At 39.7% G+C, this 72,089-nt stretch overlaps 3 annotated features.

Moving 5' to 3' along the window:
• Positions 8,259–8,759: an enhancer, noted in NCBI's record as "H3K4me1 hESC enhancer chr4:155875571-155876071 (GRCh37/hg19 assembly coordinates)". NCBI's record gives its function as "activates a minimal SCP1, AML or CMV promoter by ChIP-STARR-seq in naive H9 embryonic stem cells {active_cell/tissue: H9 hESC(naive)}" and the evidence as "EXISTENCE:reporter gene assay evidence [ECO:0000049][PMID:30033119]".
• Positions 8,760–9,260: an enhancer, noted in NCBI's record as "H3K4me1 hESC enhancer chr4:155875070-155875570 (GRCh37/hg19 assembly coordinates)". NCBI's record gives its function as "activates a minimal SCP1, AML or CMV promoter by ChIP-STARR-seq in naive H9 embryonic stem cells {active_cell/tissue: H9 hESC(naive)}" and the evidence as "EXISTENCE:reporter gene assay evidence [ECO:0000049][PMID:30033119]".
• Positions 46,591–47,225: an enhancer, noted in NCBI's record as "OCT4-NANOG hESC enhancer chr4:155837105-155837739 (GRCh37/hg19 assembly coordinates)". NCBI's record gives its function as "activates a minimal SCP1, AML or CMV promoter by ChIP-STARR-seq in primed H9 embryonic stem cells {active_cell/tissue: H9 hESC(primed)}" and the evidence as "EXISTENCE:reporter gene assay evidence [ECO:0000049][PMID:30033119]".

Raw genomic sequence — 72,089 nt, 5'->3', positions numbered from 1 at the left:
AAACAAATTTACAAGAAAAAAAGAAACAACCCCATCAACAAGTGGGCAAAGGATATGAACAGACACTTCTCAAAAGAAGACATTTATGCAGCCAAAAGACACATGAAAAAATGCTCATCATCACTGACCATCAGAGAAATGCAAATCAAAACCACAATGAAATACCATCTCACACCAGTTAGAATGGCTATCATTAAAAAGTCAGGAAGCAACAGGTGCTGGAGAGGATGTGGAGAAATAGGAACACTTTTACACTGTTGGTGGGACTGTAAACTAGTTCAACCATTGTGGAAGTCAGTGTGGTGATTCCTCAGGGATCTAGAACTAGAAATACCAAATCTCATGTGAGCCAATAGAGTGAGAACTCACTCATTACTGTGGGAGAGCACCAAGCCATTCATGAAATGATAAATGGATCAATACAACAAATGTAACAATGTAAAATCTGTATGCACCTAATAGCATAATTTCAAAATATATAAAGCAAAAATTGAGGGAATAAGAAGAAAAAATAGGCCCACTGAGTTGAAGATTTTAACACACTTCTCTAAGTAACTAATAGAAAAGCAAAAAGTAACCCCGTAATAATAGAAAAGATTTGAAGAACATTATCTAACAACATGATTTCTTTGTTAGTTATACACCACCACATACAATTTCAAGTTCATGTGGAATATTTAGCAAAATAGATTATATGCTGAGCTATAAAGTTTTCTGAGAAACCTAAGTCAATTTGTTGATTTTGTTTTTACTCATTGGTACAGTGGAGTGGTGATTTTGAAGCTCCTTACACGCTTTACAGGAAAGGAGAGGACCTGGGCTATCAATTTAAACATAATAGGTTGCTCTCCATTTATAAAATGTCCATTGTAATACTCAACTTCAAGTGAGAATCTCAAATTTTTATAAAATAGCTTTGAAGAGAGCCAAGCGCTGTATAAAGACAAAGCAATTATTGCTCAAATTAATGGCAGATGGTGCTATCATAGTTTCAATACATTGTATGTATAAAAAACTTGGGCAACATTATTTCATTAAAATATTAGGTCATGCCTAATTTTTCAGATTGCCCTTCATTTTGCAAACCAAATTAACTTCATCCAGTTTAATCGACCAGTAAAATATTAGCTGAATATTAGGTACTTACAGACCAAAAAATCATTCATTTTCTTGAAAATGAATTCACCCTTCCTCAAATTTAGAAGCTTTATCTTCTACTACAAGTAAAAATGAATAACCAAAATCAAAGAATAGAAATCCACAAAAAAGAGCTTAAATTCACTGTTATAAACCTGAACTTAATAGCCCAAAGATAGGCCATCTAAGCATAGTACCAATGAATTGTTAGCTGAATTCTGATATTAAGGTCTCAATGTAAAGATTTTTTCGAGAAAAACGATTGTTAATAAAAATACAATAAGTGAAATGGAAAGAAAATCTCATAATGAATGTTTTGTGAGATTTGTGAACTAGAACAGATGTTTTCCTCAAATTATTACAATTTCCCTGATTTCCTACAAGCTATTTGCTTAACTGCTTTTGTGATGTTAGCAACTTTAAACTTGTATGCACCATTTAAGAAGCAACAAAAAGGGAAGAAGATTAATTTGTTTTCTGTCTGCCTTATCTAAAACATTGAAATTTCAGTTCCCCTATTCTGAGTCTTTGCTTTTTAAGATAGGGATGATAATACTTAGGTTTCTTGCTTTCAAAATGAGTTCCTTAGCAAAACTGACTCAATCTTCCCAGTACTTGCTGGGTACCACAGGGGACATGCTATCTAGCACGGTTCACAGTGTACAAGGATTTGACCTTCTTATCAGTACTTGCTGAGTACTACAGGGAACATGCTGTTTGCCAAGGTTTACATGATATAGAGATGGTTTCTACTTCCAACATGTTTTTATGTGCTATGCTTAGGTGGTCCATCTTAGCAGCTATATTTACAGTGCCAGAAGACTTTGAAGGTATGGCAAAGAGCTTCAGTGTGGACTAAAGATACCTAAAAATATAAAAACTAAACATAATAGCCTTCAAAGTAGAATTTCACTTGGCAAAATTCCTGATAACCTTACTATCTGGCTACTAGACCTAAAAAAGAATCCTAACCTAATGATAAATTTCTAAACCTAGGAATTGAGTTATAGTTAATGTCAATGGCAAATGCCCTCAAAATAGTGACATTCTGGAGGCACTTTCTGTTTATTAGCCATAATTACCATCTTTTAAATCCCATTTTTCAGCACTAGAGATAAAAGTAGGGAAGATAAAGTACACTAGACTAGAATAAAATTCTGGAAATCATCAACAACATCATTTTGTAGAACAGCAGCCCATATTAGTTGACTTGATGAACAAAATTCGCCCTAAGAGTAAATGAAAAGGTGGCAGGTCTCTTGGTTCCTGGTCTACACTTGCTGCCTTTAAAGCAGAACAAATTTGAACATAAATTTGTGGAAGGAAATGATAAGTCACATGAGAATCTGAAACAGCACTGTCACACCAGAGTGAAGCTGATGATAGTGATAAGTGAAAATAGCTGACAGAATGCAAATAGGAGCAATGGGTGTACAATTCGGGGCAAAAGGTATGTTTCCTCCAAATCAAGGAAAATGAGCTCTCAAAGATTGTCATCGCAATAATGTCACTATTTTTAGTAACATTATTTCTCACTAAACAAAAATACAGAGAGTTATCGAAAAAGGCTAACACTAATGCATGGGTTACCTGGGCCATTTCTTGTGCCCTTAGACATGACCTGATGTTGTAACAGCTCATCTTTAATAAAACAAAATAATTCAATTTCAACAGAAGTTAGCATACTGTCAGCTTCTATCACACAGTCAGAGAAGCAGTATTGATTTCAGAATTTGCCTCTATGATCATCTTCAACAGAATGATGAAGTATGTTAGTTAAAATTGTAGATTTCTGAAACCCATCTTAGGCCTACTGAGCCAGGATCTTTGAACCAGTAATTGTCTGAAACACCACAAAGTCTGCGAACCCCTGAAAGGACACTCTGACCTCCTGCTTACATTTAAGTTCTGCCTTACACTCTGTAATTTTCTTCTAAAGTGTCACCTAATGAAAGTTTGAAGTGCTGTAAGAATTACTTGAAACCTCCTACATTTTATCTTGAATACTTTTTAAAGCCCACTTTCCAGTTATCAGAGCTTAGCATAATATCCTTTTAAGTGCTTTACATTTCTGCTTGAATCAGGATGACAATGATGGAAAATAAATGCATTCAGGAGACATCTAGGATGAGGGGAATAATAGCTAAAGCTTACGATGTGCCAGGCATTATTCTAACTGCTTTATACGCATTAATTCAATCCCCTAAACAAGCTCCATAAGATTTATTATCACTGATAGCACTATTTCCATTTTGTACTAGTAGAAACTGAGGTGCAGAAAAGGCTACATTCTCAGCATAAAAAACTAGTAAGTGGAAGAACCAGGATTCAAACCGAGGCAGTTGGGCATGATAGCCACTATTCTAAACGCCACCCTACTGTCCCTCTGCAGAAGTCAGTGGGATTTACTCATTGGTTGTGTATGAATTGCAGTTTCAAGAGGTTTCTAACTTAAGACATGTTTACTAACTTAGTTCATGTTTATTGAAATGGGAATAATTACTAGCAAATGCAATAGCACATATATAATGGCTTTATTATACAGAATGAAAAAGAAATTGCAGATTTCTCATACAAACCAAGGTGGAAGAAGCCCAGGATAGCCTTTTTCTCCCCTGATTACAAGCATAAATCCTGGAGAAAATAATGAAAAGCAACTACCTGAGAACTCTGAAAGAAAAATAATAAAAGGAGAGTAGAAGGAAGGTCACAACGTGAAGAATGGCCAGTATAGCAGTGAGTTTACTAGGTTTTTTTTCTCTCACTTATCCCTGGGCTTTGATCCAAGGGTGGGCCAAGTTCCAGAACTGTGCAGCAGGCACAAACAGTGAGAACTCCAGAAGAAGCGTCCCATCTCCAGCCAGACAACCAGAAAAGAGAACCACTACATGCTAGCAAGGAAGGATACAGGGACTCCCTTCTCTCTCTCTCTCTCTTATTTTTTTCTATCTGGCCTTCCTGGAGGCCAGCCCCAGTCTAAAAATGGCATTGCTGTGACAGCAACAGGACTGGCAGTGCTATAATGAGCATCTGAAATCTTAAGGAAAACTCCTTCCCTCTGGCTAGAGGAATGTGGGAAAGGAGTTATTATGGTTTCAGAGGGGCAGCAGAAGGTGGGGAGAACACTCCTTTTTTTTGCTTTTTGTGTGATGGTTAATTTCATGTGTCAACATGACTGGGCCACAGGATGACCAAATATCTGACTAATCATTATTTCTGGGTGTGTCTATAAGGGTGTCTCTGGAAGAGATGAGCATTTGAATTGGTGGATTGAGTAAGGCAGATGGCCCTCCCCAATGTGGGTGGACATCATTTAATCTATTGAGGGCCTGAATACAACAAAAAGATAGCAGAAAGCAGGATTTGCTCTCCCTCTGCCTGACTGATTGAGATGGACATCTCTCTTCTCCTGCTCATGGCACTCCTGCTTCTCAGGCCTTCAGACTCAGGCTGCAATCTACCCTATTGGCCCTCCAACTCTCAGGCTTTCAAACTGAACTATTATATATGACTCAGTGCTATTGTCAATTCTCCCCAAAATGATTTATAAAGTCAACAAATTGTAATCAAAATTCCAGCAAAATTTCTTGTAGATATCAAAGGAACTGGAAAAGCCAAAACAATTTTGACAGAGGAAAAAAGTTGGGCTGGATTTCAAGAATTATTATAAAGCTACAATAGTTAACATAGCAGAGTATTAGTGAAAGAGTAAATACACAGATCAATGGAACAGGACAGACTGTCCAGAAATAGACCTACAATTGATTTTTAACAAAAGGCCAGAGATAACTCAATGAAGAAAAGATTCATATGTAAAGAAAAGATCTTTAGCTTATTTTACTCATACAAAACTACACTCATAGATCTGAAAATTAACATTAACTCAAAATGAGTCATAGGCATAAGTATAAAATATAAATCTATAAATTTCATAGAAGAAAATATCAGAGACAATTGTTTTGACCTCGGGATAGGCAGAGTTCATAGCTACCAAAGGTGAAGAATGATCCATATAATAAAAAATTACTAAGTTGGACTTATTTTAAAACATTTGTTCTGTGGGGAAAAAAACTGCTAATAGAATAAAACAATAAGCCACAGCCTGGTAGAAAATATTTGCAATTCACATATGTGATAAAAATTTGTATGGAAGATATATTTTAAAATCTCAAAACTCAATGATATGAATGAAAACAAAAATCCCAATTAAAAATTGGGCAAAACGTTTCAGTAGACATTTCACAAAAGAAGGTAAATGAACAGCAAATAAGCATATGAAAAGGTGCTCACTATCATCAGGGAAATGCAAATTAAAGCCACAATGAGACACCACTGTACATCTACTAGGGAGCACCCTAACAATACCAATATCAAATCCTGGAAAGTATGTAATATAACTAGAACCCACGTATACTGTGAGTGAGAGTGCAATATGGCACAGCTGCTTGAGAAAAGAGTTTGGTGTTTCTTATAATTTAAAGCATACACTTACCATATGGCCCAGCAGTTCTGCTCCTCAGTATTTACCAAGAGAATTAAAAATTTATGTTCACACAAAATCCTGTATGTGAATATTTATCGTATCATAATGTATAATTGCCAAAAACTGGAAACAACCCACAAATCCTTCAATTAGCAAATGGGTAAAAAAACATTGTGATACATCCATACAATGGAATACTACTCAGCAACAAAAAGGGATGTGTATTGATTCATGCATTAACATACTTGAATCTTAAATGCATTATTTTGTAAGCCAAAGAATCCAGACCCAAAAAGCTCCACCCAGTATGATTCTATTTGTATTATAGTCTGGAAAAAAAAAACAAAGGATGGAGAACAGATTCATGTTTACCAGAAGCTAAGGAGAGAGAGAGGATTTGACTACAAAGGACAAGGAGAAAATTTTTTTGTGGGATGAAACTGTTATTATCTAGGTGATGGTAAGATGGCTTTCTGAATTTGTCAAAACTCATAGAACTGTATACCAAAAGGTGACATTTACTGTATGTTAATTTTTTAATAAATTAAAAAATAAAATTTAAATGCTAAGGTGTTTATGGTTAATAAAAAATGGAGAGAGAAAAATACCCAATGGAAAAGCAACATTTCTCCACATCAGTGTTCATTGTTTACCATGTGGCTATAAATCTTACCATGATACATACAAAGGACAACATGAAGAAGCAGCTTATACATCTAGAGCACACACAAAGTCTTATATTGATCTGTACTTATTTAAAATATTGTCTTGGAAATGTCTTACCTTTGTGTGTTCATTATGCATAAAGTTTAGCAAAAGAATAATCACAGAACGTTTTTTCCAAAAATGGTGGTGTATGGAGTGAATATGAAGTATTAACATCTTGCAATTACTTGAGAAATAACATTGGATGTTGATTTTCTTCCTTGTCAAAAATCACAATTTTTCTTAGAGATGCTGAATTACAGTTGCTATGGGAAGGCATGGCTGGAACTATCAGACAAAATACCAGTTGCTTTATTACGTAAGTTCCACTCTCCCTGTGGGACTCAAGTTTCCTCTGTGATTTGCAAAATGATGACATCCCAGCAAAAGCAACAGTTTACATTCTTACACTCCACAACATCTATGGCAAAAGAGTTACACGGAGGAAGACAACGGAGTCTTTTTCTGGATGAGCAAAGCGTCTCTGTAGTTAAAAAAAACCGGAGTTGATTCCTCTTCTACTGTTGAAGAAAAAGAGAAGGGGGGCCCTTTGAACTACATCATCTTCAGACAGTAGTCTCAAAGAGAACTACTTGTAATGTTTGCAGTTGATTACATTGTAATGGACCTTAAAGTACTTCCACACAGGTTGTGTGATAATATGTAGCCATTAGTCAAAGCTTAAAGTTTAAGCTCCAGGGGCAGTTATCCTAATCAACAGTGCACAGTCCAGGGTGGCCAATTCCCATTACATCAAAAAGGTCCATACTGTAGAGGTTGCTATTATAAGTACTTATTTTATCCTATGTTGATTAACTACGGATGTTTTGGTAATTATCATACTGATGTCAGACATAATTTTATAACTGAAAATTATGGCTTATTGACTAGCATTTCAGAAATTGGCTACCATTGATAAAATAATCAGACACATTGATGACACGTGGATTAGCTAAAATATTTGAGATATGCTTCCTATCTTTATATTAAAAGAGTACAAATATCATCCAGCAAAACCTTCATCTTTCACCTTTAGAGATGAAACCTGAGCTTGATTCCCTAATCTGTCCTTTGCCTAGTCATTGATACAAAAGAATTTCTGATTGTCTGTTGCTAACTATTAGGATTATAAAAATGCTACCACTGGAATGCTGTTGTGTTTGTTTTCAGTGAGCCTTTCATTGAAGGTATGGTCAGAGCACCTAAGCCAACAGACTCAGGCTTTCATTGAGCCTATAGAAAAAGTTGTATAAAATATTGAAGACATTGTATGCTAACAAACATCATACATTGTTCAAGAAATCATTACATTTTATTGTATTTAAGGGTAAAAAAACAAAAAAAGGGATTCAATTATTATTTATTATTATTTTTTGCTGTTGTTATTGATGTGTGGCTGTTTTTGCATTGCAATTGTAGGGAAAAACAAAAACAAACTCTTCAGCCAGCTGAAAAAATTTACCTAGGCTTTTGAAAAACTTTAGTCTCTTCCCGATTAAATCCTTCTCTCCCTGTGTCTAAGAAATTGATATTCCCATTTTAATGCTACCGTGCTTCCACCCCAGGCACAGCTTCCCCAAGTAAATTTGCCAACACCACTGAAACTAATTTCTCCTGGCCCTTGGGTCCTGATTACACCTGGGTATCTCCAGGAAATCAGCAGCAGCTTCCATTCAACTACTTTCTTTCATAATCTTCCAACCTACCTTTGACTTTTGGCTCAAGGCCTATTGACCTACCTTTGATTTAGATTTTCAGGAAAAATCTTATTCCAAAAATCTAGAGGTCTCTCTTTCATTCAAAAACAATTTACTCCTAACAAGTACGTAACAGCAGCAGGAGGCACACAAATGCTTAGGCAGATAGAGGTAGGTCCCTGGTGAAACCCCATCCTCCTCCAGTCTTTAATTGGAAAAAGATTTAATTGGGAACAGCCTGAAGGCTGAAAGAATGGACTGCTTGTTCTGGATGAGAAATGCGACCTGGAGTGAAAACTTCTGTTCCTGTTTGTCTACCCTTTCTTGATTTGTTCTTTCTGAATAATGCTTTTTAATCGATCAAATGTTGCCTTATCCAATACTACCTATGGCCTGGCCCTCCCCCATCCTGTGCCTATAAAAACCCCAGACTCAGCCACATTGAGAGAGAAACCACCTAACTGTGGGGGTGGGGAACCACTACAATGTCCCCTTTCTGCTGAGAGCTGTTCCATCACTCAATAAAATTCTTCTCCACCCTCCTCATCCTTCAATTGTTAGTGTATCCTTGTTCTGGGACATGGGACAAGAGCTCAGGAACTGCCGAACATGGGTATAATCTATAACATAGGTGGGCTGGGGCACAGCCAGCCCAGCTATTGGCTGAGCTGGTGCACAAGCCAAACTTGGCCAAGTAGGCGGGGTGCCTCCTGTGGCAGGTAGTGTGCATGAGTGAGGCCCAGGCAGGGACATCACCAGCCGGAGGTCCCTGGCTGGCAAAGTGGCCAAGAAAAGTCCTATGTCATTTCTGGGGGCTCTCCTGGGGATCCCCAAAGGGTGAGTAAATGTGAACCTAGACTCTTCTCTTTTTTCCTGAGGCTTCTTGTCCTCAGACATTTTTCTGAAGCCAAATGAACTACCAGACCTCTGATTAGCCAGTTAATGCCTAATGGCACAGCCACAGAGGACAGGATGTGGGAGAGGACCCTGCCACCCCAACACCTCATCACTCTTGGGGGTTGGGAATGTCAGTTTCTGTCCAAATCCAGTCTTTTCTATGTCATTTTTCTTCTTTCTTTGGGGACTCTCACAACACCTATCTTTTCTTTTATAATGTTAAGAGTGTTGTTGCAAACTACAAAGATATTATTGGGTAGAATGGGCACTTAGCCTAATCACAAAAAATGTAATTCAGAACAATGTGGTTACCATCTATTCTTAGATTCAGGGAGGATACAGTGATTAAGAGATTTTCCCCTGTTGAAAGAATCTATTTGCATAAGAGCAAGAGGCTTTTTCCCTCAGACACCTTCCCCTCCCTGCAATTAAGCTGGGTTTGTTTTTGTTTTTTTTTTTACCTTTCCTTCACCATGTCAGGAGTTAACACAGCCCTGCAAATACAGGGAGTTTTCCATGCAAGAAGATTTTTTATTCCTTTTGTAAGGCATCTTACCAGCCAGTTCCTCAATTCTCAGGGATTCCCTTTTCTCTCCCTTGTTTGAGGAGGACCCAGTTCCACAGATTTACCTTAGCATTCGGTTTATTATAAGGAACCAGGGAAGGAGTGGCCCTGTCAGTTGCTGGCTTCAAGTTTGGCAAGGGCCAGCTGGGACTTAATGAGTCCATGCACCCTTGCAAGGCACCTTTTTGTCCCAAACTCAATTTCAAGCTTCAGATTGAAGTCCTAAATAGAAAAACTGGATCTGAGTGATCCCAAAGCAGATGACAATGAAAGTCAAGGGGCAGAGCACAGGTGAGCATGACTGGTCACTGACAATTAGCACCCCCCGCCCCCCCACCATTTCATGGGTAGAAGTGATGCCCATATCCATAGCATAGATGAGGTTACCAACAGCAGGGAGGATAGGCCAGTAGGTAGATGAGTGCAGATAATTCCTACCCTCTAGGCCTCCCTGTTACATGGGTGAGAGCCTCATTGGCACCCATGGGCAACACATGCCAAGGTCACCAGGACTCAAGGATATAAAGATGGAAGAGAAAAAGGGAACACCATTTTTTCTCTCTCTCCTTCACATACCCCAGGTATTCACTGGAAAGAGAAAGGACCTAAGGGATGCCTTTTTCTCCTCTTTCCAGATGAGAAACCAACCATCTTCAGTCTGTACTTCTCTTGACTGCATCCTGCATCACTGGGACTCCTTTGAAAAAAAAAAAAAAAAAAAAAAACCTTCTTTTTTTTTTTCCTGTTTCCTTCTCTGTCCTATCTTTGTGGAGGGGTGATCACGTCTCTGTACCACAAGACACTCCCCTCTGAGAAAAGTTTAATTTCCCCAAACCATAAACTGCTTGGCTTAAAAACTGAGCTGGAAAGAGGGAACCCAGAAGCTTGACATGCCAGAAAAAGGGTAAAAGTTCTTACCAGTCAGACTTCTGGCCTCTCTCTCCCTGTGCAAACTGGTTGAATTAATGGTAAAAATCACTGTTTATATTAATAAAAACTGTAAAGTTTTTATTAATAGAAAAAGGTTCTGTGAGGCTAGTCTTACGCTGTAGTGAATCTGTTGTACTTTGTGCTAAGAATTTGTCTTTCTGTATCTTTCTTTCAGTAAGAGGAGTACCTTAGGTTAGAATGTGGGCCTAGGATCTCATAAGCCCACTGTCCAAGCTAGCCCACAAACTTGTCAGTAACAAATGTTGCTGCAGGTCTCTGAAACAAACAAACAGACAAAAACTGGATGAGCTCTCCATCTTGTTTTACAGCTTTAGGGCTTGACCCTATAACCATGTGGCAGTAATTTCTTTGGGTCTCTGCCATTTTACGGTGGTGGCCTAGGTTCAATCCTGGTTTAGGGAATGAGTACCACTTTCTGGTTAATAGCTGTGTGATTTTTACCATTTGCTGATTCTCTTCCCCGCCGTGAACAACTCCTAGCTTCCTTTCCTAAGTCTTCCTTTCTCTGAGCCTCCTTTAAAGATTCTAGATTTTTTAAAAACTGCTTACCACCTCTTTGAAAATACCTCGTACACTGGCAGTTAAGTTATAACCTTAGTTGAGGCTTGTTAGTTTCACCTGTGAGGTTACTTTCGGTAAAGTTCAAAAGCCAGAAATATTGGCCACTTGGTGTGGCTAAAGTTGGGTAATAAGGGATTTAAAAGGATTTTTTAAAACAGTGCCATGGTTAAAGGTCAGCTTAATTAAAAATGGATATTCAAGCTATAGGCATATTTAAAAGGCCTTTATATATTTTTTCTCTTCTTGGATCTTGTTTTGCTGGAGAAAGGTTTTTTCTTCTCAGTCAACTGAATTATTTTTCTCCACTCTTAATGCACACATGAGAGGCCCTAAGATAACTTCGCATAGCCTGGGACTGCTTGGGAAAAACAGAGATGGTAACATGGACCCCATTTTGGGAAAAACCTCTGTTTTCTTCATGGAATCCCAGGAATTAAAAAGTAGATCAATCCCTCTCAAAACCTGTTTTTTCTTCCAGCTATGCCTGATTATTAGGCCCTAGAAACTGCATGTTTTCCTAGCCCTGTTTCTTGAAGGCCAGTGGTCCAATTAATAAATTGGCAGATGAAAAATCTTACAACTACTGAATCTTCTTCTGTCTGTGTAGTAACATATGTGTTATATGTGTGATTTTATATTAAAAAGAGTTCTAATTAGCTGACTTAAAGAAAAGTGCCTAAATCAAATATTTTTAAAGGAAAAAAAAAGATGTAATGCATTTTAATCTTCACATGATTAAAGTTCACATTATTTTAATCTTTGAGAAAATAAAAAATAGTTTTAAATATTATTAGTTAAATAGATATGTCTTCAAAATGTAAACATGTGGTCTAAATCATGGTCAGATTCTAGGTTTCCTAAATGCTTTAAGGTCATAAATTGCTTCTTTGGCTTTTTAAAATTGTTCAACTTGCCTACTTTAAAGTTTGGTAAATTTTTGCCTGGATTAGAGGGTTTAAAGAATTGTTTTAAGTTAAATAAGATAAAGCTAAAGGTTTGAACAAGTTGTGGAAGCAAAAATTAATCTTGTTAAAGAAATTCTGTGTGTGAACATATCAACTAAATTCAAAAGGGTATTATTAGGTTTTTATATAAATTGAGCATTGGAATAAAAGCACAACAGGGTTTTCTTAAGGCACTGATCTGCTCTTTAACAAAAATTTGTAAAGGGTTATAAAAAGTTTCTAAGAATTTCACTTCATGGTCAAACTGGTTAAGATTGGATAGAATTATCTATAAGCTTTCATTAAAAAATTGGGGTTGATATCAATGGTGTGCTAATGCAAGGGTCAAATTTGGCTCTCTCTCTCAAACAAGATTTTTATGTAATAGTAGAGAATAATGAAAGATTTTTGTGTGCCATGTGAATAAACTACTAAAAAAAGGAGAAGACAGGAGACAGATTGTTTGGAAAGCTAAGTATTCCCTCTTAATGAGTAAAGGTTTTTGCCTTTTTAAAACATTTTCTGAGTCATCATTTTGTCTAAATAAATGACTTATGGTAATCTGGGATTCTACTGCATAATATCAAGTGTTTTAAACCTGTAACATATTTAATAGGCTTTCCAAAATCAAATTTCAGCTTCAAAAATTGTCTTTTCTGACCCCTAATTGTTGAATGCAACAGAAGGCCCCTGGAGCACACGAAATAGATGTGAACAAGATTATTTGACATGTTCAGTTACATGGGATTGCCAAAATAAAAATAAGGTTTAATCTCCCTCAGGTTATGTTTTAGTGAATAAAACTAATATATATTCCAAAATTATATGGGATTTCTAAAATTCTAATGTCTGAGTATATGCTATCAATCATAATTAAGGTTATTATGTTAAGTTATGGTAAATCACAGGATATAACCAAATTTCTTTGTCAATCATGTTTTTGGCTGTAACTACCCTGAACATTTTGTCATTCATAGGGAATTATTGTCTTGTTTTGATCCTCTTCAAAAGATGGTTTATAATCAGCTATAGGAATTTGACATGTGCTCTTAAATGCAGGTTTCTGATAACTTTGGAGATTGTGATGTTAGAATAGATGAAAAACATACAGGAATTATGAAGAGCTGAGATGTCCATGAATATCAAGCAGAACAAGAGTTAACAAAATAGACTGAACTAATAGAAAACTGAAGTAATCCTTTTTAATTTTTTTCCTTAAAATATTGCTGCTTCTTTATTTTTCAAAGTCAGGAAAACTTTTATTTTGAGGTATTTATAGCTTTTAACAATTGGCTAAGGTATATTTCTGTGAACAAAATTTGGAAGCTATTTGTGAGTATTCTTAACTTATCACAATAAAATTATTTGCCTACATACAATAAGAATCCACATCCCTCCCCCTTTTTTTTTTTTTTTTTTTTTTTGCAACAGGATGCAATTGGAGAATCTGGTTGTTTTACCAAGGCTTTGACTGGGAAGGTGGTAATGCAGTGGTGGACAGGTATGGCAAGGCCCAGAACAGCACAGAGTTCACTGTAGAGGAGTACACCCTCATGACCATAGGCACCATCATCAATGGAAAAGGCAGGCAAACAGGAACAGAAGTTCTCACTCCAGGTTAGTTTTTCATCCAAAACTAGCCATCTGGTCTTTCAGCCTTCAGCCTGTTTTGGGCTTGAAGGTGGGGTTTCACCAAGGACTCACCCCATCTGCATAGGCATTTGACTGTCTCCTGCCACTATCACATGCATTCTATACAGTTGCACAGAAACAGCAAAATTACACTAGAAGGAAATTATTATTGGCTCTTGCAGACTGTGGGTAACTCATCTTCCCTTTCAAGCTTGGATTTAGAGATGAAAGAACAAGAGAATAGAAAGCAGCTAAGAAAGAAAATGGCAATAGTAAAATAAGAGTTGAAATGCAGGAACTGGGTCAATGTTTTCACATAAAAAAATCTTATTAATAATCAGAACTCTTGAGATTTGCATCACAGAGCTGAATCCAAGCTTATTTGTTATTTTTCTTTGGGAAATTATGAAGTATTTTGAGGCTTCTTAAATTTTGTTCAAAAATTATGTCAACATTTTTTGAGTGGCTAATATATTTCTCATCAATCTATACTGTTCCATTAATTAAATTAGATGCTGACTCTTCAACTGAGAATTTGTTGAATCTGAGGCATAATAAGTCATTTAATCCTAGCTGGAGGCCAGAAATGCCAGGAAAGCATTTCACAAAGAAAACTTCTGGAATATAAATGTCCCCATGATGGGTCTCAAAATTATGTTTCTAAATGCACCTATCAACTTTGGATCATACTCAACAATGCCAAATTCTCAGAAAACAAAATTATGGAGTTAGAATGGATATTCACAGAGTTGATCTAGAAATACACATATTACAAACACAAAAGGTAGAAACTGACTACACATTTCCAGGAAAATCTTTTACATACATGCACTGTCCGAAAGATCACAATGTATGTACCTCTGCCAGAAAAAAATGGAGGGGCCAATATGGGGGTCACTGAGAGGAAAATTCAGTAAAGCTGTGAACTAAGACAGGGTGTGGTCTTGGACAAGGCTCATAAACTCCTTGGGCCTCTGTTCCCTCTTTGTAAAGAAGATAAGTGAATTTGATAGCCTCATTCTACTCCAAAATATTATAATTCTACATCTTACTGGAAGGATTCCAAGAAAGATTGTTCATTGTCTCTTCCTTTTTATCCTTCCTTGCAGAACAGTGGTTTTTAAAAATCCTTAAAAGCATTTTGGTTTGTTTTTAGTAATCACTTCGATCTATGAAAAAATGTAAAATCTTAATATTTAAATTTTTACACACTGTGGAGGAGATACATTTTAAAACAATAAAAACAGCTGGAATTAAAATATATCAAAATAGATATTCAAAACAAATTGTAGTGATAGCATTTTTTTAATTCAGGGTTTTTTTATTTAAAAAAAAATCACAGGAAGAGGTTACCAAAGTATTAAAAGTAAAGTATCTTTGTACTTTTTTCTCTGTTCTGTTTTCTAACTTGTCATCAATGGCCATGTATAGCTTCTATGATGAGGAAAAATAAATGTTTGTTATTAAAAACAAGGAAGGAAGGCAAAATAACTTGTTTTGTGTATGAGCTGTGAAGTATTCTTTATCACATAGAATATGTTAATTGAAATGCTATCTTCTTAAGTGTAATGGTTCTTTGCCATTATGTGATATTTTTTATTTCTTAAAACAACTTCCTCCATTAGACTGAAATTAAAGATGAAGGAAAGCAGACAACTGAAAATAATTTGCTACCTTAAGCATTTAGAAAACATCACTAGTCAGGATAAGCTCTTTTCAACATTTTTGTGCTGAGCAAAGAAAGATGATTTGTCCAGAGTAAAGGGGTGTCTGCTACAGCCAAAGGGTCAAGGACTTTGGGGGCCAGGGAGGGATGGAGTTGATAAAGAGCATACCTCTTAGAACATGTCAGTCATAACAAGGACAACTGCGAGCCCCAAGCAGGTGCTGAACCATGAGGTCAATGCCAGTGAGTTTCAAAGACCTCATTCTTAGATGAAGGTGGGATGACAGAATGACACACAGAAGGCAGAGAAGAAAACTGAGGAAGTAAGCTCCCCTCCAAAGACAGGGGTAGTTAATAACTATTAACTAACACTTATGGGCAATTACACTGTACCAGGCACTATGCTAAACACTGTACATGTATCAATGCATTTCTTCTTCTCAATGGCACTACGAAGCAAGTGTTTTTACAGATAAGGAAACCAAAGTGTAGAGCAATTCAATAACTGCACTAAGGCCCTGAGCTAGTAGTATGGGAAGCAGCATTCAACCCAGGCAGTCAGACTCCAGAGCTGGCTTTCTTAATAGCTTTATTCTTCTGCCTCTCTACCCATGCAATAAAGGAAGTAGGAAAGGATATTAAATATCTTACAATGAAGAGAAGAGTTATTCCTGGCATAGGAGACAGTAAAGAAAATCAGCAAAGTGTAACCCTAATAATCTACTATGGGACTCTGATGTTACAGTGTGCATTCCCAGTGTCTCAGATGAAAGCCACTCAATCAGTCTCCTGGATCCCTAGCCAGAGGATATTTGAAAGAGAAGACAGTCAATAAAAACTATTCAAGTAAGTTAGAGACATATATATATATATATATCTCCATCATACCAAGAGGAGATTGAACCTCAGGCCAGAAATGCCAAAATGAGTCCTTTCTTTTTTTCTGTTTTGGAGACAGAGTCTCACTCTGTCGCCCAGGCTGGAGTGCAGTGGTGTAATCTTGGCTCACTGCAACCTCCACCTCTGGGGTTCAAGCGATTCTTCTGCCTCAGCCTCCCGAGTAGCTGGGACTACAGGTGCACGCCACCAGGCCCAGCTAATTTTTGTATTTTTAGTAGACACGGGGTTTCACCATCTAGGCCAGGATGGTCTCAAACTCCTGTCCTTGTGATCCACCCTCCTCACCCTCCCAAAGCGCTGGGATTACAGTTGTGAGCCACTGCACCTGGCCAAGTCCTTTCTTAAATAAAAAACTCATTTCTTAGTAATTCCCTGACCTAATTGAAATCTGTATCTGTGGGATAGATTAGGATATCTAGAATCACAGACAATAGATAAACCATTATTCAGGAGTTGAGTGCCTCTACTACAAATAATAACCGGGCTTAATCTTCAGCTGCAAATATACTTCAGTTAAGACAAAAGAAAGATCAACAAAACATTGCTGTCTTGGTATGTCTGACATCTCCATACAAAAATCTCTACTTGGAAATATAAATGTGTGTATGTGTTTTTAATTTTTTTAATTTATTATTTGTACTTAGTACTGCACCCTGCTGGAGCCTGACATGGAAATTTTTGTGAAAGAGATTTATTGAGGAAGTGCTCTCAGAAGGAACCTGTTAGGAAGTGACGAAAGAAAACTCAGGCAAGTGAGGAAAGCTAAGTGAGGATTTGGTGTCCCCTGGAGACCCTGGGGTTGATACCTCCTTAATGCAAGGGGGCCAGTGTTGTACCCGTGTAATAGTCATTAGGCATGGCCTACAATAGATTATAGGGTGAAAACATAGGGGCAAAATAGCATTGAAATGCAATGCACTGTTTCTAAAATAATTATTGAACTCCATCCACAAATAAAATAAAATATAAAATAAATCATGAAAAAGTAGTAGAACACAAGAATATGTACTGTTGATTTCGATTAAGCAAAAATGCATTTAGGAATATCTACAAAAAATGTCTTTCAGACAAGGATTCCTGTCTTCATTAGGTTATCTTCTCCTGCCTGGCATATGGTAGATAAGTAATAAATGTAGCATTAAATAGTTGTCAATTGTGCCAATTACTATTCCCAGAACAATAACTCATTGCCACACCAACCACGAGTATTCACACAGTCTCATTTAAGTTAATGTTCCTGAAAGTAACTAGGCATATCTCTACATGATTAGCAGTGATCAGACAATCTTCAGCTATTCAGCTTTGCCACAAAGAAAGCATTTAGTAGGAAACCTGTTGCTCCTTCTGATTAAACCTTCTTTTTCTAATGTATTTTTAGAGCTTACTGAAAAACAATACATGATTATGACTGGATTTATTTTAAAGAAAACTAAACACTGAATCCCATATCTGCATTTATTAAATCCCAGAAAAATGTTAACAAGAAGAGAATATTTATAAGGTGCAAATGGGAGTGCTGACATTACTGCTGTGATGCTTTTGCGTAAAGTGTAGTGGTTGCAGCATTCCATATGTTCTAAATATACCAAAGCTATGACCCTCAGTAGAGAGGATAACTATACATCCTAGGGTGCCCAGGACCATCCAGGTTGCGCTTAAGTTCCCCTATGAGTAAATGCCAGCCTTGAAGGGAGTTAGAAAGATCCTGCATGGTGCTCAAAGTTTTGGGGATCCCACTGAGCTTTGACCTGCGAGTGCAACTCTAATAATAATAATCACAGCCTTAAGCTATGTTTAGCCCCACCCCACTCTCCCATCTAGTCAACTGGAATGACAAGTTTGGGCAAAACAAAACCGCAGTAGGCAAAAGAAAGCAGGCTTTGTCTGAGCATCCTTGGGTCTGTTAAAGGACTGAGGCTCTGAGGCCTCTGTTCCTGCAGCCTCCTTTTAGTCCAGTGGCTTCAACCTTAAGCCTCACCATTCTTTAATTTACTTCCTTTTCTGATCTAGATGATACGAGGGTTCATTGGCCTTTCATTTTCATACAGTTCTTAAAGCAAACTAAATATGGCCTGAGAAGGGCCCCATATTTCTATATTTGAGTGTTTGTGGAGGAACTGCAACCTAACTTAATAGGTAGACAAGATAGAAAACATAAGTTAGGAGCATGTGCCTGTAACAATAGCTGAGTCTTGGCCAATCCCAGAAGCCATACTTCAGCCCCTCATACACTGCTGAGTGTTCAATCTATGTTCAAGTAAGGCAAACGCCAACCTGTAACGAATCCAGCTGTGTCTGTACCTCACTTTTGATTTCTGTACGTCGCTTCCTTTCTTTTGTCTATAAATTTGTTCTGACCACAAGGCAGCCCTGAAATATCTCTGAATCTGCTGTGATTCTGGGGGGCTGCCCAATTCACAAATTGTTCATTACTCAATTAAATGCCTTTAAATTTAATTGGGCTAAAGTTTTTATTTTAATACAGTCATTTTCAGTATTATTTTATCCTAACCAAATGACGTTTATATATCTTTCTAAATACACAACAAATATCCATTTCCATGAAGAAATCTTTAAAAATATAAAACCAAGAAGAAAGGATTTTATTTTTAAAATCAGTAACAATCTCAACATTTCAAAGAAAATCACTGCTATCTTTTGGTATGTTTTCTTTCTATGTTTTTTTTTTCTTAATGACAATATCTGTGTTATGGACACAAATGTACGATAAAATTATTTGTAATCTTTTTCATTTATTGTGCTTTCCCTGCATCAACCTTTGACAATATGATTTTTAAGTTACTCACTGGAATCTACTATATAGATGTGGTGATGAAAAATGCCAAACTCCATGAAATATTTAAAGAAATTTATTCTGAGCCAAATATGAGGGCTATGACCATGACACAGCCTCAGGAGGTCCTGAGAACATGTGCCCGAGGTGGTTGGGTTACAGCTTTGATTTATACATTTTAGGAAGACATAAGACATCAATCAATACATGTAACGTGTACATTGGTTTGGCCCAGAAGGTGGGACAACTCAAGCAGGGGCACTTACAGGTCATAGGTGGATTCAAAGATCTTCTCATTGGCAATTGGTTGAAGAAGTTATGTTATTATCTAAAGACCTGGAATCAATAGAAAGGAGTGTCTGGGTTAAGACAGGGGGTTATAGAGACTAAGATTCTTATTTTGTAGATGAAATCTCATAGGTGACTGCCCGTAGGGACAATATATGGCAAACGTTGCCTAATCAGAACTTTAAAAGTTGCCAGGCTCCCCAGAAAAGGAAGGAGATTCTCTACAGAATGCAAAGAGACAGCCGTAAGGCCATCGCAAACTATGTCAAAGAAATATATATTGGGGTAAAATACTTTGATTTCCTTTAGGGCCTGCTATCTGTCATGTGATGCTCTACTAGAGTCAGGTTAGAATTTGGTATCTTATTGCTGCATAGGGTCTGTTCTGTCAGTCATAATATCTCTGTTTTAATGTTAATGCTGGTCAGCTGTGCCTAAACTTCAAAGCAAGGAGAGTATATTGAGGCATGTCTGACCCCCACCTCCCACCATGGCCTGAACTACTTTTTCAGTTTCCTTTGGAATACTTTTGGCTGAGAAGAGGATTCATTCAGTCAGTTGGGGGCTTAGAATTTTACTTTTGGCTTACAGATGTGTTACCATGTGTTTAATCAATCTCTGTGTGGGTTCCACTCACCCACCTCCCTCCCTTCTCCTCTGTTCGTGAAGAAGTAACTTGTGAGTCAAAAGCACAGAAGGTTCTGGGAGAGTGAGAGGCAGAGTGGCTTCAGGCTGGCTTGGGTGACAAGATGATAACCCCTTTAGCCTCAGTTTATGACTCATGCTACCCTTGAAGCATCCTCAGCACAATCTTGATTGAGCCAAAGAGATCTTGGCTAAGTGTGACTGGAGTTTATTCTTCCTTTTTTTCCTTATTTCCTGCTATAAGGTCCAAATTTGAATTTGGTTAATAAATAACTTTCATTCCACTTTCCATTTCTACATTAACTGTTTTATGGAAAATATATTATGTGATGCCAATAATGTAGAAAAAATATAATGGGCTTCTCTTTTATGCATAAAATCTGAAAATAAATTTGAAAAGCTATACTTTGCAACTTTGACAGTTTCCTTTTCTGACTTCTTTGTTCTAGCTAAAACCTAATCTTTTTATACGTATAGAAAAAATTCAGAGGTACCTCTGGTACAGAGTAAACCCAGCCTCAGAGTGTTAGGTTCACAAGGGGATGGCCACTTTTCTAGTATGAAACACAGAGGATGGGCTTACAATCAATATAAGAACACAGACAAATGTGTGTCCAGGCAACTGCTGGCACCCATGCCTAAAGCGACTGCTGAGATGGTTTAAAACAACATGACTGAAAAAATATTCAAATCAAAATTGTTAATTTTAATTATAATAACTAGCTTTTTGTCAAATCTAATTTGGAATTGGAAATAGAAGTACTGCTAATCTTCCTTGGGCTGGATTTAATTTTATTTGGCATCCACATAAATGGAAAAAAATGTATACTGTAACTTTTTCCTTTTGTATATGACTCAAAAATGTTTTCATCCCCAAAATCCTGTCTTAGGCCAGTCAAATAAAATCAGCTTGAATCACATCCCACAATTCACATCTCCATGGGAGACTGGAGCTTGTAATTCCTCTAGTGACTCCAGGCATTCAGAAAAATGGAATCTTATGGATTCAGATTAACCTCTGTTTCTGAGCTCAGGTTTCAACTCATGAATCATTTTAATCTTATTCTGTACCATGTCAACCCAGATGTAAAACCCAGAACTGCTGCTTTTTTGCCACAAAAACTCTCTTTTCACAAGGCTTTTTATTGAAAGCATTGTACTGAAATCTTTGGTAGACAGGAAGGTTTACAACTTAAAACTGCAAAACCAAGCCTTAAAATAAGTCATTCTATTCTCCCAAATAGTTATATTTCAGTTGCTCCTTTGCTTTAGTGTATTTCCAAAAGCAGTTTCCTTTCTAAGTCTTTGAACTGTCTGGCATCTTTGCAAAGGTCAGGTTTTCTGTTTCACTGTTACCCCTTCAACCCCGTGCAGCATAAATTTTTGTGCATCTTCCTTTGTCTTTATGGCAGCCTTATTGATGGTACATTAGTTCAAACTAGCACTCTTGTACATAGTGAGGAGTTCCCGAAATCTAGTGTGCACAGAGACACATACCATTATATCCTTTAAGGTGTTCACAACTGCAATTATGAATAAGTGTCAAACTATATTCAACAATAAAGCCCACCTTATTAGAAAATTCAGAGGAATGGTGCCCTTCAGAGTAGGTTTAAGCACTGATATAAAGAACACAGTGCCCCTCACAGACAGCTCCATCCCATAGCTGGCTTGCCATGGCTGTAGGAAAGCTACTACATCTCCCCATCTACCAGTCAGACAGAGAGCTTGATTTTCACAACCATTGAACACAATTCTTCAGATACTCAGTGATTGGACCACCCCAAATTAATCCCCATGGCTAGGGGCATACCTTGCAGTGACTGGCTTAAACATAAATTACCAGAAGTATGGCAAGAAGAGTTGGATAGCCTGCTTGATTTAAATCAAGCCAGCCTGGAGATGGGGCTAACTCCATCCAAACTACATGGGTACTACACAAGGTGGGGAGGAGTATGAATGACTTCTGGGAAGACTCTCACACTGTTCATGGCAAGAGGGAGACCTCATCTGCAGGGCCAGCAGCCCAGCATCACATTCTATGGGGACTATCTACTAAAGAGACTTACAAGTTTCACTTTGGGAGGCCGAGGTGGGTGGATCATTTGAGGTCAGGAGTTCAAGACCAGCCTGACCAACATGGTGAAACCCCATCTCTACTAAAAATACAAAAAAAAATTAGCTGAGGCTGGTGGTGCATGCCTGTAGTCCCAGTTACTCGGGAGGCAGGAGAATCACTTGAACCCGGGAGGCGGAGGTTGCAGTGAGCTGAGATGGTGCCACTGCACTCCAGCCTCGGCAACAGAGCAGGACTCTGTCTCAAAAAAAAACAAAGGTTTAAACAGGTCTGTCAAGTCTTGTACATTTTAAACCACTTAAAAAATCTACCCTCAGCAGGTGGTAAACATGACATGAAATGATAACCATCATAAGCTATTAATTCTCTTATTTTCACTCTGACTTACCATTTGAACTTGATATGTAGCCCTATTTCTTTACTTCAACCTCAGTAACTCCATAGAGCAATCACGCTAGTCCAACTTAGCTATTGCTGCCGACTTCTGCCTTAGGAGAACATCCCCATCACAGTCGCCATCTCTGCCTTTCTCCTCATCCCTCTGAGCTCCTACACTCCTGAGTACTTTCTCCTGGTCTTTGCCAATTGGATGCTAAAAACTTACAAATATGCAGAAAGTACACTTCTATATAATGAATCTAATTGTAGCCAAAACTTTTTTTTCTTCTAAGATATGCTCATTTCATTCTCTCTTTCCATAATCACAGCTGCAGTTGATGTCACATATATATGTTCTCTGTCTGGCACTGTACTAGACACCTTTTTCATCCCAATAAATTCTCACAACAAAATTATGTTTCCCGCTAGTTTGCATATTAGGAAACTAAAGCTCAGATGAAATAACTTGTTTAAATCATTCATTACAGTGGCAGAGCCATGTTCGTCTGATTCTCTCTCCTCTGGGTCACAGTGGAATACAGCCTGGCCTACTCTCACCTTCTCCCTGGAGAGGATATACTTATATATAAATAGGTCAAAGAGATGCAGCATATTTCTTTCTTTCTTTCTTTTTTGCCTAGGTTAAAGGTTTAGGAGTCCTCCTTCCCACCAAGCCCAGGTTCAAATCTTAAATCTTAAAACTCCAGTGGGGCGAGGTGGGGGTGGGAAAAAAACTCATATCCCATAGAGCCAGGAACAGTGTAGGTGCAGGCAATGGGGAAGAAGCATATTACCCAATATCTCTATTGGCATCAAGCCAGGCCACCCACCCTCGTTTCCCAGACTAGCGTAGTAGCAATAGATTTGCTTTCATGTAGAAAATTGTTGAAGTTAGAGCTAGCTAGGATTGCTTGAGCTCAGACTCTTAAATCCAGACACACAAAAGAGAGACTACATCCATGTAATCCACTTAGGAAACACCAGCTTTAGGGGAAGAAATTACTCCCATAATATTCTAGCATTTGCACATTTCTCCTTTTGAAAAGTGAAATTTCTTGCCTTAACTCCTCTCTAGAGAGTTACAAGGGGGACATGAAGTAGAGAATATTTGAATTCTCTCTTTACATAAGCATCATAGATGTTAATTGTAACTAGAAATGTTTTATTGACAACTTGCAACATTTATTACTTGCAACAGAGTGTGAGGCTCTAAGAAAACTTCCTAGGACCTTTAGAGAGTTTTGATTTAATATGGCTAAAGTGCATCATTGTGATACTGATTTCAGTTAGGAGGACACTTCTTCAGATAACCATGCTGTAACTCTGCTAGCTAAAATGGTTCACATGCTTTGACTCCATTCACAGTTTCTTTGCCCAAAGCTTCCCCAGACCTCTGTGACATAGGATGCCTGGAGCCAAAGCTATCCTGGCTCACAAGAAATCCTTGTCCAGAATGAGAGAGAGAGAGAGAGTTTGTGCAAAACAAAGCAAAAGGGCTTGACCACAGAGTAAAAGAGTGTTTGCTTTCTTTCAGAGGCCCCTTTCTACTTGCCCAACTTACTAAGCTAGTTCCACAAAAAAAGCATAAAAGAACATTTATGAATTCAAGAAACTAAAGAGCCTGGAGAACTGATTAATTTACCTCCAGGATGCGTAAGTCAGCTTTATTTTCATCCTGTTGCGTGCAACTAGTGGTAAAAGATGGAGCCTTCATTGACACTGTGAGTCTGCGGTCCTCATTTTCACAACAGTTTTTCCAGGCTCCCAAGACTCTTGATACTTTTCAAGATATTCTTTACTACTCTGAGTACCTACTGCTTCCCTCCCACCTTTCTGCTTAGCAGAAGAGAAAACCGGAGCCAAAAATATGAATAGACCCAGAATTTTTCAAGCCCTGTTTGTAGTATATTTTAAACTTTCAGCTACTGGGACTCACTGCTCACATTATAGTTTCAAGTACAGTTTGTGGCAGGTCTTCTTTAATGAAAAGATTCACCAGTAACTATTAAGATCCATTTTCAATGTTTCTTCTTGGGCAACTTAAGTGTGTTCCCCAGAAACAGGTTTATAGAACAGTATCCACAAAGAGCAAAAACCTGTATCCACAAAGAGCAAAAACCTAAGTTTCAAATCAGTCCAAGTCAAATGATCACAAGTAGAGAATTAATAAAACTAGCTTTAAGGGGGGTTCTGCTGTGTTCTGACCTTCAAATAGATTAAATTTTGTTTTTGTTTGTTTTTCCTCTTACTTTTCTGGCAGCCACCAAGTATGATGACAATTTATTGTATTTCAACAAAAAACGTGTTGTGATGGCAACACCTTTTGTGTTTTAACTTTCTATTCACAGTGACAAAAGTTTAAACCTGCCCAATGTGTCCTTCAGGAAAGTTAAAAGAATAAAGGAGATACTTAAGATAGCATTTTTCCTTAATCAGAAGAAGACAGAGTATGACATAAATACAAGAGTGTGATTACTGGTTAGCAGAAAAAATTCAATTCTGTGTTATTCCTATATAAATCTTATTTCATACATTATAAAAATATGGGCACTCTTCAGGAGTAATAAAACCTTCAACAAGATTTAAGTAGAGACAGGTATCTAAAAGCAATGACACCTGAATGATTGCCAACATGAAATACATCCCTAGTGGTTTAAAATGCTTAAAGAATAAACACTACAAAGGTAAGCAGCTTTACTAGGATATAATTCAAACTTCACATTTACTTCCAGTTCTCCATTAAACCCACACATTTGTTGTCTGCTTTGGGTGTGTTACTGAAATGCATCTACACTACTTTTATAACTGATAACAGAAAAAACAATCAGTACCCTTCATCTTTTCATTTCTTCTGTAGTGTCTGCAAATGAAATAAATCAAACTACAGACCATAAAACAATTTGGAGAATCAATCCCATTATATAAATGTAATTTACATAAAAATTGAGACGCATTTATGGCAAGAGCTGAAGTGCCTAGGCCAAATTGTTTTTCCCCCTTAGCAAGACAAATTAAAATAGATAAAATATTCTCTATTTTTCCTTGTCTCTTCACAATTTAAGAAATGACAAACCAGTCTTTTCCTTCTCATTGGAAGGGGATGTGGTGGGCTTCTCTGGACACAAAACTATAAAGTGAGTGGCCATGCTCTGCTATAGAGTCCTTCCCATGTCCTGGTCTACCCTGTTAGTTGCGATAAATGCTACGTGATATTTGTAACAAAAGGAAGGATGGAAGGAAGGGAGAGAAGGAAAGAAACAGAGAAAGAGCCTGCTCCAGTCAGACCACATGACTTAATCACATTCTATTTCCAATAGATCATTGGTCATAATTTGAAGATATAGCAATGTATGGAGTGACATCAGCAAGATGCCAGAATAGGAGTTTCCAATAATTCCTCACACAAACATCAATTTGGACAGCTATCCACAAACAAAAAAAATCCCTTCACAAGAGCTAAGAAATCCAGGTGACAGATTAGTCACCTGTGTTGAACACAGAAATAAGAAAAAAAAAATGCCTTGAATGGGGTACAAAAGGACAGTTTCACATTACCCAAGTCAGCTCCCCTAAGCCTGCAAAGCACAGCACAGAGAGATACCTTCTGCATTGTTGTGTAGTGTAGAACACAGAGAGAGATACCTTCTGCAAGGAAAAAGGAGAGTAAAGTAAGCACTCAATTTCATGGACCCCAGCACCAGCCTGCCCTCAGTGAACCGTGGCGCCAGACCAACCACTGGGAACACAGGCTCTAGGCTTACCTTAGTGTCAGGCCCACTTCAGCCTTCAGACCAGCCCCTGGGAACCTAGGCTTCAAGCTTAACTCAGCGCCAGGCCAGCCCCCATGGTCCCAGGCTCCAGACCTGACCCAGTGTCTGCTCAGCCCCCATGGACTCAGGATTTGGACAATCCCTTGTGGACCCAGGATTCAGGCTCACCTATACAGACCAGTGCTCCAGGACCACCCCTGCAAATCAGCCATAAGTCCCATCCCAATGGTCCTCAGTGCCAGACCAACCCCCTCAAACTCAGGATCCAGGACCGCACCCATAGAATCAGGCTCCAACCCCATACCCATGGACTCAGACACCAAGTCCACCCACTGACCAAGGCACCAGGCTAATTTGCCTGAGGATGTTAGTAGCAAGGCCTGCACATGGACCATACCAACCAGCCCACACAGACTCTGGTCAAGCTGAGTGGTGAAGGGCTTTCCCTGCTGAAGGCAGTCTGTAAAGATTGGAAGAGGTGCCTACTTCTTCAAATTTGCAGATACCAATGAAAGGTCACGAGAATCACAAATAATGATGGAAACATGATATACCAGATGAACAAAATAAAGCACCAGTAAATGACTCTAAAGAAGTGAAGCTCTACAAAATTTCTGACAAATAATTCAAAATAATTGTCTTAAAGGAACTCTATGAGCTACAAGAGAACACCGATAGATAAGTAAACAAAATTGGGAAAATAATACATGAAAAAAATTAGAAGTTTAACAAAGAAAAAGAAACCATAAAAGAGAAACAAAGTTCTGAAGCTAAATAACACAACTGGACTTAAAAATTTAGAGAGCTTCAACAGCAGACTCAACCAAGCAGAAGAAAAAAGCAGTGGTTCAGAGAGAGGTCATTTGAAATAATCCAGTCAGAGAAGTAAAAAAAAAAAAAAAAAAGAGAGAGAAAGAGTGAAGAAAGTTTATGGGACTTCTTGAACACCATCCAGTGCACCAATATATGCATTATAACATTCCAACAGGGATCAGAGAAAAAGAAATGGAAATATAACTCATTTAAAGAAATAATAATAGAACAGTTCCCAAATGTAGAGAGGGAAGTGAAAGTACAGCTCTGTGAATCCCAAAGAACCCCAAATAGATTAAACATAAAAAGATCTTCACCAACATAACATTATAATCAAATTCTCAAAGTCAAAGAAAAAATTCTGAAGGCAGTAAGAGAAAAGCAAATCATCACATAAAAGTGAAATTCCATAGACTATCAGCAGGCTTTTCAGCAGACCAAGATAGAGCAAGATGATATATTCAAACTACAGGAAAAATAAATAAATGACCAACCATGAATACTATACCCAGTAAGCTATCCTTCAGAAATGAATGTGATATAAAGCCTCCCAGATAAACAAAAGCTGAGACGGCTCATCACCATTAGGCCTGCCTCAACAAGAAGTGCTAAATTTCAATTCTTCAAGTTGAAATAAAAGGATGCTACCAACATGAAAACATATGTAAGTATAAAATTTGTGGTAAAGATAAGAATATAGTCAAATGCAGTATACTCTATACTGTAATAGTGATGCATATATCACTTTTCACTCTAGTATAAGATTAAAAGTAATCCCAGCACTTTGGGAGGCCAAGGCGGGTGGATCACAAGGTCAGGAGATCGAGACCATCCTGGCTAACACCATGAAACCCCCATCTCTACTAAAAATACAAAAAATTAGCCAGGCATGGTGCTGGGTGCCTGTAGTCCCAGCTACTCGGGAGGCTGAGACAGGAGAATGGCGTGAACCCGGGAGGTGGAGCTTGCAGTGAGCCGAGACTGCGCCACTGCACACCAGCCTGGGCGAGAGTGCGAGACTCTGTCTCAAAACAAACAAAAAAACAAAGATTAAAAGATAGTATGGAAGTATAAAATGTTATGGTTTCTGCTAAAAATTATTACAGTTATAATAATTTGTGAAGTGATACATAATATAAAAGATGAAAATTGTAATATCAATAATATATAATGAGGAAGAAAAGTTAAAGTGTTTTTATGTATGCCATCAAACTTATCAGTTGAAAACAGACTATTATAAGTAGTTTTATGTAAGTCCCATGATAACCACAAATAAAAAAAAAAGATGACAAATACAACAAAAAATAAAAAGGAATCAAAGCAAACCTGCCCAAAATATTATCAAATCACATAGGACGACAGAAACAAAAGAGCTACAAAATAGTCAGAAAACAATTAACAAAATGGCAATAGTAATTCATTACCTATCAATAATTACTTTAAATGTAAATATATTGAATTCTCCAATTAAGTCTAAGTGGCTTTAAGAAGATTAAAATCATATCAAGTATCTTTTGTGCCACAATGCTATGAAATTAGAAATCAATAAGAGGAACGAAACCTAGAAAATTTGAAAACATTTGGAAATCAAACCACATGCTCTTGAATAACCAGTGAGCCAAAGAAGAAACTAAAAAGAATATTAAAACATTTTGAGACAAATGAAGGTGGAATGCAGCAAAAGTAGTAATAAGAAAAAAGTTCATGGCCTACATTAAAAAAAGACAGAAAACCAGGCACAGTTGTATGTGCCCGTAGTCCCAGCTACCTGCAGGTTGAAGTGGGAGGATCACTTGTGCCCAGGAGTTTACAGCTGTAGTGTGCTATGTGCCCCTATGAATAGCCATTATGCTTCAGCCTGGACAACATAGTAAGATCCCCATGAGACAGACAAATAAATAAATAAATAAATGAGACAAATAATAAATAAATAAAGACAGATCTCAAGTAAACAACCTACCATTACACCTCAAAAACCTGGAAAAAGAACAAACTAAGCCGAAAGTTAGCAAAAGGAAGGAAATAATAAAGAGCAGAGCAGAAACAAATGAAACAGAGACTTAAAAAATAGAAACGATTGATGAAACTAAGAACAAACAAAAGGCAAACAAAATTAACAAAACTTTAGCTAGAATAAAAACAGAAAAAGAGAAGACTCAAATTTAGCAAATTATAAATGAAAGAGGCAATAAAACAAAGAATACCACACAAATATAAAGAATTATTAGAGAATACTATGAACAAGTATATACTAACAATTGGATAACCTAGAAAAAAATGGATAAATTTCTAGAAATATACTACCTACGAAGACTGAATCATGAAGAAATACAAAATCTAAATAGACAATAATGAATAGATAGATTGAATCAACATATTTAATCTAGTTATTAGTATAAATATCAAAGCACAGTATAATCCCAACAAAGCCCAGGATCTGATAGCTTCATTGTTGAATTCTACCAAACATTTACAGAAGCATTAACATCAATCCTTTTCAAATTATTCCAAAAAATTGAAGACGAGGAAATGCTTTTAAATCATCTTAAAAAGCCAGTATTACACTGCTATCAAGCCAGAAAGGGCATTACACAAAAATAAAATTACAGGCCAGTATCCCTGATACTGTTCATGGAATTTTCATGAAAAAATCCTCAAGAAAATGCTAGTAAACCAAATTCAACAGCACACTAAAAGAAGCACACACCATGTTCAAGTACGATTTATCCCCAGGGTGCAAGTATGGTTCAATATACACAAATCAATACATGTGAAACACCATATTAACAAAATGAAGAACAAAAATCATATGATCATCTCAACAGAGGCAGAAAAATCATTTGACAAAATTCAACATCCTTTCATGATACAACCTCTCAACAAATTAGTTATAGAAGGAATGTACCTCAACATAATAGAGACCAATATATGAGAAGCCCACAGCTAACATCATACTCAATGCTGGAAAGTTGAAAGCTTTTCATCTAAGATCAGGAATAAGACAAAGATACACACTCTTGCCACTTCTATTCAATATAGTACTAGAAGTCCTAGCCAGGGCACTTAGGCCAGAAAAAAATAAAGGTATACAAATTGGAAAAAAAAAAAAAGGTAAAATTGTCTCTGTTTCCAGGTGACGTGATCTTGCAGATAGGAAACCCTAAAGACTCCACAAAAGATCTTTATAACTAATCAGCAAATTCAATAAAGCTGCAGAATATAAAATCAACACACAAAAATCAGTTGTATTTCTCTTCACTAACAACAAACCACTTGAAAAAAATTAAGAAAACAATCCTAATTATAATACCATAAAAATACCAAGGAATAAATTTAGCCAAAGAAGTGAAAGATCAGTACACTGAAAACTATAAGATATTGATAAAAGAAATTGATGAAGACACAAATAAATGCAAAGATATCCCATGTTCATTAATTAGAATATTTAATATTGTTAAAATGCTCATATTACACATAGCAATCTACAGATTCAATGCAATCCCAATGACATTTTTCACAGAGACAAAAAAAAATTCTAAAATTCATACGGAATATGAAAAGACTCCAAACAGCCAAGCAATCCTGAGCAAAATGAACAAAGCTTAAGGTATCACACCGCCTGATTTCAAAATATGCTACAAAGCTATAATAATCAAAACAGTATGGTTTTGGCATAAATATAGACACATAGACCAATGGAACAAAATAGTCCAGAAATAATTCCACTTATTTTTAGTCAATTAATTCTTGACAGAGTTGCCAAGGGCACACAAGGGAAATGATAGTCTCTTTAAAAATGGCATAGAGAACACTGGATAACCACATGCAGAAGAATGAAATTGAACCATATTTCACCTTATTGAGAAATTGAACCTTATCTCACACCATGTTAAAAATTCAACCCAAAAAATCGATTAAAGACTTAAACATAAGGCCTGAAATTTTTAAATTACTGGAAGAAAACAGGGGAAAACCTTCTTGACATTGATCTTTGCAATGACTTTTTGGATATGACGCCAAAAACACAGGAAACAAAAGCAAAAATAGACAAATGGGATTGTATGAAAATAAAAACCTTCTGCACAGATAAAGATACAATCAATGGAGTGAAGAGATAGCCTATTTAATGGGAGAAAATATTTGCAAGGCATATATTCAAAAAGAGGTTAATATTTGAAACAAAGAACTCAAACAGCTCAATAGCAAGAAAACAAATAAGCTGATTTCAAAATGGGCAAAGGACCTGAATAGGTATTTCTCAAAAGAAGACACAGAAACAGCCACCAAGTAGGTGAAACAATGTTCAACATCACTAATCATCAGGGAAATAAAAACCAAAACCACAATGAGGTATCACCTCACACTAGTTCAAATAGCTCTTACCAAAAAGAAAAAAGATAGTGAGTGTTGGTGAAGATGTAAGGAAAAGGGAACCCTTTTGCACTGTTAGTGAGAATGTTAATTGATACAGCCATTATAGAAAATACTATGGAGGTTTCTTTAAAAATTAAAAACAGAACTATCATATGATTCAGCAGTTCCACTTCTGAGTATATTTTCCAAAGGGAAAAAAAATCAGTATTTCAAACAGAGATCTGCACTCCCATGTTTATTGCAGCATTGTTCACAATAGCCAAGATATTGAATCAACCTAAGTGCTCATGAACAGACAAATGGATAAGGAAAAAGTAATGTATATTTATAATGGAATATTATTCAGACTTTAAAATTTTTTTTAAAAATTCTGTCATTTGTGACAACATGAATTAACCTAGAGGACATTATCCTGAGTGAAATAAACCAGACCCAGAAAGACAAGTACTGCATGATCTCATTCACATGTGGAATCTAAAAAAGTGGAACCCATAGAGCAGAGAGGGAAATGAAGAGATGTTGGTCAAAGTGTACAAAGATTTATTTATAAAGGATGAATAAGTTCTGGAGACCTAATATACAGCATGGTGACTATAATTAGTAACATCAAATTATAGACTTCAAATTTGCTAAGAGAGTAGATCATAAATGTTCTCACCACACAACAAAAGGTAACTCTGTGAGGTGATGGATATGTCAATTAACTTGATAGTGGTAATCATTTTACAACATGTACATATATCAAAACATCACATTGTACACATTAGATATATACAGTTTTATTTTGTCAATCATAACTCAGTAAAGCTGGGAGGGGAATAAGTAGTTGTGTATATATTAAATATAGCTCCTTGCACTTTGGGAGCTTTGCACACCTGAGGTCAAGAGTTCAAGACCAGCTTGGGCAACATGGTAAAACCACGTACCTACTAAAACTACAAAAATTAGCTGGGCATGGTGGCATGTGCCTGAGGCAGGAGTAATGCTTGAACCCGGGAGGCGGAGGTTGCACTCAGCTGTGATCATGTCACTGCCCTCCAGCCTGGGCGACAGAGTGAGACTCTGTCTCAAAATAAAAAGTAGCTTCCCTTTCACTTTGCCTTCAACCTGCTTCAGATACAGGGTGACAAATGTTCTCATGTGAATTATCAATTTGCCGCGGACCTTGCTGGACTGAACAAAGTAGGACAAACCTGGGAATAAAGACAAAGACAAAAGAGTATATTTGGAAGAAGGGGTCGGGGGCTCCTTGCTTCTAGTGAACAAGGGCCCTGAGCTTCTATAGCCCTTCATATTTATTGAGTAAATGAGATAGGGAGAAGGGGGTGGTTGTGGTCAGCTGCTTGACTGGGTGCAGGCCTGCAGGACTGCATTCTTTGAACAGTAGTCTCCAGGTATTCCAGTAGATAACCTCAAGGAGCATGACACCAGGGAGTAACTGCCCTCAGCAAACCTTCTGGCAGCAGGTGCAGTCGCAAGTTTGCCCACATTCTGCATTCATGATAAAGTTTGCTGTTCGATCATATAGCCTCCAGCAGAATGCTGTGTTGGTCACGACCCACAGACCTTCAGCTTCCTACATCAGTTGATTTGTTTTGTGTAGTTATAAAGCCTTATTGTGTCCAACTGAGTCCTTCACATGCATGCTACTGTTATATTTGCCCAAAATTATACTGTGTGAATGTTACAGTTTGAGTTCTTTGGGAAACATACACTGAGGAAGTTTATTGAAAAGAGCTCTTGGCCTCAACAGCTGAGGAGGAGGAAGGAATTAGAACTGGACAGAGTGGGTAGAAGAACTGCACTGTAGTCACACAGAGGCCCCAGATGATCCTGCTGGGAGTTCCACGGCTGAGATAGGCCTTCAGCTTAACCTCAAGTTGAGGCAAGGAATCCAGTCTTTATATTCTGTCTTGGGCCAGTCATTAGACTCAGGCTAACTGGGAAGCGGGTGAGGTATAACTTTAGGCCAGGCTATTCTCTTCAACTTCCTGGAGAGGGACTCAGTTGAGAGCATTGAACCACCAACCTCTCAGCAACTGAGGGAATGAGTGTTGTGTGCTGGTTTAGGACAAGGGTAATATTCAAATATTTAATATTCAGTAATGACCCATCAAATGAGGTCCCCGATAAATGGCCCCCAGATGTTGGGAACTTTTTGGATACCAGCCCTCACTTAGGGTATTCCCTTTCTTGGAAAGGGGACATAGGCACTGCCCACTGAGCCCTGTGGAATTATTAGTCCATTTTTAAAAAACAGATCTACAAAACTTGACAGAAGTTTGATAAGCTAAATGACCACAAAGAAGATATTTTCAGTTCAATCAAAATAAAAATATAAACAGAGAAAACACTTTGGTTCTGCATGACGTTCTTCTAAAACAATCAACTCTGAATGCCATTCACTTAGAAGAGTAAAGATAAAAAGTCATTATCTAAATGAAATCAGATGTGACATTTTACAATGACACTCTCCATTTTTCATAGGGTATTAGTTACCCTTTCAAAGCAAGAAATCAAACATTTGGTCCATGGGGAAATTTGTTTCCCACCTACCTGGGTTTACAGACTGTGACTTTTTTACCCCAAGTTTCAGGTCTAGCTGAAACAGTGAAGAGGTATTTTGAACTAACTACAGTTTATTTTCTTTGAGTTCTCCAATGGTGAAGGGTTTTGTTCTCTACGCTATTAAGAACCAGGTTAGCTGATAGACACTGCAGCTACGAGGACTAACAGGGCCCCTATTTTAAAGAATATTGCAAAATAAGAGGATGTGGATATTAAGAGCACTGGCTTTTATTATTTGCAATTTAGAAATTATAGCGGGTGCATCTTTTGTTGAGAAATATCTTTACAGTAATATTTATCAAGTAATGAATATTAGAATAAAGATTTTTAAAATACCCTATTTATGTTTTTCAATTTTCAGAACAAATGTATTACTTCCGGTCACACAATCTTGTTTTCACATAATTTAGAAACATAGTCTAGAATATAATTTTCAAATTCTTAATATAAATCCTGGAAGTCCATTCACTTGTGAACTTCCACTAGGAGGAGCTACGGGAACACGGAGCAGATCCTCAAATGCACAGGCATGGGCAAACAGCAGTGATGGGAAAGCTACCCAGTGAGCAAAACTTAACTTGAAGACCAGTGTAATATGAAGGAGAACAGATGCTACATAGATCATCTTATTATTTTTAGTTTTGGTGCCTCCCAAAGAAGATGTGCCTTTGGGCACATCTTGAAGAGAAATATAATGGTGTAGAAGTAACAATAGATTCTACTCTTATCTAAAGAGCAGTTTAAGGGCAAATATCACAGGACAACTGTAAAATGTATCATATAAAGATGACAATCTCTTAACACCCTTCCCTCATTTCCTTCTCCATTATGTTATCTTGGGTGTTCAAATCCCAGAACAATAAAGGGCCATCAAATGCCTCTTTCATTACTTTTGCAATGACTTGATTAATATATGCCATAAATCGTGACTCATAAACTATTAGAAAACCAGAGCAGTCTTAGAAAAAGCCCAGGTTTGCAGCTCTACCATATATATACTCTATGTAATCTTGAACAAGTCACCTGATCTCTCTTCTGTCAGATGAAGATAACAGAGTGGATCATGACAGTTGTGAACACCATGGATAATATTTGAAAAATGCTTGATACATCTTTAGCTCTTAATAAAAGGCAATTATTGAGGAGTTATAGAAGAGTCCCAGAGTATGGCCTAGCCTCAAATATCTTGCTGATCCAATAAATGAATGCTGACCCTGGGAGTTCATGTAGTATAGAGGAAGTGATGAAGTTGCATTTTACAAGAATGCTTTTGGCCAAGGCACTCCAACCAAGCAGAAAACTTTTTGTTAAATATATCTGCTCTCTACCTGTTATATTCCTCCCTCTAAATGTTAGGCAACTTGGTTGCCCCTCCCTAAAGTCTCTGCCCCATCTCTGTATCCAGGGTCAATTTTTTTTCATTGTCAGTGGGAAGTAAAGAAGCTCCGGGTCCACATTGCAGTGAATTTACCTCAAGAACAAATTATTTCTGATGCAGTACTAAACTGGAGCCATAGTTTTAGAGACTGGGATCCTTCCTTTAACCCAAATACTTACCAAATGGCCATTATTCCCCATCTTAATTAACCCTATAGGCCACCCAATTTAAAGTGGCCATCCAGTCAATGTTGCATTATCCTCAGACACCAAACCCCTGACATTGACCCGAGTCCTAGGCAGAGACCCTGGCACATCAGCTATGAATGTGTGCCACTTACATCTCTTATCAGAAAAGAACTTGTTGCTTATCTGTAGAGCATGCAGAGTGCCTCTAACTGCAGTGTCTCCAGGATCTGGCCTCAGCTGGAGAGCTTCAAACCACAAAGTAGGCCTGGCGAAGTCCAGATAATCCAATAGGGATCTTCAGAGCAAAGATTGTTCTTTACAGAAGACTTAGACTGAGAAGAAGTGGTCAGGCCCAATAGCCCCATGGTGCTTAGTTATCAGAACAGCTCCTCAGGCAGAGTCTGGCTTGGCATCTCAATGCCTGCTCTCCAGAGGACCCAACTGACATAGTCACCCACTTACCACTTCTTCCCTCTAGCTGCTAGCCCTAGTTACTGCCTCTCTCTGGGCAGGGGCTGATGCTTATTGGTTCAGGCTAGTGGAAAGCAACCATTCTATAGCATTTTCTGTCTACATATCAGCTACACATAAAGTAGAAGCGCTTTCTCATCCTAAAAGTCTGAACCCCAAAGATGCCTTTCTGAGGTCTCTACACACATTTCTTTTTCCAGAGGAAGACTCTTTAATAATAGCATCAACAATAACAACATTTACCTATATGCAGGACATTATAACTTTCAACACAATTTCATAAGCAATAGAATCATTATACTTTCAATCTAAGCAAATTCAATTATTCACATTGAGAAGAAAAAGTGAGAGAGAGCAACTTAAACAACCTGGTAATTCTGCCTGCCAGATAAACAAAATAAACCTTTCCTATGAGTGACTAATGCAGTCAAGCCTGAAAAAGTAATCACATGTTCCAGAAAACTTCAGAAAAATGCATGAATAATTTTAGGAGTTTTCTGACTAATGACAAAGAAGTGGAAGACTTTGCCTAGTTTTTCAGGTGAGTGGGTGGCATTGAAGTAATAAATTGAAGAATTAATACAAACTCCAGGAGGGATCCAAGATGGCCAGTTAGAAGCAGCTGCAGTCAGCAGCACTCACAGAGAGAAGTGAAAACGGGTGAATTCAGCACCTTCAACTGAAGCATCCAGGTTCTCGCACTGGGACTGACTAGGAAAACAGCTCAACCCATAGAGAACGAAAAAAAGCATACAGGGCCAATGGGTGCCAAGGAGCCAAAGGAATTCCCACCCAACCAAAGGAAGCAGTGAGTGATTATGCAACCCTGCCCAGAAAACCACACTTCTCCCAAGGATCTTTAGAACCCACAAATGAAGAGATTCCCTTGTGAGCCCATACCATCAGGACCTTAGGTCCAATACACAGAGTTGTGTGGAGTCTTGGCAGAGCAGTCACTCAGGCACACACAGAGATCCAAGAGGTTTTTTTGTTTGTTTGTTTGTTTGTTAGTTTTTGTGAGACAGAGTCTATCTCTGTCACCCGGGCTGGAGTGCAATGGCGCCATCTCGGCTCACTGCAAACTCCACCTCCTAGGTTCAGGCGATTCTTCTGCCTCAGCCTCCCAAGTAGCTGGGATTACAGGCGCCCACCACCACAGCTGGCTAATTTTTTGTATTTTTAGTAGAGATGGGATTTCACCATGTTGGCCAAGATGGTCTCGATCTCCTGAATTCATGATCTGCCCGCTTTGGCCTCCCAAAGTGCTAGGATTACAGGTGTGAGCTACCGTGCCTGGCCAACCCAAAAGTTTTATATACTCCAGCCCCAGGATCCCTGGCAAGGTGGGAAATATGTCTGTACATATCCCTAGAAAGGGAGCTGAATCCAGGGAGATAGGCAGTGAGGTTCTGTGGGCCCCACTTCTACACACTTCACAAGACCCATTGGCTTGAAATCCCAGCCAGCCAACAGCAGTGGATTGGAGTCTGCCTGAGACTGTCTGCGTTTGGCAAGGTAGGGGGATGGCCACCATCTCTGTGGTTGGTAGACTCAGTTGTTCCAGCCTGCCAGCTGTGGAGAATACAGAAGATCCAGACAAGGAAGGGTCCCCCACAATTTCCAAATAGTGGCCAGACTAGTTCTTTAAGTAGGACCCTGATCCATTCCTTCTCACTGGGAGGCACCTCCCTGCAGGGGCTTTGGCCACTCCAGCCAAGGTTCTATGGACAGCTTTGATCTCTCCTGTGTCAGAGCTCCCAAGGGGAGGGCCAACTGCCAGCTCTGCAGTTCAGTCTATTCAGCTGTTCCAAACTGCTGGCTTTGGAGAATACAGGCGGATGGATAAGGAAGAGTCCCCCCCAAATACAGCACACCTGCTCCACCAAAAAGCAGCTAGACTGCTTCTTTGGGTGCATCCCTGATCCCATTCCTCAAGACAGGGTGAGACCTTCCATGGGGGTCTCTAGCCACCTCCTACAGGTGTGTGCAGGCTCACAACAGGTCAGTACCCCCTGGGATGGAGCTTCCAGAGGAAGGAGGTGGCTGCCATTTTTTCTGGCTGCCATAGGACTGCAGAAGCCCTATGGTAGAGCGGCCTGAAAAGAAAAACAAAAAGAAAACAACAACAACATCAACAAAAAAGACCCCAAAAAGCCTCATTCAAATGTCAGCATCCTCAAAGATTAAAGGTAGATAAGCCCACAAAGATGAGAAAGAATTAATGCAAAAATGCTGAAAACTCAAAAAGCCAGAGTCCCTCTTCTCCTCCAAATGACTGCAACATCTCTCAGCAAGGGCACAGAACTGGGCTGAGACTGAGATGACTGACTTGACAGAAGTAGGCTTCAGAAGGTGGGTAATAACAAACTTTGCTGAGCTAAAGGAGCATGTTGTAGCCCAATACAAAGAAGCTAAAAATCATGATGAAACAATACAGGAGCTGATAGCCAGAATAGCCAGTTTAGAGAGGAACATAATCAACCTGATAGACAGGAGAAACACAACATGAGAAGTTCACAATGCAATCACAAGCATCATTAGCAGAATAGACCAAGTGGCGGAAAGGATCTCAGAGCTTGAAGACTGTCTTTCTGAAATAAGACAGGCAGACAACAATAGAGAAAAAAGAATGAAACAAACCTTCAAGAAATATGGGATTATGTAAAGAGACCGAACCTACCGCTGATTAGGGTACATGAAAGAGACAGGGAGAATGGAACCAAGTTGGAAAATGTCAGGCCTCTGAGCCCAAGCTAAGCCATCATATCCCCTGTGACCTGCACATACACATCCAGATGGCTGGTTCCTGCCTTAACTGATGACATTTCACCACAAAAGAAATGAAAATGGCCTGTTCCTGCCTTAACTGATGACATTATCTTGTGAAATTCCTTCTCCTGGCTCATCCTGGCTCAAAAGCTCCCCTACTGAGCACCTTGTGACCCCCACTCCTGCCCGCCAGAGAACAACCCCCCTTTGACTGTAATTTTCCTTTACCTACCCAAATCTTATAAAATGGCCCCACCCCATCTCCCTACGCTGACTCTCTTTTCGGACTCAGCACGCCTGCACCCAGATGATTAAAAGCTTTATTGCTCACACAAAGCCTGTTTGGTGGTCTCTTCACACGGACATGCTTGAAATTTGGTGCCATGATTCAGATCAGGGGACCTCCCTTGGGACATCAATCCCCTGTCCTTCTGCTCTTTGCTCCGTGAAAAAGATCCACCTATGACCTCGGGTCCTCAGACCCACCAGCCCAAGGAACATCTCACCAATTTTAAATCAGGTAAGTGGCCTCTTCTTACTGTCTTCTCCAACCTCTCTCACTATCCCTCAACCACTTTCTCCTTTCAATCTTGGCACCATCCTTCAATCTCTCCCTTCTCTTAATTTCAATTCCTTTCATTTTCTGGTAGAGACAAAGGAGACACGTTTTATCTGTGGACCCAAAACTCTGGCGGCGGTCACGGAGTCGGGAAGGCAGCCTTCCCTTGTGTTTAATCATTGCAGGGATACCTCTCTGATAATTCACCCACATTCCAGAGGTGTCTGACCACGCAGGGACACCTGCCTTGGTCCTTCACCCTTAGCGGCAAGTCCCACTTTTCTGGGGGAGGGACAAGAACCCTGACCCATTCTCTCCATGTCTCTACCCCTTTTCCACTTTTCTGGGGGTCAAGAACCCCCCAACCCCTTCTTCACCCTTAGTGGCAAGTACCACTTTTCTAGGGGGCAAAAACCCCCAGATCCCTTATTTCCACACCCTGACCTCTTATCTCTGCGCCCCACCCCTTATTTCCATGCCCCAACCTCTTATCTCTGTGCCCCAACCCCTTATTTCCATGCCCCGGCCCCTTTCCCACTTTTCTGGAGGGTAAGAACCCCTGAACCCCTTCCCTCCATGTCTCTACTCTCTTTTCTCTGGGCTTGTCTCCTTCACTATAGGCAACTTTCCACCCTCCATTCTTCCTTCTCCCTTAGCCTGTGTTCTCAAGAACTTAAAACCTCTTCAACTCACACCTGACCTAAAACCTAAATGCCTTATCTTCTTCTGCAACACCACTTGGCTCCAATACAAATTTGACGATGGCTCTAAATGGCCAGAAAATGGCACTTTTGATTTCTCCATCCTACAAGACCTAAATAATTCTTGTTGTAAAATGGGCAAACGGTCTGAGGTGCCTGACGTCCAGGCATTCTTTTACACATTGTTCCCTCCCTATTCTCTGTTCCCAATGCGACTTGTCCCAAATACTCCTTCTTTCCCTCCCACCTGTTCTCTCAGTCCCAACCTCAAGCTTCACTGAGTCTTTTTAATCTTTCTTTTCTACAGACCCATCTGACCTCTCCCCTCCTCCCCAGGCTGCCGCTCACCAGGCTGAGCCAGGTCCCAGTTCTACCTCAGCCTCTACTCCCCAACCCTATAATCCTTTTATCACCTCCTCTCCTCACACCTGGTCCAGCTTACAGTTTCATTCTGTGACTAGCCCTCCCTCACCTGCCCAGCAATTTCCTCTTAAAAATCTGGCTGAAGCTAAAGGCATAGTCAAGGTTAATTTTCCTTTTTCTTTATGCGACCTCTCCCAAATCAGTTAGCAGTTAGGCTCTTTCATCAAATATGAAAAACCCAGCCCAGTTCATGGCTCATTTGGCAGCAACACTGAGATGCTTTACAGTCCGAGACCCTAAAAGGTCAAAAGGCTGTCTTATTCTCAATATACATTTTATTACCCAATCCACTCCTGACTTTAAATAAAACTCCCAAAATTAAATTCCGGCCCTCAAACCCCACAACAGGACTTAATTAACCTCACCTTCAAGGTGTACAATAATAGAATAGAAGCAGCCAAGTAGCAACGTATTTCTGAGTTGCAATTCCTTGCCTCCGCTGTGAGACAAACCCCAGCCACATCTCCAGCACATGAGAACTCCAAATGCCCGAACCACAGCTGCCAGGGGTTCCTCCAGAACCTCCTCCCCCAGGAGCTTGCTACAAGTGCTGGAAATCTGGCCACAGGGCCAAGGAATGCCCACAGCCCGGGATTCCTCCTAAGGCGCATTCCACCTGTGTCGGACCCCACTGAAAATCAGACTGTTCAACTCACCTGGCAGCCACTCCCAGAGCCCCTGGAACTCTGACCTAAGGCTCTCTGACTGACTTCTTCCCAGATCTTCTCGGCTTAGCAGCTGAAGACTGACACTGCCTGATCGCCTCGGAAGCCTACAGGACAATCACAGATGCTCTAGGTAACTCTAACAATGGAGGGTAAGTCCGTCCCCTTCTTAGTCCATACAGAGGCTACCCACTACACATTACCTTCTTTTCAAGGGCCTGTTTCCCTTGCCTCCATAACTGTTGTAGGCATCGATGGCCAGGCTTCTAAGCCTCGTAAAACTCCCCAACTCTGGTGCCAACTTAGAAAACATTCTTTTATGCATTCTTTTTTAATTATCCACAACTGCCCAGTTCCCTTATTAGGCCAAGACATTTTAACTAAATTATCTGCTTCCCTGACTATTCCTGACTACAGCCGCATCTCATTGCTGCCCTTCTCCCCAACCCAAAGCCTCCTTTGTGTCTTCCTCTCATATCCCCCCACCTTAACCCACAAGTATGGGACATCTCTACTCCTTCCCTGGCAACTGATCACATGCCCATTACCATCCAATTAAAACCTAATCACCCTTACCCTGCTCAACGCCAATATCCCATCCCATAGCATGCTTTAAAAGGATTAAAGCCTGTTATCACTCACCTGCTACAGCATGGGCTTCTAAAACCTATAAACTCCCCTTACAATTCCCTCATTTCACCTGTCCTAAAACCAGACAAGGCTTACAGTTTAGTTCAAGATCTGTGCCTTATCAACCAAATTGTTTTGCCTATCCACCCCATGGTGTCAAACCCATATACTCTCCTATCCTCAATACCTCCCGCCACAATCCATTATTCTGTTCTAGATCTCAAACATGCTTTCTTTACTATTCCTTTGCACCCTTCATCCCAGCCTCTCTTCGCTTTCACTTGGACTGACCCTGACATCCATCAGGCTCAGCAAATTACCTGGGCTGTACTGCCGCAAGTCTTCACAGACAGCCCCCATTACTTCAGTTAAGCCCAAATTTCTTCCTCATCTGTTACCTATCTCGGCATAATTCTCATAAAAACACATGTGCTCTCCCTGCTGATCGTGTCCGGCTAATCTCCCAAACCCCAATCCCTTCTATAAAACAACAACTCCTTTCCTTCCTAGGCATGGTTAGTACGGGCAGAATTCTTACACAGGAGCCAGAACCGCACCCTGTAGCCTTTCGGCCCAAACAACTTGACCTTACTGTTTTAGCCTAGCCCTCATGTCTGCGTGCAACGGCTGCCACTGCTTTAATACTTTTAGAGGCCCTAAAAATCACAAACTGTGCTCAACTCACTCTCTACATTTCTCATAACTTCCAAGATCTATTTTCTTCCTCACACCTGACGCTCCCTGGCTCCTTCAGCTGTACTCACTCTTTGTTAAGTCTCCCACAATTACCATTGTTCCTGGCACGAACTTCAATCTAGCCTCCCACATTATTCTGGATACCACACCTGACCCTCATTACTGCATCTCTCTGATCCACCTGATGTTCACCCCATTTCCCCACATTTCCTTCTTCCCTGTTTCTCACCCTGATCACATTTGGTTTATTGATGGCAGTTCCACCAGGCCTAATCGCCACTCACCAGCAAAGGCAGACTATGCAATAGTATCTTCCACATCTGTTATTGAGGCTACCACTCTGTCCCCCTCCACTACCTCTCAGCAAGCCAAATTAGTTGCCTTAACTCAAGCCCTCACTCTTGCAAAAGGACTACGCATCAATATTTATACTGACTCTAAATATGCCTTTCATATTCTGCACCACCATGCTGTTATATAGGCTGAAAGAGGTTTCCTCACTACGCAAGGGTCCTCCATCATTAATGCCTCTTTAATAAAAACTCTGCTCAAGGCCGCTTTACTTCCAAAGGAAGCTGGAGTCATTCACTGCAAAGGCCATCAAAAGGTGTCAGATCCCATTGCTCCAGGCAACGCTTATGCTGATAAGGTGGCTAGACAAGCAGCTAGCTTTCCAACTTCTGTCCCTCACAGCCAGTTTTTCTCCTTCACATCAGTCACTCCCACCTACTCCCCCGCTGAAACTTCCACCTATCAATCTCTTCCACACAAGGCAAATAGTTCTTAGACCAAGGAAAATATCTCCTTCCAGCCTCACAGGCCCATTCTATTCTGTCGTCATTTCATAACTTCTTCCATGTAGGTTACAAGCCGCTAGCCCATCTCTTAGAACCTCTCGTTTCCTTTCCATCCTGGAAATCTATCCTCAAGGAAATCATTTCTCAGTGTTCCATTTGCTATTCTACTACCCCTCAGGGATTCTTCAGGCCTCCTCCCTTTCCTACACATCAAGCTCAAGGATTTGCCCCCACCCAGGACTGACAAATTGACCTCTCTCACATGCCCCGAGTCAGAAAACTAAAATACCTCTTAGTCTAGGTAGACACTTTCACTAGATAGGTAGAGGCCTTTCCTACAAGGTCTGAGAAGGCCACTGCAGTCATTTCTTCCCTTCTGTCAGACATAATTCCTCCATTTGGCCTTCCCACCTCTATACATCATGATAGCAGACCAGCCTTTATTAGTCAAATCAGCCAAGCATTTTTTCAGGCTCTTAGTATCAAATGAAACCTTTATATCCCTTATGGTCCTCAGTCTTCAGGAAAAGTAGAACAGACTAAAGGTCTTTTAAAAACACACCTCACCAAGCTCAGCCACCAACTTAAAGAGGACTGGACAATACTTTTACCACTTTCCATTCTCAGAATTCAAGCCTGTCCTTAGAATGGTACAGGGTACAGCCCATTTGAGCTCCTGTATAGACGCTCCTTTCTATTAAGCCCCAGTCTCATTCCAGACACCAAACCAACTTGGACTGTACCCCCGAAAAACTTGTCATCCCTACTATCTTCTGTCTAGTCATACTCCTATTCACCGTTCTCAACTACTCATACATGCCCTGCTCTTGTTTACACTGCCGGTTTACACTGTTTCTCCAAGCCATCACAGCAGATATCTCCTGGTGCTATCCCCAAACTGCCACTCTTAACTCTTGAAGTAAATAAATACTCTTTGCTGGCAGAACTATGCTGAATCTCCTTAGGCACTCTCTAATTAGATGTCCTAGCTTCTTCCAATTCTTAGACCTTTAATACCTGTTTTTCTCCTTCTCTTATTCCGTTTAGTTTTTCAATTCATACAAAACCGTATCCAGGCCATCACCAATAATTCTAAATGACTAATGTTTCTTCTAACAGTCCCACAATATCACCCCTTACCACAAAATCTCCCTTCAGCTTAATCTCTCCCACTCTAGGTTCCCACACCACCCCTAATCCCACTCGAAGCAGCCCTGAGAAACATCGCCCATTATTTCTCCATACCATCCCCCAAAATTTTCGCTGTCCCAACACTTTACCACTATTTTGATTTATCTTTCTTATTAATATAAGAAGACAGGAATGTCAGGCCTCTGAGCCCAAGCTAAGCCATCATATTCCCTGTGACCTGCACGTACACATCCATATGGCCTGTTCCTGCCTTGACTAATGACATTCCACCACAAAAGAAATGAAAATGGCCTGCTCCTGCCTGAACTGATGACATTATCTTGTGAAATTCCTTCTCCTGGCTCATCCTGGCTCAAAAGCTCCCCTACCGAGCACTTCATGACCCTCCACTCCTGCCTGCCAGAGAACAACCCCCCTTTTTCCTTTACCTACCCAAATCCTATAAAACGGCCCCACCCCTATCTCCCTTCGCTGACTCTCTTTTCGGACTCAGCCCTCCTGCACCCAGGTGAAATAAACAGCCTTGTTGCTCACACAAAGCCTGTTTGCTGGTCTCTTCACACGGACGCACATGAAAATACTAATGCTGATACTGCTTTATTTGTTTGTTTATTTTTGATACAGGGTCTTGCTTTGTTGCCCAGGCTGGAGTGCAATGGCTTGATCATAGCTCACTGCAACCTTGAACTACTGGACTCAAGGGATCCTCCTGCCTCAGACTCCCGAGTAGGTGGGAAGACAGGTGCACATCACCACACCCAGCTAATTAAAAAAAAAAATTTTTTTTTGTAGAGATGGGGGTCTCGCTTTGTTGCTTAGGCTGGTCTTGAACTCCTGGCATCAAGTAATCCTCCCATCTTGGCCCTCACTTGCCACTATGCCCAGTCTGATGCTGTTTTTGCTGTTGGATTTAAGACTATAATATTACACTACCTTCCACATACTCTATTCAAGCTTCACCGCATCCTTTGTTTGGACTTGATTTCACTATAGAAGCCAACATATTCATTAGATTTTATATGACTGTTATTCACAAATACCAGAAGGTATCATGCATAGGGTCATTGTTTCCCCAGACCTTGCGCCCCAAAGCAATAATTCTACCAAGAACAGGCAGGATATCTAACTCCCCCAGCCTCCAGCCAGAACATAATAGGACAATGTGCACGGGAGAAAAAAAAACCTAATGATTTCTCTTTTATTGTTGTATAGCTCCTGGGGTCCTCATCTATATACGCCCACTCCAGCAGGACCTGATAAACTTAGCAGAGCGAGATAGCAGAAACGTTCCATTTATTTTGCTCCAGCAGAAAGGGTTAAACATAATAGTAACAAAAGCTTTTTGTAAATGTTCAAAATGAATTTTAGCTTCTCATAAACATCATATAGGGTAGATTCAAGAGTTTTAAAATTCATTCAGACCCTTTATACACAGCAAGCCAAATCACTCCCCAGTGAGCAAGCTGCAGGTGGTAGGTTTCCAGGGACTTGCAATGACTGGTGAATCCTCAACAGGGGAACTAGAAATAGAGAACAGTTTATCAGTCAGACAAAATTAACCACCTCCACCCACTGCCAAGTGCAGACAGTCTAAAAGTCATAAGCCAAATGACCCTCTAAGGTGGTCCATCCCAGGGTAAGTAACAAATTAGATTACTTATGCTGCTTTATAGTTTTCAGGTCACCTTTGAATATGTTAGCCTCTGACTTTAACACATTTGTTGAGTATTTAACTGTGTTCTAATTTTTTATCTTCACAACAATCCTATTTCACAGATGAGGAAACAGAGGCAGATTTAAAAACTTACCTAAGTAAAACAGCTGATATGGCCAGAATTCATTGTCTGTGTCACCTTTACAGAAGATCCAGAATGCAAGTTCAATGAACATTTTTGTTACGTTCACCTTGTATCTCCAGTGTCTAGGACACTCACTAGCACATGAAATGAATTCAATAAATATATTTTGCGTACATAAGTGACTCCTTCTACTAGACAATTCTCTTTCAAATTCTATTCATAAATTAAAGAAAGCTTATCATTACATCTAGAGCCTGCAAGGGAAAAAAAAACGCAACATTGCTTAAAATAATTGTTTTTTTTTTCTAAGTGCTTTAAGTGCAAACATTTCCCACAGGTAAGAAGACAGCATTGTAAAAACTATGTATGTAGTTACACGTTCATTTTAAAGAGACCTTTTATCTGTTCTTCTTGCTCACATATCTTTATAATAATTCTTATAATGGAAAACCACAGAAGTCCCATGGCAACAGGGCCTATGCTTTGTCAAGATGAGACGCAGGTTTCATCATTTTGTGATTTGATTTACCCAGGAAGCAAGGAAGAGGAACTGAAGGAAGAGATAAAAAAGAAAACAAAGGAAAACAAGGACAATCATTATCTCAGTGAATCATCAATATTTTCTAGATGGATGCTTCCATGGAGTTAATAAGTTGGTAGGCAGTCTAATATATCTCCTATTCTCCCACTGCCTACCATGGTAATTTACTGTCCTCCTTAGTATTTCCGCAAACACACCTAGATACTGCCTTCATCCCTGGCAACTTCCAATGCCACCCACAAATAGTGCCATGATTTGCCTGATTTAACACATGAATGAACACCCACAGTGTCCTTTGACTTCTGTCTCTGAGCTCCCCTTACTCCCTTCCTGTCTCTGATCTCTCCTCCCTTCCCCCTAAATGCCTCCATCCTCCAAGGTTCCATCTCAGTTCTCTGCATCTGGGCACTCAGCACCCGCCCAGTGATATTATGCCTTGTCACAGCATCAGTACTCTCCCTTTGCAAATCTCGATCTCCAGGACTAGCTCTATTAAGGGCCATAACATCTTCCCAAAGGGACGGTAGATCAGAGCTCAAATGCCACAGAAATGGGGACAAAGGGAAGAACTGAGATAAGGCCACTTGCTGTGGGATTTAGGAGGTCATAGGTGATGTGCAGGAGAACAGGTTTATGAAGTGTCTCGATAAGCCATATTAGGAAGCTATGTATTGTCTGTCCAGCCAAAAAAGAAAATAAAAACTGGACTACCCTCTAATCTTTCCCCATTTTGACATTACCCTTCTTATCCAACCTTTCTTCTTCAACTACTCATGAACACAGGATCTCAGTCAATCTCATACTTTGCTTCTTACCTTCCCTACTACTGTTAATTACATTTCATCCATTCCCAGAGGCTTATCTCACATTTTACTCTGTCTGCTGGCAATCCTTTGGATCCCTCTGAATTACTGAATTCAGTGGATCATACTGAACTACTCCTCCTTAGTATATCCTAGGCTATTTCCCTTTTGTTGTGAACTGAACCTAATTCAATTTGAACATGCACAATTCTTAAAATAGGTAATTTTTATAGGTAACCCTAATCTCTAAAAATGTGATGTGTGTGAGAGTTACCTTCTCCCCCTACAATCTCTCTACTGGACTATAATAAAAGCAAGTCTCTGACCAAATTCTGTTACATGCTTTTTGTTTGTTTGTTTGTTTGTTTGTTTGTTTGAGATGGAGTCTCCCTCTGCTCCCAGGCTGGAGTGAGGTGATGAAATCTTGGCTCACTGCAACCTCCGCCTCCCAGGCTCAAGCAATTCTCATGCCTCAGCCTCCCAAGTAGCTGGGACTACAGGCATGCACTACCATGCCCAGCTAATTTTTGTATTTTCAGTAGAGATGTATTTTAGTTGCCCAGGCTGGTCTTGAGCTCCTGAGCTCAGGTGATCCACCTGCCGAGGCCTCCCAAAGTGCTACAATTACAAGCGTGAGCCACTGCACCAGCCATGGATATGCTTACTAAACAAGTATTTATTAGCAAGCAGGCACACAAGTGTTCATACAATCTGCTTGCAAACTCCACGAACTCCGATTCTCTGTGCTTTTAGTGTTCCGATTACCAGCATACATCAAATGCTTAATTGAGAAAAAATGATAATATTCTAGAGGATGGATTCTGTTTCCTTCAGTTGACATCAGGAACCAGAATCCTCTGACCCAATTGCTGGACCCAGGGGAGGATTAAATCTTGGATGTCATCCCTACTGGCCTCATTAGATTCTTATATTTTGTTGATGTAAAGGTAGAAGAGTGAGGAGTGTTTCAAAGTTATGTTAACCAATTTATTCATTTGAATACCTTGAATTTCACCAATAAGAACTCATTTCTTATATTTGGTGTGTTTTTAAGCAAAGTGTCACATGTAAGTTGACATTGTTTGTTTAACAAACACTTGTATAACATCTACTATGTGGCAGATACTAATCTAAACACTGCACATATTAACACATTTAAACCTCATAGCAGCCTATAAAGTAGGCACTAATATTATCCCCATTCTACAGATGCAGGAACTGGCATGCAGATAAGTTAAGTTACTGAGATGTTTTAACTAGTAAATAGCAGAGCCAGGATTTGAATTGAGGCAGTCCGATTCCAGGGTTCATGGTCTTCACAAGTTCCCTGGTCATGGAAGTGTCTGTAAAAGTTGCCTCTCAATATAGACTTCCTTATTGGAATGCTAGCTGGCCCAATTGGAAAAATAGGACTATCTGGGCTGTGGCTTAACCTAACTAATAATGATAGCCTTAATTTCCCACTCTTTATATTAAAGTATTTAAAGTAAATAACTAACACAACACTAATTAACTCTGCTTTATTAGTATTTCAGCAGAGAAGGCTAGTTTTACTACAGCGTACTCACTATTTAGACTTGTAGAACTCTAATTTTAACTTTTTTAATTTTTATTTTTCTCAAAACAGATTCTTGCTCTGTTGCCCAGGCTGGAGTGCAATAGCATGATCATAGCTCACTGTGGCCTCAAACTCTTGGGCTCACGTGATCCTCCCACCTCAGCCTCCTGAGTACCTGGGACCACAGTCATGAACCACTGCACTCAACTAGGCTTGCAGATCTTGATTCTTGAGCCCTTCTGAACTTTTCAGTTTCCGATTTACATCACCACTGTCAGATGACGATGTAGCTTTTGCTTAAACGTACCCATTCGAGAGTACTCACTCTCTTGGGGCCGCCATCATGTTGGTACTCATTTCTGGCTGTTGGAAAGTTCCTTCTTGCATTAAATGGGAATTTTTCTTATAAACATCCACTGAATTGATCACAGTTCCATATGACCATTAAGGAGTCAAATTTATGGAAATAAGATATGCTTCACACAAGACAGTAACAAAGACATGATGTTTCCCCAGCGGTGCACGCTGCCCTCATGAAGAGTATGGGTCACTGGGGAAAAGTCTATTGTGACGGGGTAGAGACTCAGCAAGCTCATGAATATAGGAGTCAGAGAAGAGAGGTCAGTAAGGACTGCTGTGCTTAGGGAGGGTTTTGGCAGAGGTGTTGCCAGACTGACTAGGTTCATAGAACACACACAAAAAATTGGTGAATGAATTAATGATGGATGGATATTAATACGTGATGTCTAAGCATGGTTTCATTTATCAGAATTCCTGATTCCTGCTTCTGATTGATCAAGATCCAGCTGTGGAAACACCCTCCAAAGAGGGAAATTGCCAATTTCTCACAGTTTGAGACAGAAATACGGACTAAGCAAGCCTTGAGTGATTGTTTCATGCTTCTGAACTTGCCTCCAATGAGCTGCTGATTTTGAACTGCAAGTTGGGGCTTGCTAAGTGGTTTATACTGATCAGGGTTGCTGTGTATGCCCATGCAAGGTATGAAGAAGAACCTATAGATTTGTCCAAGTTTGAAAATCCAAGTCTTCACATTAACATTAAGAATAACAGAAAGAGTATTACTAACAATAATCTTGGGCAGTCTTTCACAATTGTAAACATTCAGTCCTTTTAACCCAGATTCACACAGAATTCTTTATATGAATAGAGATTCACAGAAGTTGTGACATTTCTAAAATCAAACATTTAGTGAATACCAAATCCGATACCAGAGTCCAGGTATTTCAGACACTGGTTCAAACAGTAAACATAGAACCATGAGTTAAAAAAATAATGTTGCTCTGTACGCTTAATATCTGTGCATTTCACTGCATATAAATTGTACCTCAATGAAAATACACTTTAGTAATTGCCAAAAACAGATGATTGAGCCTGTTATAAAGGCGAATAGTAAATGGAAGAAGAATCTATGGAGTGCCTTCACTCTGCCCGACCCTGTGGTCATTGTGTTCTGTTCATCCTCTCACTGTCCTCTCCTAGAAGTCAAGGATCTGCAATTTACAGATAAAGAACGTAAGTCTTGGAGAAATAACTTACCTTCATAGGAGACCTGAGATTCTAAACCAAATGTTGATAACTCCAAAATCAGTGCTTTTTCTACGTTATTAGTTTTTCCCAAAAATGTGCTATGGATACCCCCTGGCAGTACATGTGATAATTTTTGGTGTACAAAGATAGACATTTTCTGTGTTAATTTAATGTGAATTTGGTGTGAATAAAACAGTTTTTAAGGGCATGATACAAAATATCTTTAAAATTAAATGTATTGAAGTTTCTTAAATGTTCAATTTAAAGGAAAACATAAAATATTACCAATAATAATACAATTGGTTTGCAGATAAGTTTCTATATGGTGCCATGGCAAAAATTTAAAAGGCAGCATCAGAATGTCTGAAATTTGAGAAACCTAGAGCTGCGTCATGCTGCCTCCTCACAAAGCAATTAACAACTTGGTCAGCAGCTTAAATTGAGCCCCAAACTGTTATCCACGATACTTTCTGTACCTGGAAAAAAAAAATTCCAGAGGAGTGATATGAGCAAGATGGCGGAACAGAACATCTACAGTCCTCATCTCCAATAGAAACATGGATCTGGCAACTATCCACAGACAAAAGTGCCTTTAAGGGAGCTTCAGAATCCAGATAGGAAGTTTCCACACACCAGTGGAGCCCAAAACTGAGAAAAGCCACTTAAAGAAGACAGGCCTGTGCCTTGTTAGTAGGCTTACTGACCACAGAGCCAGCTGCAGAACAGGAAGCAGCCCCATCCCCTGTGGTTGGGGCTCCAGCCCTACTGGTCCACAGTCCTGCCACCAGCCCTGTCCGTGTGTGGAAGCAGCAGGAGCCATGCCCATTCACGCTCCCAGTGGTAGGGCCCAACAACCACAGACTCAAATGCAGACCGAGAGCAGCTTTATGATCCAGCTCTAGCCCCACTCAACCACAGTCTCAGAGGCAGTTTGTTTGAGACCTGACAAGGGAAGGTCTTTTACTGCTAAAATCAGCCTGTAAAGATTAAAAGAGATGGCTCCTCCTTCAAAAGCACCAACACCAATGCAAGTCCACAAGGATCAAGAAGAATTAGATAAACATGACACCACCAAGGGAAACTAATAAATCTCTATTCAACTCTAAAGAAACAGAGATCCATGAACTGTCTGAAAAATAACTCAAAATAAACATCTTAAAGAAGCTCAATAACTGCAAACACATGAGCACATGAGCACTGTTAAACACCTGAAATGATGATGAATAAATGGATGGATGGTGCCAGAAACTGTCTTGAAAAGAAAGAGAAGAATAACAAATATAATAAAAGCACAACTTGTTGCAAAATGGTCCCTGAAACACCAAAGAGTGAAATTCTAGCTGCCAAGAGGGAGCAGCAGAGAGTTGTTTCCAGGGCTCTGAAAGTCAGCAGGATAGCTCCTTAGTGCTTTCCAGCCAGAATTACAGCCTAGATCACAAACTCTGCAGTGGACGATGCTTTTGGACTTAAAGGACCTAAGAAGATCACACTATTAGCCAAAAATGGGTGCATAAGTGGAGGTATGTAAGAGTTCTCTATCACCTACAGATTAAATCCAGGCCTTTTAGAAAGGCAGACAATTTCCTCGATACCAAGACCCCACCCACCATTTAGGCATCAGCTCCTACCTATTTCCACTCTGGTAATGAGGAATTTGCGTGTAGTTCTTCACACACACGATGGCATGTCATCTCTCAGCAAATGTGCCCCTGCTGATCTCTCACCTTACAATGGACTCTCTGCCTTTGCTTAACTGTCTAGCCTCCCCTTCCAAATTTTAGCTCAGATATTATTTCCTCTCAGAAGTCTTGAAATCTTTCTGATCCCTTTTTGTTGGGGGAGAGGGGTTTAAGCGTCCAACTCTACACACCCAGTGATCCTCATGCTGAATATCAGTGCTGACTGCTGTCCTATGACCCAGTCCGGGAAACCTCTTCCCTGGGCTCTGAACTATGCAGGGCCATGATCCTCCACTTCATGGAGAATTCTCAGGGCCAAGTAAAATGCCCCCCCAGGGCTCTACCTATCCCTTTCAGATTATGCTGTAGGTTCCCTGGACCCAGAATTTTCTGTCCAAATGGCTCAGAATTCACTTCCAAAGCCTCAGGGTATGCACGCCTAGGCTGAGGAGTAGCCAAAGCCACCTGTTTGTGTCCATGTGGATGCATTCTGAATATTCAGGTTGGAGTATCCACAGGTGTGCTTGTGAGGCCCCTTACAGTGCGGAAGCAGCCAGAAAAGGAAAGAGAGGAAGTCAGGCTACAGGTCAGCAACTGGTTTTCCCTTCACTGCTATGTTTCTGTGTAGAACTCCAAGGGGTTCCATAATTCTAAATTCATATTTGCCTGAACAGGTATCTTTATCAAAGCAGGAGGATATAACATATCTTATTTAGCAATGGTCTGCTAGCCTGATTTATCAATGCCAAATCTCTAGATATATATGACATATGGGCTTCATCTTTGCCCTAGGCCCTGAAAATGTTAGGAGTGGGCCTGTCATGTTAACATCTATCTGAGCACTGACCAACATTTATTGAAATGTTCTTGCTTACAAGAACCCTCATCTACTAGGACAAGACCATCTAAAGGACAAGGATCATTTTTCTGTCCCCAGGGTCTAGCCCTGTACCTAATGAATAATAGATTCCTAACATCTACCAGCAAATATGTATTTAACTGGACAGAACTGAGAGGATGAAGCTCAAGGCCCAGCAAATATGTATTGAACTGGACAGAACTGAGAAGATGAGCCCAAGGCCCAGTCAGAGCCACTGAGTCATCTTTAGGAGTGAGGAAAAAAATGAGGCAGGGTAGGCAGACCTAATGCTGGGTGCCCTTTGCCTTCTGCCCAGGGTTCCCTCCAGAATGCTTGACTCCTGTTAAAAAGGGGGTAATAAGTACTTAGAAGAAATAAACCCTAAAGGCTGACAGAAGAGAGTGATAGCTTTTACTTTCATATGTTGCCTAAGCTTTTGGTACTAAAAAAGAGTAGTAAATGATAATAAAATCATCTTATAGCAAATGTACAAAATATACAAATTAAAATTCTTTGCCTAAGAAATTAGCGAATGAAATACAAAAATAAGAATCTGGTAATCAACTTTCTATATAGGCAGGCACCGTGAAGCTAAAGACTGCTCCATCTTCTAAACTCTTCTCTAAATACCTGTCGGCCAACATATAACCCTACCCCACACCAAGCTCCTCATGGCAAACATCACAGACTCACAAAGTAGAGGGAAATGGCACGACACCAAAAAAACTTATAATAACATCCCATTCTAGATTTAAGAGGATATCAGACTTCTTTCCTTGCCCCTGCTTCTCTCTCTAACTAAAATCATTTAACCGAAATTAATTTTTCCCAAGTATTTATAAAGCAGCTATAATATTCAAGGCTCTAGTCTATACTCTTGAGAGAAAACATCTTAAAAACTGACCCAATCCCTGACTTCATGTAGCTTCCTTTCTAATGGGTGAGTCTCAGCCTTGGCTACCCATTAAAGGCAGAACTAACAGGCAAAGTGCAAGAGAGTCAGGAGATTTGGTGGGTAAAGTTCATGGAGTTTCCCTCTGATTGCCCCTGCTTTCTCAATGAAGTATGAGGCAAGGACATCAGCTAAAAGCAAGTGGGTGTCCCATTTAACTAGGCTGGCAGTGAGGGACAGCACCTCTGCTTTAGCAAAGGCCTTGATTCTGCATGCGAGAAGCCATTGGAAGACCAAGAGGAAATGAAGTAGGGAGCTCTGGTACTCACTTTATGGTTAAAGGATAGAAAAGGAAAAGGGACTCTCAGGCCCAATTCTAGACTGTGCCTTCCAGCTAGAGTCACCAGATTTAGCAAATAAAAATGTTTTAGCTGGGAACCTTACAGCCCAGCTCATCAGGATACAAAGGAAATATGAGTTCAGAACCCAGACTCCAGCTAGGTATGAAGAAATTATCTGGTTGGGATGCCATAATGCTTGACTTCTCTCTCGGTGACCTGAATGACCTGAGCATGGTCAGTGGATACACAATAGTAAGGGGTGCCTCCAGTGCTGGTCCCCACCGCTGCTTCAACATCAGTGAGAAGAAGAAAACCAGGGTGTTGTCTCAAATTATTTTTACCCACAACTACAGTTCTCTAGCAGCCTCAGAGGTCCTTGGTAAGAAAGAGAAAACCAAGCTGCACCCACTGTAGTTTTTATTGTAACCAGAGCTTCTGAATCTATGTCGCAGCCCTGCCATGTTTTCCTGAATCAGAGCTTCTTGTGGCTTTATTATGCTGGTGAGTAAGCCAAAGTGGTGTGACACAGTGTTAGGGCATAGCATTTGGAGTGAGACACTCCTAGACTTATTCACTCAGCAAATATTGTAGGCACATGCTTCACTCTTATGTACCTTGTCTCTTAATCCTCTGTGGGCAAAAGATTACCTAGGTGTCAAGGCAAGAGACTGAAGACACAAACTGTTTCAGTAAATAAAGAAAATAGTTAGAATAAGAATAGTCATAATACAAATTAGATATAGAGATGATCATGGACAATTATCAATCATTATTATAAACATTATTTAATCATTAGCTTTTAATATTACTCTTTGTTGCATTACTAATATAACCTAGGAATAACCGGCGGGTATAGGGTCAGGTGCTGAAGGGACGTTGTGAGAAGTGACCTACAAGGCAAGAGGTGAGCCCTCTGTCACGCCCGCATAAGGGCCCCTTGAGGGCTCCTTGGTCAAGTGGTAATGCCACTGTCTTGGAAGACATCCATTACTTAGCAGACCGCGAAAGGGAGTCTCCTTTCCTTGGAGGAGTCAGGGAACACTCTGCTCCACCAGCTTCTGGATATTATCCAGGTCCACCCGCAGTCATCCGGAGGCCTAAACCCCTCCCTGTGGTGCTGTGCTTCAGTGGTCATGCTCCTTGTCCACTTTCATGTTCCTCCCGTACTCCTGGTTCCTCTTTGAAGTTCGTAGTAGATAACGGTAGAAGAAATAGTGAAAGTCTTAAAGTCTGTGATCTTTCTTATAAGTGCATAGAAGAAAATGCTGACATATGCTGCCTTCTCTCTCTGCTTCGGCTTCGGCTCCTGAAAGGGAAGGGGCCACTGTCCTATGATCACGTGACTTGCTTCACCTTATCGATCACTTAGAAGATTCACCCTCCTTACCCTGCCCCCCTTGTCTTGTATGCAATAAATATCAGTGCACCCAGCCTTTCGGGGCCACTACTGGTCTCTGCATCTTGATGGTAGTGGTCCCCCAGGCCCAGCTGCCTTCTCTTTATTTCTTTGTTTTGTGTCTTTATTTATTACAATCTCTCGTCTCCGCACACGGAGAGAACACCCACTAAGCCCCGTAGGGCTGGACCCTACAATCCTCTCTCTGCATTAAATATTATCTTTTCCATTTCACAGGTAGGGAAATCGAATCTTAGCAAGTCTGAGAAACATGCCTAAGATCTCAGCTAGTACAGAGCCAGGAAGAAAACTCAGGTCTATATGACTCCAAGCCCTTGCTCCTAACTACACATTTTACTGTTTTGGGATTTGAACCCTAGCCCTATCGTGCACCCATTGTGCAACTTTGGGTTAAATAACATCTCTGGGCCTCGGTTTCCTCTTTTATAAAATAGGAATAATATTACCCAACCATGTGAAGAGCCTGGCACTTGAGTAATTTAAAAGGGCCCCTTGCATGTGTATTATTACTGACCATGCTATTTGTTTACATTCTATGCCGGCCGGCCCCTGCAATGCAAAAGGAGACCGGCAAGAAAGGTAGCTAGGTATTCAACTAGGAAAGGTTTGATAAAGAAATGGTATCCAGTAATTGATATTTTAGTCATTCCTGACTTGTTGACCTAATTAGATTTTTTTCCCCAGCTTCTTTGCTCATAGGAAACAACACACGAGTAGTTTTCACATATTGTTTGACCTACATTTGTGTCCATTATAAAACTAATCTTGATTTGATACAGAAGAACTAAACTTCATAGCAATAATTTTCTAGCAAATGGATCTCACTCATAAGAAAATAAAAGGACATATGTCCATTTTAGAACCAACTTCTGGTTACAGTGAGAGCCATTTGTGCCAAAAATGACTAGTACCATTAAAAAGCAATCCACTCCTAGGTATATACCTGGAAGAATTGAAAAAATATGTCAACACAAAATCTTGGACATGAGTATTTGTAGCAGTGTTATCACAATAGTCAAAAGGTAGAAGCAACCCAAATGTCCATTAACTGATGAATGAATGGATAAACAAGATGTGGCATATCCATACAGCAGAATATTATACAGCTATAAAAAGGAATGAAGTTCTGATACATGCTACAACATGGATGAACCTTGAAAACGCTAAGTCAGAAACAGAAGACCACTATTACATGATTCCAGTTATATGAAATGTTCAAAATAGGCAAATATATGAAGACAGAAAGTAGATTTGTGGTTACCAGCGGCTGGAGAGAGGAAGGAATTGGGAGTGACTGGTAATGAATATGAGGTTTGTTTTTGGAGTGATGAAAGTGTTGTGAAATTAGATGATGATGATGAATGCATAACTCTGTGAATACTCTGAAAACCCTGAATTGCACACCTAAAAACGGGAATTTTTACTTTAATAAACCTATTACTTTTTTTGAGACAGGTTCTCACTCTGTTACCCAGGCTGGAGTGCAGTGGCATGGTCACAGCTCACTGCAGCCTCAAATTCCCAGGCTCAAGCAATTTTCCTGCTTCAGTCTCCCTAGTAGCACAGACTACAGGCACACACCACCACAAGTGGCTAATTAAAAAAAAAAAATTGTTTTAGAGATGGAGTCCCACTATGTTGCCCAGGCTGCTCTCCAACTCCTGGGCTCAAGTGATCCCCTCCCCTCAGTCTCCCAAAGTGATGGAATTATAGGCATGAGCCACAGCACCTGGACTAAACCTGTTACTTTTTAAAACATTATTGTCTATTGTACTTGCCCTCTTTAAGGATGGTATGCATTTGAAAATATTTAAATATAGAAATGTTTTGGGGAGGATAAAAAAGACTCAGAACATGAATCACTCACCTAAACTCCAACAAAATATTTCTAAGGCTGTTAATAAATGCAATTAGGGAATGATATGGAGATGTTAAGATTTCTGTTTTGTTTAATGCTCTCTTCTTAAAGGGGACCGAAAGTTGAATAATACTCAAAGATTTCAGGGTCATACTGACAGGAATCCAATTTTTTAAAAAACACAAAACTCAATCTTGAGTCACTGAAGACAAAATAACAGATTTGCCCAGAAAATGTTGCTTACAGGGTTAAAGAGCCCTAAGGCTCTTGAGCCACTTCCACCAGCAGGCAGGAATGAGGTGGAAAAGTTATCCACCACTCCAAGTGCTACAGCTGTGGCTCATGCCTTCCAGCAGAAGTAAACAGCACTGGGCACTTTAATAGAAAGCTTGTCTTTTCCAAAAGTTTCATCCAGTTTCTCAAATTGAACTATCAAACTACTTTTAAAAAAACCCTCAATTTGAACTGAAATACCCAGTCTTCGGAGAAGTGCCCATTTTCCTCAGTTCTGGCCAGAACAATGAAGGAGCCTGCAGAAAGAGCAACCCATATCTGATCAAGTACATGAGGTGTCAGTCCATCTTTAGAGGCAAAAGGAATATATATCTTCTTAAGGCTCTTTTCACTGTTAGTGCTTGGCAAATCCCATTTTACTCTGAAATAACAAAATAACAAAATCTATAAGCTTTTGCTAAAACCCTGGGGCCTTCATTTCTCTCCCTGATAGAGATGATTCTGTAAATGGCTTATACAACTGAAACATTGGTTTTCATTTTAATAATATAATTAATGCCTTAAAACTAAGTGTAAGCATTTTGCTTGTGATTTCCTAATTCGTGGGTATATACCCACTTTTTTTTTGTTACAAAATAACAGAAAGCCTGGTGTAATTGGAACCACTGTCCTGAGAGAAACCTACTGAGTATTGTAGTCCTGTGTATGCATTGACTAGCTCTGTGACCTTAAGCAAGTTATATACCCTCTCTAGGTCTCAGTTCCTTTCAGCATAAAATAATGGGCATTAGCTAGATGCTGTCTAGGTCCCTTTGATGTTCTTGATACTATGATTTTAATTCTGTATTTTGTCTCTTTGGATGCACATATTGGTTCAAGCCAAGTGGCCTGTTTGCTGCAAAAAAAGATGTGCTTTTGTGCTAGTTCCAGGTGCTTGTGCTTTTGCTTTGCTCTGCCCGCTTCAGAGAGTTGCAATGATGGCAGTCACAAGAAGTAGCACATCAAAATGAAAAAGTGTTGCATGTCTACTCATTTGAAGAGCTTTCTTTTTCATTGATTACTTAGCAGCTTAGAGCTTTGCATGCACTTCAAAGTGAAGGTCTCAGAATTGGCCTTTACAAGGAGCAAAAGAGGATGGATATGCAGTGGGCTTCCATCGAAGGAGGTGAGTAGAATTTCAATGGAGCAACTTGGAAAATTGTTATGAGTGAATCTGAAACCCTAGCAACCCATATCTGATATCTCAATTACTCTGAAATCACCCCTAAGTCTCTCTTTCCATTTGAATTTTTATTTATTTTGTTCTGTTTTATTTATTTATTTTTGAGACAAGGCCTCACTCTGTCACCCAGGCTGGAGTTCAGTGGCATGATCACAGGTCACTGCAGCCTCAAACTCCCAGGCTTTAAGCTGTTCTCCCACCTCGGCCTCTTGAGTAGCTGAGACAACAGGTACAAGCCACCATGCCCTGCTAATTTTTTTTTATTTTGTGTAGAGATGTGTTCTCCATATCTTGCCAAGGCTGGTCTTGAACTCCTGGGCTCAAGTGATCCTCCTACCTCAGCCACCCAAAGTGCTGGGTGTCACGCACCCAGGCATGAGCCACCACACCCAGCCTCAGGACTTGGTGCCCTTTTAGGTGAATGAGAATCAAACAGATTCTCCTGGAACACATCCACAAGCTGAAGGCAGAGAAGGCCTGCAAGAAGCCCCTGGCTGACCAGATAGGCCCCCAGGGTTAAGACCAAGGAAGTACAGGAGTGCCCTAAGGAGCCACTTCAGGCCAAGAAGGACGTAACCAAGGCTCTGTGCATGCAAGAGATCAGGACATAAAGGTCCCCATCTCTTACATACGCATGGTGGTTGATATGGTTTGGCTCTGTCTCCACACCCAAATCTTATTCCTAATCAAAATACCCATGTGGCAAGGGAGAGACCTGGTGGGAGGTGAGTGGATCATGGGGATGGTTCCCTCATGTTGTTCTTGTGATAGGGAGTTCTCATGGGACCTGATAATTTTAAAAGTGACAGTTTCCCCTGCATTCTCTGTCTTTCCTGCCACCTTGTGACAAAGGTACTTGCTTCTCCTTCACCTTCCACCGTGATTGTAAGTTTCCTGAGGCCTCCTCAGCCATGCAGAGCTATGAATCAATTAAACCTCTTTCCTTTATAAATTATCCAGTCTCTGATACTTCTTTATAGCAGTGTTAAAACAGACTAACACAGGTATGTACTGTTTACCTTAAATTATGGTCATTGTGCATATTTTGTCCTCAAGGAAAGATGACAGCTGATTTTGGTTGGTTGGTTGGTTGTTTTTCTCCCCCATGCCTCTCAACTTCCTTATGGAAAAATTACTGCCATAAAAGAACTCAACATCACAAAGATAGGAATAATTGGAGTCCTAATTTTCTTTGGTATATCACCTGAGTTCCAAATATGAGGTCATTTAATAGTATTACACATTTATAAAATCATGACATGTGGAGCAAAATGTCACTTGCTAAAATTAAGGACTTGCCAATTCTTAAAATTGTTGATAGATGTCTAACCACTGAATTATATACTTTCCTTGATGTTGAGATTGTCTTTTTGGTAAACATAACGCTGGTCTACATAACCTACAGCACAACTGAATATCAAAGGTTTATTTGATATTTGTGCTTCTCTACACCCCCTTCAATAAACCAGAATATTCTTAATATTCAACCAATGCTTCCAATATTATTGGATTTCTGTAGTAGTTTTGATTTGATGACTTATAGCCCTCTGAAGAGAACAGAAAGGTTTATAATAGTGGATCAGTAAATTACTGCTTTGCCAGAAAAAATCCATGAGGTAATTTTCTACATTAATCACCTATTTTATAGATGAGTGATCCAGAGAATGATTGTCTAAGTTTAAATTTAATTATTAAAAATGTAGAAACAGAAAATATGCATTTAAAATATTTTTTCTTTACACATTTTCTCTTATACTTTTCAAAGTATTTCTCATGTATGCTTAGGCTATGTAAAAATAAAATTAAACTACATAATTTGGTTTATTATTACAATGCAATAATAGGGAAACCCTTTATTTACATGATTTTATGCATTACCCCAAAACCAATACATTTTTGTCTTATTAATATGCTGAGATTCAGTCAATACATATGTATTGAGAACCCACTTCATGCCCTTTTTAGGGTGTGGTAGAGAACAACACAGAGAAAATCACAACTCTTATGAAGCCCACATTCTATTTGCGGAAGACAGAAAATAAACAAGCAAATCAATGGAAAGAATAATTTCAAAGAGAGACAAACACTAAAGGGAAAATTGAGAGGGGTGGTGGGAAGGAAAGTGACTGGTTGATCGCTATTACAGAGAGGGCAGCCGAGGAGAAAGTCAGTCTAAATAACAAGAAGAGTCAGCCAGCAAAGATCTGGGAGGAGGGCATTCCAGGCTAAGAGAAAAGCAAATGCAGCAGCCTTCGATCAAGAATAAGCTTGGAGTGTTCCAGGACCAGGAAGGAGGCCAGTGTAGCTGGTGCAGACTGGGTGAGAGGGAGAATCATAGGGAGTGGAGTGTGAGGGGTGAAGAGTAATGAGGTTATGCACTGCCCCACGTTGGCTGTGGGAATAGATTTCCATTGTACAGCATTTTAATTATAACCAGAAATCACTAAAAGTTTTAAATAGAGTGTATATAATCTATACACCGTTTTAAAGGAGAACTTTGAATGTTGTATAGAGAGAGAATAGAATGAAGGAAAAGCAAGAATAGAAGTAATTAAGAGGTTGTATTTCAGCAAGATGTGATGCTGACTTGGATATGGGTAGAAGCAATGGGCAGGGCGAGGAGTGATCAGATTTGGAAGGTTTCTAATCTTGTGTAAGGGATAGATGTAAGGGGCTCTGGCCTAACAACTGGGTAAATGGTGATGTCACTCACTGAGAAGGAGAAGACTATGAAAGGAGCATATTTGGAGAGGGAGGAGATCAAGAATTCCACTTTTAGTATTCTAAGTGTTAGTGAGCTATTAAACAGGTAAAGATATGGAGTAAGCAGTTAGATAAATGAGCGTAGTACCCTGAAGCGTATATGATTTGCAGTTCATTTCCAAAAACGTACACTACTTTCTACAGATGTTTGGCAAATACTCTCATTGTTTTCTGTTAATCTTCTCCCCAAAGCCATTAATGGAATTTCTTTAGAAATGATGCACATCTGATTTTTTTCCTTGTACTCACCTGCCCAAGTAGATGTCCTTGGATATGAGAAGAAGAATGCAAATTATGTTGGATGCCTGAAATTGAAGGGTTTCTTAATTTTCACTGATGCATTAGTATTAGTACCTTCCTCAGTCTATTAATTTGCCTTAATTTACTCCTTCTTAATTTTTTGCAGTACTTCTCCTTTTTCCCAGAAAAGTGTAAAAAAAGTCTTAATATAACTTTTACATACTAAGAATCAGAATAAAGTTAGTCTTGTATCACCAACACTTACTGTAGAACTTAGATTAGATCAAGATGAAATAAATGTTGGTTGAATTAATGCATCAATTACAATAACTATATTTAATGTGTATTTTTAATTTTTATTATCATCAAATTTAATAATTTAACAAGGATCTTGAGGCTTTCCAAATATTATGTGAAGCCAAGCTACAACAAGCTACACAAATGAGGTTACATAATTTGGTCAATACAGACAGAGATGGTGAGTTAATTATCCTAATGTCACTGGGTAAAATTCAACTGCCTATGACGTACATAGTCTATAGCTTAGGTGAACAAACACTGTTTTCCCCCACAAAGGTGGTACAGTAGGCAGTTCAAAGTAGGGAAATTAAACCTAACTGAAAGGTCAAGGATGGAGAGAGAGACTTGGAGATGATTGGAGATTGATGGAAAAACAGATCTGGGCCCGTGTTGCACTTCCTTTGTGATGCACTCGCTTGATATTCTAGACAAACGTGATCAAATTTCACCCACTTCATAGTGATGAAAAGAAAAAGCAGTGCTAGTCAGTGCAACACTGGTGACCAACAGGATTCACATAGAGTTTTTCCAAATAACAGAGCAAGTGAAAATTCATCTTCCCATCTCCATGCAATAAGTGAGAGAAAACATGAGAGATGAACAAAAGTTTTTGTAAGGTTCATTTGTGAGGAGAGAACACAGATTATCCCTGGAGATCAATTGATGAGAAGAAAGGCAGTGATTCACTTAGACGGAGGCACAAAATAGAAAGAACAGGGCCATGTATTTTCTTGGCAAATGGGGGTTTTTCATTCTTTTGGGGTATATTTTCAGTTTGGATAAGTTGTATTTTTCCAACTTACAGCTCCAAGGTGATAAGGCAACAGCCTTTGAACCTATTGAAACAAACATTTCATTATTAAAGAAAGACTATTAGCCCTTTTAAGTAAAAGTTTTGGGCAAAATAAGATCCATTTTATGATGACACCATATATTATAGAATAAGTATCCTTTTTTTTTTTTTTTTTGATACAGAGTTTTGCTCTGTCACCCAGGCTGGAGTGCAGTGGCGCGATCTCGGCTCACTGCAAGCTCCGCCTCCCAGGTTCACGCCATTCTCCTGCCTCAGCCTCCCGAGTAGCTGGAACTACAGGCGCCCGCTACCACACCCGGCTAATTTTTTTTTTTTTTTTTGTACTTTTAGTAGAGATGGGGTTTCACCGTGTTAGCCAGGATGTTCTCGATCTCCTGACCTCGTGATCCACCCACCTTGGCCTCCCAAAGTGCTGGGATTACAGGCGTGAGCCACTGCGCCCAGCCCAGAATAAGTATACTTTTATGGTAACAGGAATGTAAGAAATCACTCGTATTTTCCATATCCATCTAACAAGATAATGGCTATCTGTGGTTTTGCTTTCTAAAGAACCAGTGTCAAGAATGTTCACATTCCTTTCAAGCTTTCCAATTAAGTTGTTCATTAAGACTAGCCTCAATTACATTTTATAGCCAAAACTGAAGTAAAAAATATAGGACTTAAAATGCCTTTTCCCATACTTAATTAAAATGCAGATACTGGGACTGCAAACAAGGCGACTCTGAATCATTAAATCCAGGATGAGATCCAAGAAGGAATCTCATCTGCATTTTTAACAAGCTCTTCAGATAATTCTAATGAAGCTGACTTTCCTCTACACCATACTTTGGGAAACATTTGTTTTGACTCATGAACTTGAAGTTTTAAGGACCCTAGAGATCATCCTGTAAAATCAAATTGGTTTGTTCTACAAATGATGAAAGCAAAGTCAAGAGAATTTGGTGCTTGCCAGTTTGGTTGGTGATTACTAGCAAAGGTCTCCTAACTCCAAGGCCAGAGTTCCCACATGAGGCTCCTTCCTACCCAAGGCCTGGAACACACAGTGTGAACATGAACTAGGAACCAGTGTTTGATCAATAGAGCCTCCCAGGCTGCAGGGTAGTATGGGGACGTGCTCTGAGAATTTCATCATCACCCACAGATAACAGTAACTTAAGCCACACCCCACAACAATCCATTCAGTCTTCTAAAAATAATAAAAAATAAACCATTACCTTTATATAGAACTTTGTATTTCACTAAAGACTTTCACATTTTATGTTATCTTAATCTCCTAAAACTTTATCCATGAGATGAATAGAAATTATTATTTTCATTATTCAAAGAAAATGGAACTCAGATAAATTGAGTATGGTGAAATTACAGCTTAGACATATTTAATATACTAAAGTTCAACAGGTAAAATTTAGCCAAATGAGAAAGAGAAGAATCTTCTGAAATAGTATGGGCTGCTAGCTTGCCAATACACTCAGTGAGCATGTGCACCAGCATGAACAGGAAATGGAGTCCCTCAATCTGCCCTCACTGTCTCAGGCCCCCATCTCTCTGGGGAATAAGAAATAAGCAGCTCCCCTCACTTGTACATGAAGCTAAAAGCTAAATGTTTGTATCTTTATACCCCATTTTCACTACACACAAGCACAATTACCGCCTTTGGTGTCTTCCCTATGAAGCAACAATCTGGTCCAAGAGGAACCTAGGTGTGTTGGACTCATGGAGAGATGGTGAGTTGATGCCCAATTAGGTAGATGGAGCCTAGAGAGGAGACCTGCTGGTGGAGTTACATACGCACCGCCCCCATCACCTGCTCACCCAACCATGCCGCATCATGGCATAGAACGTGGCCACATTCAACCTAGCATCAAGATCTGAAAGATGAGTTTTCTTTTTTTTTTTTAATTAAACTTTAAGTTCTCGGATACATGTGCAGAACGTGCAGGTTTGTTACATAGGTATACATGGGCCATGGTGTTTCGCTGCACCCATCAACCTGTCATCTAGGTTTTAAGCCCACATGCAATAGGTATTTGTCCTTATGCTCTCTCTCCCCTTGCCCCCTATCCCCCAACAGGCCCTGGTATGTGATGTTCCCCTCCCTGTGTCCATGTGTTCTCATTGTTCAACCCCCACTTATGAGTGAGAATATGCAGTGTTTGGTTTTCTGTTCCTGTGTTAGTTTGCTGAGAATGATGGCTTCCAGCTTCATCCATGTCCCTGCAAAGGACATGAACTCATCCTTTTTTATGGCTGCATAGTATGCCATGGTATATATGTGCCACATTTTCTTTATCCAGTCTATCACTGATGGACATTTGGGTTGGTTCCAAGTCTTTGCTATTGTGAATAGTGCTGCAATAAACATATGTGTGCATGTGTCTTTACAGTGGAATGATTTATAATCCTTTGGGTATATACCCAGTAATGTGATTGCTGGGTCAAATAGTATTTCTGGTTCTTGATCCTTGAGTAATCACCACACTGTCTTCCACACTGGTTGAACTAATTTACACTCCCACCAACAGTGTAAAAGCATTCCTATTTCTCCACATCCTTGCCAGCATCTGTTGCTTCCTGATTTTTTAATGATCACCATTCTAACTGGTGTGAGATGGTATCTCATTGGGGTTTTGATTTGCATTTCTCTAATGACCAGAGATGGTGAGCTTTTTTTATATGTTTGTTGGCCACATAAATGTCTTCTTTTGGGAAATGTCTGTTCATATCCTTCACCCACTTTATGATGGGGTTGTTTGTTTTTTCTTGTAAATTTGTTTAAGTTCCTTGTAGATCCTGGATATTAGACCTTTGTCAGATAGATAGATTGCAAAAATTTTCTCCCATTCTATAGGTTCCCTGTTCACTTTGATGATAGTTTCTTTTGCTGTACAGCTCTTCAGTTTAATTAGATCCCATTTGTCAATTTTGGCTTTTGTTGCAATTGCTTTTGCTGTTTTAATCATGAAGTCTTGCCCATGCCCATGTCCTGAATGGTATTGCCTATGTTTTCTTCTAGGGTTTTTATGGTTTTAGGTTTTACATTTAAGTCTTTAATGCATCTTGAGTTAATTTTTATATAAGGTGTAAGGAAGGGGTCCAGTTTCAGTTTTCTGCATATGGCTAGCTGGCCTTCCAAGCACCATTTATTAAATAGGGAATCCTTTCCTGACTGCTTGTTTTTGTCAGGTTTGTCAAAGATCAGATGATTGTAGATGTGTGGTGTTATTTCTGCAGCCTCTATTTTGTTCCATTGGTCTATATACCTGTTTTGGTACCAGTATCCTGCTGTTCTGTTTACTGTAGCCTTGTAGTATAGTTTGAAGTCACGTAGTGTAATGCCTCTAGCTTTGTTCTTTTTGCTTAGGATTGTCTTGCCTATATGGGCTCTTGTTTGGTTCCATATGAAATTTAAAGTCATTTTTTCTAGTTCTGTGAAGAAAGTCAATAGTAGCTTGATGGGAATAGCATTGAATCTATAAATTACTTTGGGCAGTATGGCCATTTTCGCAATATCGATTCTTCCCATCCATGAGCATGGAATGTTTTTCCATTTGTTTGTGTATCCTGTCTCATTTCCATGAGCAGTGGTTTGTAGTTCTTCTTGAAGAGGTCCTTCACATCCCTTGTAAGTTGCAGTCCTAGGTATTTTATTCTCTATGTAGCAATTGTGAATGCGAGTTCACTCATAATTTGGCTCTCTGTTTGTCCATTGTTGTATAGGAATGCTTGTGATTTTTACACATTGATTTTGTATCCCAGGACTTTGCTGAAGTTGCTGATCAGCTTAAGGAGTTTTTGGGCTAAGACAATGGGGTTTTCTAAATAAACAATCATGTCATCAGCAAACAGAGACAATTTGACTTCCTCTTTTCCTAATTAAATACGCTTTATTTCTTTCTCTTGCCTGATTGCCCTGGCCAGAACTTTCAATACTATGTTGAGTAGGAGTGGTGAAAGAGGGCATCCTTGTCTTGTGCTGGTTTTCAAAGGGAATACTTCCAGCTCTTGGCCATTCAGTATGATATTGGCTATGGCTTTGACATAAATAGCTCTTATTATTTTGAGATATGTTCCATCAGTACCTAGTTTATTGAGTGTTTTTACCATGAAGGAGTGTTGAATTTTATCAAAGTCCTTTTCCGCATCTATTGAGATAATCATGTGGTTTTTGTCATTGTTTCTGTTTATATGATGGATTATGTTTCTCGATTTGCATATATTGAACCAACCTTGCATCCCAGGGATGAAGCTGACTTGACGTTGATGGATAAGCTTTTTGATGTGCTGCTGGATTCAGTTTGCCAATATTTTATTGAGGATTTTCACATCTATGTTCATCAGGGATATTGGACTGAAATTTTCTTTTTTTTTTTTTTTAATTTTTTTATCTCTGTCAGGTTTTGGTACCAGGATAATTCTGGCCTCATAAAATGAGTTAGGGAGGATTCCTTCTTTTTCTATTGTTTGGAATAGTTTCAGAAGGAATGGTAACAGCTCCTCTTCGTACCTCTGGTAGAATTCGGTTGTGAATCCATTTGGTCCTGGGCTTTTTTTTGGTTGGTAGGCTATTAATTACTGTCTCAATTTCAGAACTTGTTACTGGTCTGTTGAGGGATTGAACTTCTTCCTGGTTTAGTCTTGGGAGGGTGTATGTGTTCAGGAATTTATCCATTTCTCCTAGATTTTCTGGTTTATTTGTGTAGAGGTGTTTATAGTATTCTGTGATGGTAGTTTGTATTTCTGTGGGACCAGTGATGATATCCCCTTTATCATTTTTTATTGTGTCTATTTGAATCTTCTCTCTTTTCTTCTTTATTAATCTGGCTGGCAGTTTATCTATTTTGTTAATCTTTAAAAAAAAACAGCTCCTGGATTCATTGATTTTTTTGAAGGGTTTTTCATGTCTCTATCTCCTTCAGTTCTGCTCTGATCTTAACTATTTCTTGTCTTCTGCTAGCTTTTGAATATGTTTGCTCTTGCTTCTGTAGTTCTTTTAATTGTGATGTTAGGGTGTCAATTTTAGGTTTTTCTCACTTACTGATGTGGGCATTTAGTGCTATAAATTTCCCTCTACACGGCTTTAGCTGTGTCCCAGAGATTCTGGTACATTGTGTCTTTGTTCTCATTGGTTTCAAAGAACTTCTTGATTTCTGCCTTAATTTCATTATTTACCCAGAAGTCATTCAGGAGCAGCTTGTTCAGTTTCTGTGTAGTTGTAGAGTTTTGAGTGAGTTTCTTAATCCTGAGTTGTAATTTGATTGCACTGTGGTCTGAGAGACTGTTTGTTATGATTTCCATTCTTTTGCATTTGCTGAAGAGTGTTTTACTTCCAATTATATGGTCGATTTTAGAATAAGTGCTATGTCATGCTGAGAATAATGTATATTATGTTGATTTGGGGTGGAGAGTCCTATAGACATCTATTAGGTCTACTTGGTTCAGAGCTGAGTTCAAGTCCTGAATGTCCTTGTTAATTTTCTGTCTCATTGGTCTGTCTAATATTGACAGTGGGGTGTTAAAGTCTTCCACTATTATTGTGTGAGAGTCCAAGTACCTTTGTTGGTCTCTAAGAACGTGCTTAATGAATCTGTGTGCTCCTGTATTGGATGCATATATATTTAGGATAGTTAGCTCTTCTTGTTGCATTGATCCCTTTACCATTATGTAATGTCCTTCTTTGTCTTTTTTGATCTTTGTTGGTTTAAAGTCTGTTTTGTCAGAGACTAGTATTGCAACCCCTGCTTTTTTTTTCTTTCCATTTGCTTGGTAAATATTCCTCCATCCTTTTATTTTGAACTTATATGTGTCTTTGCACATGAGATGGGTCTCCTGAATACAGCACACCAGTGGGTCTTGACTCTTTATCCAATTTTCCAGTCTGTGTCTTTTAATTGGGGCATTTAGTCCACTTACATTCGAGGTTAATATTGTTATGTATGAATTTGATTCTGTCATCATAATGCTAGCTGGTTATTTTGTACATTAGTTGATGCAGTTTCTTCACAGTGTTGTTGGTCTTCATATTTTGGTATGTTTTTGCAGTGGCTGGTACCAGTTTTTCCTTTCCATATTTAGTGGTTCTTTCAGGAGCTCTTGTAAGGCAGGCCTGGTGGTAACACAATATCTCAGCATTTGCTTATCTGTAAAGGATTTTATTTCTCCTTCACTTTATGAAGCTTAGTTTGGCTGGATATGAAATTCTGTGTTGAAAATTCTTTTCTTTACGAATGTTGCAAATTGGCCCCCACTCTCTTCTAGCTTGTGGGGTTTCTGCTGAGAAATCTGCTGTGAGTCTGATGGGTTCCCTTTGGAGGTAACCTGACCTTTCTCTCTGTCTGCCCTTAACATTTTGTCCTTCATTTCAACCTTGGAGAATCTGAAGATTATTTGTCTTGGGGTTGCTCTTCTCAAGGAGTATCTTAGTGGTGTTCTCTGTATTTCTTGAATTTGAATGTTGGCCTGTCTTGCTGCGTTGGGAAAGTTCTCCTGGATGACATCCTGAAGTGTGTTTTCCAACTTGGTTCCATTCTTCCTGTCACTTTCACGTACACCAATCAAAGGTAGGTTTGGTCTATTTACATAGTCTCATATCTCTTGGAGGCTTTGTTCATCCCTTTTCATTTTTTTTTTTTCTACTCTTGTCTTCATGCCTTATTTCATTAAGTCGATCTTCAATCTCTGATATCCTTTCTTCTGTTTGTTGGTTTGGCTATTGATAGTTGTGTATGCTTCACGAAGTTCTCATGCTGTGTTTTTCAGCTCCATCAGGTCATTACGTTTTTCTCTAAACTGGTTATTCTAGTTAGCAATTCCTGTAACCTTTTATCAAGGTTCTTAGCTTCCTTGCATTGGGTTAGAACATGCTCCTTTAGCTCAGAGGAGTTTGTTATTACCCACCTTCTGAAGCCTACTTCTGTCAATTTGTCAAACTCATTCTCTGTCCAGTTTTGTGCCCTTGCTGGAGAGGAGTTCCAATCATATGGAGGAGAAGAGGTATTCTGGCTTTTGGAATTTTCAGCATTTTTGCATTGGTTTTTCCTCATCTTCATAGATTTATCTACCCTTGATCTTTGATGCTGATGACCTTTGGATGGGGTTTTTCTGTGGGAGTCCTTTTTGTTGATGTTGATGTTATTGCTTTCTTTTTGTTAGTTTTACATCTAACAGGCCTCTCTTCTGCAGGTCTGCTGGAGTTTGCTGGAGGTCCACTCCAGACCCTGTTTGCCTAGATATCACCAGTGGAGGCTGCAGAACAGCAAAGATTGCTGCCTGTTTCTTCCTCTGGAAGCTTCGTCCCAGAGGGGCACCCGCCTAATGCCAGTTGGAACTCTCCTATATGAGGTGTCTGTCGACCCCTGCAGGGAGGTGTCTCCTAATCAGGAGGCATGGGGATCAGGGACCCACTTGAGGAGGCAGTCTGTCCCTTAGCAGAGCTCAAGCCCTGTGCAGGAGATCCATAGTAGGCAGGAATGTTTAAGTCTGCTGAAGCTGCTCCCACAGCCACCCCTTCCCCCAGATGTTCTGTCCCAGGGAGGTGGGAGTTTTATCTATAAGCCCCTGGCTAGGGCTACTGCCTTTCTTCCAGAGATGCCCTGCCCAGAGAGGAGGAATCTAGAGAGGCAGTTCGGCCCCAGGTGCCTTGCTGCACTGTGGTGAGATCTGCACAGTCAGAATTAACACTGTGAGGGGAAAACTGCCTACTCAAGCCTCAGTAATGGTGGGTGCCCCTCCCCCCACCAAGCTCAAGCTTCCCAGGTCGACTTCAAACTGCTGTGCTGGCAGCCAGAATTTCAAACCAGTTGTTCTTAGCTTGCCGGGCTCCATGGTAGTGGGACCCGCTGAGCAAGACCACTTGGCTCCCTCGCTTCAGCCCCCTTACCAGGGGAGTGAATGATGCTGTCTCACTGGGGTTCCAGGTGCCACTGAGGCACCAAAAACAAAACAAAACTCTTGCAGCTAGCTCAGTGTCTGCCCAAACAGCTGCCCAGTTTTGTGCGTGAAACTCAGGGCCCTGGTGGCAAGGCACCCAAGGGGATCTCCCAGTCTGTGGGTTGCAAAAACCATGGGAAAAGCATAGTACCTGGGCCGGATAGCACAATCCCTCATGGCACAGTCCCTCACAGCTTCACTTGGCTAGGGGAAGGAGTTCCCTGGCCCCTTGCACTTCCCAGGTGAGACAATGCCCTACCCTGCTTCTGCTTGCCCAACATGGGCTGCACCCACTGTCTAACAAGTCCCAGTGAGATTAACTGGGTACCTCAGTTGGGAATGCAGAACTCACCCACCTTCCGCACTGGTCTTGCTGGGAGCTACAGACCAGAGCTATTCCTATTCCACCATCTTGCCAGCTCTTCAAGAGGATTTTTCTTAAGCTGAAAAACATAGAACTGAAATCCTGAAGTAATTCTTAAGGATAATTTTGATCATGTGGAGTTTTACTTTGTACAGTGACTTTAGAACTACTCTAGTGACACCCAAATGAAAATTGATAGGGCTGCCTAGATGTCAGAGCAATCAAATAAAAAATATGGATGTTATGCTAGGTATGGTGGCTCACACCTGTAATCCCAGCCCTTTGGGAGGCCAGGGTGGGTGGATCCCTTGAGCCTGGGAGTTCAAGACCAGCCTGGGCAACATGGTGAAACCCCATTTCTACTAAAAATGTAAAAATTAGCCGGGTGTGGTGGTGCAAACTGTAGTCCCAGGGGGCTGAGGCAAGAGGATCACCTGAGTCCGGGAGGTGGAGGTTGCAGTGAGCTGATATCGCACCACTGCACTCTAGCCTGGGCAACAGAGCAAAATCCTGTCTCAAAAAATTAATTAATTAATTAAAAAATATATGAATGTTAAGGAAAATAAGCTATAATTGCAAGGGCCTACTTAAATACCATCTTAGTTTGGATTTCCCTAGAGGCACACCTGGAGAAAGTAGTTTATATGAGGGTGATCC

The sequence above is a fragment of the Homo sapiens genome, chromosome 4 (assembly GCF_000001405.40).
Source record: "Homo sapiens chromosome 4, GRCh38.p14 Primary Assembly".
NCBI lineage: Eukaryota > Metazoa > Chordata > Mammalia > Primates > Hominidae > Homo > Homo sapiens.
This window is presented reverse-complemented; position numbering and strand designations above follow the sequence as displayed.